The sequence below is a fragment of the Pinus tabuliformis genome, chromosome 2_1 (assembly GCF_031772625.1).
Source record: "Pinus tabuliformis cultivar Carrire ecotype Pingquan chromosome 2_1, CPIR1, whole genome shotgun sequence".
NCBI lineage: Eukaryota > Viridiplantae > Streptophyta > Pinopsida > Pinales > Pinaceae > Pinus > Pinus tabuliformis.
This window is the reverse complement of record NC_142299.1, coordinates 220,233,151-220,305,239: the sequence shown is the minus strand read 5'-3', so window position 1 is coordinate 220,305,239 and position 72,089 is coordinate 220,233,151. Positions and strand designations below refer to the sequence as shown.

The 72,089-nt window shown below is 37.8% G+C and overlaps 1 protein-coding gene across 1 annotated transcript; it reads right to left on the bottom strand.

Moving 5' to 3' along the window:
* Window positions 1-25,021: 25,021 nt before the first annotated feature.
* Window positions 25,022-63,451, bottom strand: LOC149199536 (large ribosomal subunit protein bL35c-like). Its single transcript, XM_089402479.1, has 3 exons — window positions 63,009-63,451; window positions 60,555-60,671; window positions 25,022-25,264 (listed from the first exon to the last, which is right to left on the bottom strand). The coding sequence occupies exons 1-3, from the start codon at window positions 63,273-63,275 to the stop codon at window positions 25,187-25,189; spliced, it is 462 nt and encodes a 153-aa protein (XP_089258605.1). The 5' UTR covers window positions 63,276-63,451; the 3' UTR covers window positions 25,022-25,186.
* Between the last annotated feature and the right edge of the window lie 8,638 nt (window positions 63,452-72,089).

Here is a 72,089-nt window from a genome sequence, read left to right as displayed (position 1 = left end):
CTCTCCTATCTCTCCTCCTTTTAAACCCAATGCTCCTCCTTATTTCTCCACGTAATTCCTCGTTCTATCTCTACTGCATAGGGTTCTCCTCTTTGCATGCAGTTCTCTTTCAATCTCTGCGTATTTCTCAGTCAAACAGGGTTTGTTTTGTCATGTTTCTTTAGGTTGTGGATAAATAATGAATACGCAATGTCCTTTGATTCTAAGTTGGGTTATGATGAAACTTAGTTTTGATGATGAAGAAAAATGCACAGACATTGTTCAACTATGCGTGCAACCCTTTGAAACATATTTTGACTGTTTGTTGTTGCATTTTTTCAATTTGACTAGCTGATTGTTCATCCTATCACTTGTACCTTTGGCTGCCACTTGTTTCACTTGATGCATCGTGGTTTTATACTCTTATCACCGCTTTGTAACACAAGTGTTGTCCATTGTACATGTCTCGACACTTGTTTTTTTTCTTGTTAATGCTGCATCATAGCGCGTAACTATTTGTAGTTTAGAGCTTTCAATACTCATCACTATTAGGACTAGTCTATGACTTTTGCGTTGCATGCTTTCTTGATTATGCATTATTCTTGTTCATTGTGCATTTTTAGATCCATTATAATTGCATTGCATGTTGCATATCCATTATTATGCCTTTACCATTGCATACTTGCCCCTTTTTTTGTGCTATTATTTACATATACTTAGGTATTGATTTTTTTTAAATGACCATAATATTGGGTCATTTCAAATCAAATTATTTTTGAAATAAGATGTTAAGTATATTTGTAATGATAATAACTCTCTTTGTTCTTGTTTTGTAGGCATATTAAGTCTAATACTTCTTGTTTTGTAGGAAATTTTCCATGAGGCAAAAAAAATGGCCCAAAAAGGAGATGTGGCCAAAAAGTTTGGTCAAAAATGCAAATGAATGTGGTTGAGTGAATGATGAATTGATGAATGTAAGGTTATAATAAGGTTAATGAATGTAATAAGGTGAATGAATAATGTAAGAGGTAAATGTATATAATGTAGGGTGATGTAGGATATAGGGTAATGTAGGATAATGTAGGATGATATATACATGGATAGGGGTACTGCATATTCAAGTTTAAACTAGTTTATCAATCTTAGAAAAAATTTCAAAATCGAAGGCATTAAGAATACTTTAAACTTACAGTACTTTCCTTTCGCTTGATAGCTCATTGTCAATGCTTTTCTTCTGTTGATGATGACCTTAGCTCTTTTGTCAACACTTGACCTTTTGCTAATGATGATGATACTTTGACCTCAAAATGAATTCTGCTGAATGATTTTGCTGGATTGTAGATGCTTGTAGCTGCTTCTCAGGTCCCTTTGATGTTGATTTTAAGATGAATAATCAGGTCCCTTCTGCAATAACATATGACATTGATCTTGTTCAGGTCCCTTACTGATAAATATTGATTATGATGTCTCAAGTCCCTTCTGCAATACAGTTGCTTGACATTAAACCAATTGCATAGTTTGTTGGTTTATTATGAATCTTCCTCCTTGTTGATCTTGAGACTTGTCCTCAAGTCTTTGAATTTTGGAAGATGATTCTACAAAATGAAATTGAAAAACATAAAATAGAATTCATATTGTCCAAACAAGTTGGTTGTCCAATATGAATTCGAGTTTGTATTGTGTCAGTATCCTAGATTTTCACAACAAAACTCCTTTATTATTTTTTAACTTATTTTTATTTTTTCTTCTGGAAGTAGGGAAGGCATATCACTATGTTGTTCCAGTACTTTCATATTGTTTTCTATTGAGACTCTCTTCAGAAAGTCTTATTTATTGATAGGCTTATTGTAAACTTTGAGTCTATGACCATTAACTAGAAATGAAATGGCAACTTCATCAACTGTCTTAATCTTGACTGCTCCATTATCAAATATTTCTTTTATCTCATATGGCCAAAGCCAATGAGTAGTAAACTTAGCTTTGAAATCTTTGTACTTGGAGTCGAAAAGAAGTGCCCAATCTCCCTTATGAAAAAAATTGTTTTTGATAAATCTTTCATGCCATTTGATTCTCTGTTGTTGTACTAGTGATGTATGCTCAATTGCTTGTTGTTTAATTTTGTCTAGTTCATTCAGCTGCATAATTCTCTGTTGTTGGGCTTCTGACATGTCCAATCCCAATTCTGCTGCAAGTTTAAATGTATGAATTTGAAATTCGATTGGTAACAGAACTTCTTTACCATATACTAGTTGATATGGGTTGAATCCAGTAGTATTTCTCCATGTAATTTTGTATGCCCATAATGCATCTTTTAATTTGTCTAACCAATCTTTTTTGTTCATTTGCACTGTCTTTGTCATGATGTTTTCCATAACCTTATTAGTAGATTCCACTTGTCCATTTGCTTGAGGATGATACGGAGTAGACTTTCTATGCTTGATTTTGTATTTTTCCATAAGATCTCGGACAAGTTTAGAAGTGAACTGTGATCCCTAGTCTGTAACAATCTGTCTTGGAACTCCAAATATTACAAATATTTCTTCAAATATGAATGAAACCATTGTTTCTTCTGTTGCTCGTGCCACTTCTTTTGCTTCTACCCATTTTGTAACATAGTTTGTACACACTAAGATGTACTTCTTTCCATTTGAAGACGGGTTAATAGGTCCCACAAAGTCAAAAGCTCATTGTTCAAATGGTTCTATAAGTACTTTTGGTTTCAATGGCATCTCATCTGATACTATAGGTCTTCTAGTTCTTTGACAGTTATCACATCTTTTGACATAGGCCTTTGACTCCTTGAAAATTGCTGGTCAGTAGTAGCCAAGCTTGAGCACCTTGTATATTGCTCATTTATCTACAAAATGGCCACCACATGGTTCATCATGACATGCTTTTATAATATCAAGAATTTCATCTTCTCTTACACATTTTCTTATCAAAAGATCAGGACCAGTATAGAAGAGGTCACCATTGACCCAACTATATCTAGCACTCTCTCTGATTATTTTTCTTTTCTGCTTGCTAGTGAAATGAGATGGTAATATTCCAGATGATAAATAATTAGCTACATCTGCAAACCATGGGGTTTTAGTTGTTATAGAAAATAGATGTTCATCAGGAAAGTTGTCTGAAACAGGAATAAGATATCTTGACAGGAAATCTGCCACTTGATTATCTTTCCCTGGTCGATCTAAAACAGTGAGATTGAGTTCTTGCATTAGCAATAGCCATCTAGTAATTTATCCATTGGTAATTGTTTTTTCATTAAATATTTAATAGATGAATGATTTGTATGAATAAACACTTGATAGATTGTTATATAATGCCTAAATTTATTGACTACATGCACAACATCTAGCATTTCTTTTTCAGATATTGTATAGTTTAATTCTTCCAGAGTTAGATTTTTGCTAATGAAATAAATGGCATAGTTAAACTGATTTTCTTTTTGTCCTAGAGATGCTCCTATAGTTGTATCTGATGCATCAATAGATATGTGGAATGGCAATGACCAATTTGGTCCTCTGAGAATGGGTGCTATAGACAATTTTTCTTTCAGTTTTTCAAATGCATTTTGACAATCTATAGTCCATTGAAACTCAATGTCTTTTGCAAGTAATTTGAACAAGGGTAAAGCTATTTTGCTGAAGTTTTCAATGAATCTTCTGTAATAGCCTGCATATCCCAAGAAACTTCTTACTTATTTCTGTGTTGTTGGTGGCATTAAGTTTACAATGACTTGTATCTTTTCTAGGTCTACCTTTATTCCAGAAGAAGAAATGTGGTGTCCCAACACTATCCCTTCAGTTAACATCATAAAACATTTCTCATTACTGAGGGATAAGTTTGTCTCTATGCATCTCTTTAGAACTTTTTCAAGGTTGTTTAAACAATCATCAAATGTACCTCCATAGATAGTAAAATCATCCATGTAGACTTCAACACATTCATGTATAAGATCTGCAAAGATAGCTAGGACTACTCTTTGAAATGTAGCAGGTGCATTACATAATCCAAAAGGTAAAACATTGTAAGCATATGTACGCCATGGACAAGTAAATGTAGTTTTATCCGAATCCTCTAATGCTATCTTGAATTGATTATAACCACTAAATCCATCAAGAAAGGAAAATAACTTTTTCCTTGCCAATAAGTCTAGTACTTGATCAATGAATGGTAGTCGGAAATGATCCTTAATTTTTGCCTTATTCAATTCCCTAGAGTCTACACAAATTATCCATTTTCTATTTTTCTTGGGAACCACAACTAAGGGAGAAACCCATTGACTATCAGAGATGGGGTAGATAAATCCTACCTGTAATAGTTTCTGCAATTCCTCTTTCATTATCTCCTTCATCATTGGATTCATTCTTCTTTGTGGTTGTCTTACTAGTTTAATTGTTTCATCTGTGTAAATGTGATGGATACATGTTTTTGGATGGATTCCTTGCATATTTGTATAATCCCAGGCAAAAGATTTTGAATATTTCTATAACAATGAAATTACATGTTGTTCTTGTGATGATTGTAGATTATTACCAATATTTAGATTCTTTCCAAGATTGATTTCAATGGTTTTGCTTTGAGAATTGGTAATTGAGCTGACAAGAAAAATGCTTTCAAATGAATTTTGCAATGATTGAATAGTACAATTTTCCTGAAAACATTGATTTAAAAGATGATTTGCAGCTTCATATTGCGTTATTTGTAGTTTCTCATAAATATCAGGTTCTGAGATAAAAAGGTCTATTAAATCCTCATTTTCTTCTTCTTCTCTAAAATTAAAGGCTTGATTAATGCTTAAAACAGGTTGAGTTTCTTCTTGTTGGTCATCAGGCCATGATAGTAAAGAAGGAGATTGAGTAGGAGGATAGAGTGTAATATGTTTCCTTTCATCTCCATGTGTTATGATCATGCTTCCTGATTTGCATCCAATGAAGGCATCTGTTGTGGCTAACCATGGTCTGCCAAGAATTAAAGGATGGCCTCCTAGATTTGTTTTTGGTTGCAAGATCAGAAAGTCTACAGGGTACTCCCATGAATCCAAAGAAACAATGATGTCCTCAAGTATTCCTTTCGGTACAACTTTAGATCTATCTGCTAGTTCTAAAATTGTAGTAGTAGGTCAGATATTTGGCAATTTTAAATACTTCATAGTTTTTGTTGTCATGACATTTATAGCAACTCCTAGATCAATTAAAGTTTTAGGAACTGAAAAATTATTGATTGAAATGGTAACCATAGGTATCCCAGGATCAATATACTTTTCAATTGTTGTTTTTGCAGACATGAGACTAGCTAATTTTCCAATGACTTGGATTGTGGGTGGATCTCTTTTCTTTCTGCCAATTTTCTTAATACATAATTCCTTTATTGTTTTTGTATAGATTGGAATATCTTTGATAGCTTGCAACAAAGGAATTTTGACATAAGAATTCTTTAATTCATCTAAGATATCAAATTCAGGAAGAGAAATTGAAGTTTTATGCTCTACTAACCTTTCTGGGAAAGGTGGTGTTTGAGTCATAATAGTTTTACTTTTCTGAATTTGATTCTTTGGATTAGATTTTTCAAATTGTTCTCCTTCTTCAATTTTTTCTTCTATGATTGGTGGAGAATATTTTTGTAGAACTTTTCCAGACCTCAAGTGGATGTCTTGAATAGGAAGAATATAATATGTAGGAAATAATGTTGTTTCTTCCACATTATATGCTGGCCTTTCCACTCTATTACTCGGATTTGCTACTAGCTGAGCTAGTAATTGAGTTGGTCTGGGTGGTGGTTGGTTAGATGGCAGCTGAAGCTGTTGTGGTTGAGTTAGTAAGGGTGCAGGATTTTGCTGTGGAAATGGCATTGGTTGTTGAGGGTATGGCTGTTGAGGGTAAGGTTGTTGATATGGTTGTTGAGGATAAGCTTGATATGGATAGAATGGTTGAGATGGTTGGGCATATCCTCTCCAACCTTGGTTTTGAGTTTGAGGGAGCCAAGTTTTCCATGGCATAGGAGTATTCCATGAATTTTGATACTGAAAATTCTGGGGAATTTGTTGAGGAAATTGTTGAGATGTACCTGCAAAATGTGGTTGCCAAGCTCTTCTTGGTGCCATATAATAAAATCCTTGAGTTTCTTCTAGTTGGCCTACTTGCAACTCTTTTAATGTTGGACAATCATCTATGACATGATTTTCTGTACAAAGTCCACAAACATGTATATTATCCAAAGGACATTCTCGTAAAGGATGATTCTTCCTACACTTAGGACAAAAGATTGATAGTATTTGTTCTTCTTCTTGTTGTTTCTTCTTTTATTTCAATACATCAACCTGTGTTCCTAAGGTGCTCAAAATATCAGTTTTAAATTTTTCTAACAAACTCCCTATTTTTGCTCTTGTTACTCCTCCTGTTGTTGATTTAGAAGCTCTTGAAGTTATATCTCTTTTTCATGTTTTGGCTCTACCTCTAGAATACTTCTGACATAATTCAGCAATTTCATCGAATGGTAAGTATGAAATATCTCCTTTACCCATCACATTGAGAATATCAAGATACTCATCTCATATTCCTTTGAGAAAAATTGTTCAAATGGTATCAGGATTTAAAGAATGTTGTTTGGATTTTTGTAAGTTGTAAAGAAATCGTTCTAAGTATTCTTCCAAACTCTCATCTTCTTGTTGAGACATCCTAAAAATATCTTCCTTTGAATCTCTAGGCCTACAATAGGGTTGATACTTCTTAAGAAAAAATTTCCTCATGTCTTCCCAAGAAGTTATAGTGTGTTCTCCTAATCTCATAATAATGCAACTGCTTTAAGAGTAGCAAGAAAAAGACAAATCTTATGTGTATCATCAGTATAACCATAAGTACGACATAAGATATCAAATTCAAACATGAATGAATCAGGATCTTCAGAAGACATTCCATAGAAATTTGGTAAAACCGAAGGTGGAATATTCTTCATTTTTACCTCTTCTCCAAGAATTTCCCTAGTATCTAAAATTGGGAATCCAAAAGTAGCTTCTTCATCATTTTCTATTTCTGCATCTTGTCTTCTCTTATGATCATATTCTCTTTTGGCATCTTCTTCTCTTTTCCTTTCTTCTTCTCTTCTTGTCTCTTCTTCCCTTTTTCTTTGCCATTCTTTTTGTTTTTTTCATATTGTAACCTTTGTTCTGGAGTGAGTATTGGGATGTTAGATCCTTGCCCTTCTTCTTCCATATCTTTTTCAGCAGTTTCAAATGTTTCAGTAATAAATTGAGATTGTGTATTTTCAACTTGTTTTGTTTGTTTAGAAATAGTTTCAAAGATAGGTTGATCTATTTGTTCAAGAATAGGCTGATCAATTGGTTTTCTTATTTCTCTTTGTTTTCCTATGGAAGATGTTCCTGTTTGTTTTTGTTTTCTCTTTACTTCATAAGCTAACAAAGTTTGTCTTTCAACAAGTGTTAACCTTTGTCCTGAACGTTGTTTTTCCTCTAACTCTTCCAAGGTTGGTTTTCCAACAATTGGTGTAGTTAATTTGAATGTAGGTAGTCCTGCTTCTACCAATGGTTTAGTAGTTGGGGGGTCTTGTTTTATGTATCTACCCTTTTCGTCTCTTTTTCTAGTCATATAGAATCATAATGGAAAAATCCTAACTACAAATTTTTATTTTTATTTTTGTTTAAAGATTCCTATTTTGATTAAATCTGAATGTGTTTCCCCAGCAACGACGCCAAAAATGTCAAGTCAATTTACTAAGTAAACTAACACAGGTGTTTTACTTTTCAATCCGGGTTTGTAGACCTGGAAGCACGTCCAAAGTATATGGATTTCAGGTAAAGTCAATTTCGGAAGGCAAGGCTCAAAGATTAAGGGAAATCCATATTACAAATAAGTTCTAAGTTTAAAGAAACTAAAAAGTCTTTGATTCAAGATGCAATAAGTAAAGGAAGAGGCTCCTAACTTAGGAGGTCCTAGTTGTCCTTCCCCACAGTATTGTCCTTAAGAAGAGAAACTAAAGAGTAATAATTTGTGATGTGTAGAAAGCAAGAGAATAGGATCCTAACTTAGGAGGTACGGTTGTCCTTCCTCATAGTTCTACTCCAACAACATTACCATTGCATCAAATCATAAACTAGAATTCAAGAAATGCAAAAGGATGGTTTTTAGTTGTGATTCATAATTTGATAGAAAGAGAATTTAACTTAAATCCTTGGTTGTAAGAAAAATAGATTTTAAACCAAAATCATTCAAATATCATACATAAATCATAACACATCTAAGTAACTGAATCATAAAACTGAAACAAGAAGTATTGAATCAAAACTATGCTAATTTATACAAAATTTAACCAAAATGTACTTAACTTAGTATGGGAGCCCTCCAACCTTGCCTTGTACACTTGAAGAACTCTTCAGCTTCAAATAGCTTAATAAATCATCCACAGCATGAACAGCAAATAGAACAGTGGAAATGATTCTTTAAATTATCTCAAAAGTCTCCAATAATCTTAATACAAAATTACACTTTTTTGAATGGTCCATAAACTCTGTTTAAATAAGAAAATCATAAACAAACTTTTCTATAATGGCTCTAACAGCCTTATCAATCCTAATCCATCCATATAGGTCGAACTCATCAAGTCTGGTCCAAAAAATCGGGAGAAATCCCACAAAATAATAAATCTGCTCCTTTTTACTAGGAATTCTTGAATGACAGGTCAAGTTTGGCCAGCGTTGAACGGGCCTGTTTTGGCTCAGTTTGACTGAACCAATAGGTGTTTCTTCATCCGTGGTTCCCAAGATTTTGCTCAGATATCACCCAAGTTCCCTACACATATGACTTTCGTGAAGCTATTACGGGAATTTTTAATGCATCCCAAATTCACTCTTAAAACCCAATTTTTACAAAAATTTCCAAAAATTGAAAAACTTAATTTAGTTACCTAAATATGAAAAATAGGACTAAAATGAGGCATATATAGGTGAAATAGGATGGAATATGGTGGTAAATAAAAAGATTTAGAATAGGCAAAGATGACCAAAATTCAAGGCCAAAAAGTAGTTAGCTATCTATATTGGAGCTTACATGTACCAATGAATAGTCGTGTCTATTTATTTGAGTCGACATAACATATAAGAACCGACATGTCTCAAACATATATATATATATATATATTGGATCCAACATGAAGCTTTTTTCTGCATATGTTGAGGTCGACTTATGGATGATTGTGCTTGTCTTCTATGAGAGCTTTTACATTGACTTCTTTACAAGTGTAACGGCACTTAATATACATGACTCTACATTATATATTTATGACAAGATGAAAAACCCCTAAAGACATCAAGAAGAATTATTTGACCTATAATAAAAACTTCTTTCTCATGAAACCCATGATGCAAGTATTACAAAATACATTTTATTATCTGTCTTCTTCATAAATTCATAATTACAAGTCATTATGAAGACCGAACCTAGTTACATTCTACAACACTCCCTCTTAACTAGGGAGGTATTCATAATGGTACATGGTCACTCTCAATCTAAAAAATCTCATAAGAAGAATCTGATTGGTAATCCCATATGTATAGCATCATATCTACCAGCATTGTCACAGTGCAAGGCCTTGACTAACAGCTTCATCTTTCCACGAGACCATGAGCTACAATGCTAGTGAGACCAATGACTATAGACACCTTCATCATTGTCTCTCAAGGTACATACCCACCTAGGTGTTCATTGAGTATGACCTTCTAGGACTATTCTTATCTTAGGTTCCCAGCCCTCAAAGAATATTGGTCATCTTGCCTACTCTTATCTTGGATGCCCTACACATCCTTAAAGAGCATCGGATGCCATATGATTACCCAATCCTCGATTCTTTCTTCCCAAGTGAAGACAAGAATTTTGTGTCTACCTCTCCCTCTTAAATAGGGAAGATATTCTCATTCCTATAAAGGAATGTACCCAATATCCCTTTGACCAGGGACTTGCCCAAGCTCCCTTTTAATTAGGGACTCTCCTTTTCATCAGCAACTTCTTCTTCGTGGGTCCTTCAGTTGCTTGATCAATTTATTTCCTTGATGTCATAGACTTCAGTTGAGCTTCTTCCTTGTAGGGCATTAGCCATCGATCACTTTCCTTCTTGGTTCTTCATGTCATTCCTTTCTTCATGGAAAGTGGCCTTCTTGGTACATATCTGGAACCTTCTTCATATGGCTAACTCTTTCTCATCATGCCTTTTTCAGGAATTTCTATCCACCACATGAATGCTAGTTGTACTTACAATTCTTGTTCCAATAGCCCTGCATGAACCCATTCAAATATTATTCAAGAAATCAAAACATAACATTAAATCAAATAATACCTTACGAGATGGCTCTTCACCATGACATCTTCCTGTAGGTATCCACATCCTACATACATGTTGACACATCTCCCAAAGATATTCATCGTCAAGGGTCTCCATCTTTCTCAAACTTTCATCAGAGTCTTCATATCTTTCTAGGAGATTTCCTATCCAAATCTTCTTGGTCTTTTGGATGTTGATCGCCTTCATCATGGTTGCATATCTCATGATCTATTCCTTCCTCACACATTCCATTCCCAGGAGCTTCCAATCAAAGTTCCTTAATTGTATTCAACCACCTCATACTTCATATGAGGACATATTATGTTGATTTCATCTAGTGTGACTCATGTCTTTCTGCATCTTCTCAGAGGAGGAGATTTTATTTCTTCGATCATGCTTCTCAAGATAGAAGTAGTGATCCATGTTACCTGCAACCATACGACATGAAATTATAATATTAAACACAATCATACATACCTCATTTATCTTTAGGTCATCTAGGCCTCTTTCAGCAACTTCCTTGATTATAGTGTCTTCAACCTTGTTGTCGCTTTAAATGGAACCTGTTGCACAAGTGCTTCGGGAAACAGAGAAAGCTTCCTAGATATAGCCTCTGGGTTGATTTTAGGCCAGTGCCTAGGACATATTAAGTAGAGGAGTGCATTCGAGATTATCTGAGGGAATAGTTGCACTCCAATTGTCAAGAAATTTTTAAAAGGGAGAATGAAAGGGGGCTTGGTTCAATCAGCCTTCATGAAGGTAAACTCAAGCCAATACATGGATCAAATGTTCAAGGGGGTAAATCGAGCCAACCTCAAAGAGAAATGTCTAGTTCTGGTGGCCAACACACAATAAGAGGCAGCTTAATATTGACGTTGCAGTAAAGTGAAGAGGAGGAAAGAAAGGAGGGAATTCAATGCATAGGGATGCCTGCGATGCAGAATCCTAAGCCACAATGTTCCAGCATAAATATGGAAGAGCGATGAGATGAAAGAGCAGAAAGAGTGGAGCGCTAAGGGTTTCAGGCCATATACTCATGGGCACATTTGTATCCAAAATCTCAAGCAAATATGTGCACATTACAGGTACTTAAGTAAATCTGTAGCTAACACAGGTACTGTTGCTACTTGGTAACAAATATACAATCATGAATAAGGGAGAAACCGACAGCTTCATCACACTATATTAGAGAGAGAAAAACATATATGGAATGAGATTACATATGGGAAAACATATTGTGCATTGATCTACTTGGAATCACCAGAATAGTTTCATTAACACTTGAAGGGTCCAAATAACCATCCCATTACATTGAGCATGTGTATCACTCTAGTCCCTCATGAACATGAAATTAGAACCAAAGTAGAATCACAGAATTGAGACCACTGCGGGTGCAGAATTCCGAAACCCCCATTAAGTGTTTCTTCCCCTTATTTATACAAAGAAGGGGGGCTTTGAATCAACCGTTTACAAAAATATCTTCACCTAAGCTCTAGTTGTCTCACAGACTAGTTGTCCCGGCATGCAAGGCTCTGCTGCCCCAAATGATTTCATCGGGATTTGATTCCCTTCTTTAAAATACATAGAAATTACAGGAATAAAAGAAAAAGGAAAAACTAAAATATTATGGAGGAAGTGTCCCTCTGTTGTTCCTGTGAAGGCCCTCGATCAAGGTACGTCTTTGCCGCAATGTGTCTTTCCTCTGCTTGGCCTATTCCTGTCGCTTTCACATTAACTACCTGAATCGCTCATTCTCTAGATCAGAGAGTGGGTCGATTGTGAGTTTCATGTTACCGACTAGAAGTGGAGAATGTCTTGGCATTCCTTTGTTATGTATCTAAGTGGAGCCCCATGCTGATCCATTAATCTTCCCGAGTCCCCATACCTGATTTGTCATTGCACCATGCCTTCATTTAATACTTCAGTTACCGACCCATTCACCTTCAAAGCTCTGTAATATGCTTATCAGAGTCGTATATGCCCTGTGAAGCTGTTGATACAAGTGTATCGGACCTCAGATACCGGGGGCTTTAAAACTGAACAGCCTTTATAAACTGCGAACGTCAATCTCCTTTGGCCCCCTGCGGTTTAGCCCCTTTCAATGTTTATGCATCATAAGACCACGGGCGGTGACCCGGGGCTCAGCTAAATATCGGAGATTAGAAAATTGGTGATTTCCTTTCAATGTCCTTTGGTGCATCCTCTTGAAACTTGCGATCGTCGATCACCTTTACGTTAAGCCCTTGGATCTTCGGCACCTTATGTGACTGCAGCTAACCCCTACATCGGAGCCCCTTTTATCAGCGGATCGCAATCGGGGCTTCAAATTTAATGTAACAACGTGCCTCAACCTGCAAACACCGATTTGTGATCTCCGATGTGACGTCATCCTCTGCCATGTGTCACCTTGTGAGTGGTGACACACATCACCCGGTTATGCCCTCTTTGCACCCTTGAAAATGCCAGATTTGTGTGTCACGTGTCCTCCGTACCACCACGTCATGTTGGCGTCATCTGCCATGTGGATTCATTTGGACCAATGGTATTCCGCCACGTGGCCTGTTGGAGGAGAGAAAAGGCTCGTCCTTCTCTTGTTTTTTAGTTTATTTCCTTTGTTAATCGCAATCGGCCCTCTCCGGCGCTTTAACACTACAGGCCCAAATCTCAGTGATATGTAATGTTATCGGCCTTCGGCGGTTTCATGACGCCGCATTTTGTTGTACTCTTGGTACTTGCAATTGCCGATATGTCGATTCCCCTCGAACCTCTGATTTCCTATTCATTCATCATTTCCAAGACCTCCGATTTGCGATTTTCGATATCGACGATCGTTGATCGCAGATTTCGCTGTCTTCCCCTGCTGCTGCTTCAGTAAGCTCCAATTGCGATTTGCGATGAGACTTAACCTTGATCTTTTTCTCTTTATTTTATGGCTTTCAAAGGGCAGCTTCAATCTACTCTAACTTTTGATCCAGAAGTCCATTTTTGGACTTCCTCATACTACTGGAAATCTTATTTCGAGCATTATCCAATGGAGAGGGGTCGATTTAACTTTGAGTGATTCTGTTGTTTGGGAGATAGCTGCAAAATTTTCTGATTTTTTTCACCCTTTTGACAGCTGAAAACATGTTTAGCAACGAGTGACAACATTGGCTCAAACTGGAGACAGTACCTTGCTGGCAAGGTGCTGAGAACCTGCAGACTAGTAGCCTTCACCATTGGGCATGGAGTTAAAAATATAATGAACTTGTACAACCATAAAATCTCGATGAAACTTTATTTACGGGGAGTCATTTCCTCATCAAATTAAAATACAAAAAAATAAATTCTATCAACTGGAAAGTAAATGCTTAGCTAGTGAGCTTATTTATGTACAACTCCTACTTATGTACAGGGCTCAATTCACCTAAGTGAGTTCAACCCTCCAATGGAGCCAGGCCAACATTTGGGTGCTGGACCTAATGCCTCCATGCTGCTGAAATTTGAAAATCAAAACAAGCATGCACCATGAAAAATCTTCAAACAAAGAACTTGATGCATAGTCCAAAAATAACCTCTGTCGCTGACCTAAGAATGTGGTCATGTAATCAGCGACAGGGTCATAGAACTGACAAGGAAATTTTGCAGCTGCCTTATTTTCATGAACAGTCTACTAACCAATATCTTCTTGGTCATGGCAGCCACAAACATTGTTTAGCTCCTCAGCCTTAGATTTTATAAGAAAGCTTGTCGTTGATCTGTTGCTACCCATTTTCCAATGGACCAACTCTCTTAGAAATCTGCAATAGAATCTTCAGTTTCTGAACTGTAAGAGTCATAGACTGGAGGGCCTACTGGGAATTCCCAGCATGAACCTTTCTGCAATAAATAATCACAAACACTGCTTGGTCCTTAAACTTTGAGCTCTTCTTGAAAAAAAATTTGTTGGGAGCATTCTCCCCACTTGCTCGTAAACAACTCCCTTTGAACCTCTGTGGCTGTCTCATCCTCCTCTAAATAATATGAATCATAAGTTGGAGGAGATTCTTGAACTTGTTCTCCAGGCGAAGGCTGGAAATCGTGGCCTAGAGCCTCTTATTTCTGTGCATCTTCCCATGATTGGGATTGTTGTACTTTAAGCGTCGTTCAACTTCCCATCGGATTCATACTCATCATAAGAAGGAGAATCATCAAATTCGGCTAGATAAGATCTCTGAGGGTTTATTCGTAGCTCGATGATGTTTCCAGTGGGGCAAATTGGTCGGCCAAGAATGTAAGAATGGCCATTTTGAAAACCCCCTAGGTGATTGATCTCAGTTTCAAAGGTAGGGAAAGTTTTCGGCTGCTTTAGCATCAGAGTGAGTATGAGGCTGCTTGAAATCCAAGACGATCAAATACAGATATGGACAGTGGAGTCGCCAGGATGTTTACCATAAAATTGAAATAGTGAAGTCGCCAAGGTGAGAGTTCTTCAACTCACACTTCCCTTGCTCACCTAACAAAGGGAATGTAAGAATTTTGTCGTACCCAGGGAAAAATATTCTAATTTGTTCCCCGGCAACAGCGCCAGAAAAATGTTGTTTCTTTATATGGCACCCTTTGCACAAGTGCTTCGGGAGACAGAGAAATCTTCCTAGAGATAGCCTCCGGGTTGATTGTAGACCAGTGCCTAGGACATCTTAAGTAGAGGAGTGCATTCGATATTATCTGAGGGATTAGTTGCACTCCAATTGTCACGAAATTTTTAAAAGGGAGAATGAAAGGGGGCTTGCTTCAATTGGTCTTCATGAAGGTAAACTCAAGCCAATACATGGATCCAAATGTTTAGGGGGGTAAATCGGACCAATCTCAAAGAGAAATGTCTAGTTCTGGTGGCCGACACACAACAAGCAGCTTAATATTGATGTTGCAGTAAAGTGAAGAGGAGAAAAGAAAGGAGGGAATTCAATGCATAGGGTTTCCTGCGATGCAGAATCCTAAGCCACAGTGTTCTAGCAGAAATATGGAAGAGGGAGGAGATGAAAGAGCGGCAAGAGTGGAGCGCTAGTCAGGGTTTCAGGCCATATACTCATGGGCACATTTGTATCCAAAATCTCAAGCAAATATGTGTACATCATAGGTACTTAAGTAAATCTGTAGCTAACACAGGTACTATTGCTACTTGGAAACAAATATACAATCATGAACAAAGGAGAAACCGATAGCTTCATCACACTATATTAAAGAAAGAAAAACATATATGGAATGAGATTACAGAGGGGAAAACATAATGCTCATTGATCTATTTGGAATCACCAGAATAGTTTCATTAACACTTGAAGGGTCCAAATAAATAGCCCATTACATTCATCATGTGTATCGCTCTAGTCCCTCATGAACAGGCAATTAGAACCAAAGTGGAATCATAGAATTGGGACCACTGTGGGTGCAGAATTCCGAAACCCCTGTTAAGTGTTTCTTCCCCTTATTTATACAGAGAAGGGGGGCTTTGAATCAACAATTTACAAAAATATCTTCGCCTGAGCTCCAGCTGTCTCACAGACTAGTTGTCTCGGCGTGTAAGGCTCTGTTGCCCCAAAATGATTTCATCAGGATTTGATTCCCTTCTTTAAAATACATAGAAATTATAGGAATAAAAGAAAAAGGAAAAACTAAAAAATGATGGAGGAAGTGTCCCTCTGTTGTTCCTGTGAAGGCCCTCAATCAGGCCATATCTTTGCCGCAATGTGTCTCTCCTCTTCTTAGCTTGTTCCTGACGCTTTCGCCTTAACTGCCCGAATCACTCATTCTCCAGAGCATAGAGTGGGTCGACTCTGAGTTGTTTGTTACTGACTAGAAGTGGAGAATGTCCTAGCGGTCCTTCGTTGTGTATCTGAGTGAGCCCCATGCCAAGCCATTAATCTTCCCGAGTCCCCATACTTGATTTGGCGTTGCACCATGCTTTCATTTAATACTTCATTTGCCGACCCATCCACCTTCAAAGCCCTGTACTACGCTTATCGGAGCCGTATATGCCCTGTGAAGTTGTTAATACAAGTGAATCATAGCTCAAAGGCCGGGGGCTTTAAAACTAAATAGACTTTATAAACTATGAGTGTCGATCTCCTTTGGCCCCCTGTGGTTTAGCCCCTTTCAGTGTTTTTGCGTCATAGGACCGTGGGCGGTGACTTGGGGCTCATCTAAATATCAAAGATCAACAAATCAGTGATTTTCTTTCAATGTCCTTTGGTGAATCCTCCTAAAACTTGCAATTGTCGGTCGCTTTTACGTTAAGCCCTTGGATCCTCGGTACCTTATGTGACTGCAGCTAACGCCTGAATCAGAGCCCCTTTTATCGGCGGATCGCAATCGGGGCTTCAACTTTGATGTAACAACATGCCTCAACCTACAAACACCGATTTGCGATCTTCGATGTGACGTCATCCTATGCCACGTGTCACCTTGTTAGTGGTGACATATGTCACCCAGATATGCCCTCTTTGGACCCTTGAAAATGCCAGATCTACATGCCACGTGTCCTCCGTACCACCATGTCATGTTGGCATCAGCTGCCATGTGGATTCATCGGGACCAATGGCATTCTGCCATGTGGCCTATTGTAGGAGAAAGAAAAGGCCCGTCCTTCTCTAGTTTTGTAGCTAATTTCCTTTGTTAATCGCAATAGGCCCTCTCTGGCGTTTTAACACTAGAGGCCCGAATCTCGGCGATTTTTAATGTTATCAGCCTTCGGCGGTTTCATGACGTCGTATTTGGTTGTACCCTCTGGTACTTGCAATCGTCGATATGTCAATTCCCCCCGAACCTCTGATTGCCTACTCATCCGTCACTGCCAAGACCTCCTATTTGCGATTTGCAATATCGGCGATTGATGATCGCAAATTTCGTTGTCTTCCCCTGCTGCTGCTTCAGTAAGCTCCGATTGTGATTTGCGATGAGACTTACCCTTGGTCTTTTTCTCTTTGTTTTTTGGCTTTCAAATGGCAGCTTCAATCTACTCTAACTTCTGATCCAGAAGTCCATTTTTGGACTTCCGCATACCGCTGGAAAGCTTATTCCATGCACTATCCAATGGAGAGGGGTTGATTTAGCTTTGAGTGATTCTGTGGTTTGGGATATGGCTGAAAACGTTTCTACTCTTTTTCACCCTTTTGACAGTTGAAAACATGTTTAGCAGCGAGTGACAACAAACCCCTTGATTTGCTTCATCTCTTATGTCATCATACCATCATCCATGAATTCCACAAGTTGGAGTTCCTGATGAAACACTTGCTTCCTCTCTAGATTAGTGAACCCTCTGATGAGGATTCCATCAGAGAATCTTGAGGATCTTGCATATCCCCATCTGGTAGATGTTTCCTTTTTTACTTGATGTATGATGAGCCTTGTCTTGGATGACTTCATCCTTTCCTTCAATGTCCAATGAGGTTCCCAAGAGCTATATCCTTCATGTTTGACTGCCATGGATTTTGTTCCTTCTGTCCTTCATGATTCCCATGGTGATGTCACGAGCTCTTGTTTCTAATGCTTCCATGATGCCACGATGCATCTTATTATTTATCATGGTCATATCTATAACAAAATATTTAGGAGCTTATGATAAGACCCTTTTGTGAGGGATACCATCTCAATCATAGTAGAGATCTGTTACTCCCTCTTTCCTTGGCCCTTTTCTTCAGCTTCCTCCATCTTTCCGGTGATATGAGCTTTCTTTCCATAACATTGAATCTTAGTTATATTGTTTTGTCTTGTTTGAGGACCAAACTTCCCTTTCCTTTCTGCAAATGTTTGAGTCCTTTAACCTTCAACACTTTTGCCCTCAACTTGTCTTTTTCTATCTAGCATAGAGACCACAAGTTTTTGAATGAGGTAACTTTAGTGCATTTAAGAACAATGATGATTATCTTCTTATCATCTCTCCCAGATCTCCCAATTGAGATCTTATAAAGATATCCCTTCATTCTTTGATACCTTCAATTTTGTGTAGATCAAGTCTAAGTGATATGACCTTCTTTACTGCATTTTCAGAGAATATATCTTCTAGCATTTCATATATCTCTTTGATGTCTCCTCTGCTACATAGGGATGAGAGGACCTTTGACTAATTTCATAAGAATCCTATGAGTCCCTTGATCCTTTTCCATGCATTCAAACAATGCTTGACCTTCAGAGACTTTTCCATAGATATCAATGACTTCTCTTTCGGGGACTATATCTATCCTCCTTTCTTATGCAAGGAATTTCGATGACCCAACCAATTTATAGATCTCCTTGCAAACACGAAGTCATTTAACCAAACTTGATTATAGAATGAAAGATACTTACTTGGCAAGTGAAGATGAAATCTTCACCTTGATGCTTCCTTGAATGATCTTCTTTACTGGGTAAGGATGAGATCCTTGCTTGATTTGATTGATGAACTAATACTTCCTTGACACCACTGAAATCAGACTTTCTTTGAGACCTTCTTATACTACCATAGCATATCATCACTTGAGCCTTTTTGTCTTCAAGATACTTTGACTCCTTTCATATCTGGTTCTTGTGATTATTGATATACTTGAGATGGCATTGTATTGCTATCACACAAGTGGACTATGGAACCTTGTAGCATTCTATAGAAGTTAGCAGCATCGTGTAGACATTGATCATCACTTTATAGCACCGAGACCTGGCACTGCTTGCCCAGGATAGAGGTGTTGTTATAGTAGATCAGCATTGAGATACTTTTCTTGAGGAGGCCCGAGGATATTTGTCCTAGTTGCAGCATTTCTCCAAATTGTGACTGAGGTAATCCGAGATTGAGATCAAGTATGAGTTATCAAGTTGAGGAAGAGTGTGGTCACCATCGAAACTTCAACATGAAGTATGTTGAGACTGTGTTAATGAGATACCGAACATTACACTTTTTTGTGATTATAATACAGTCTGAATTTTGTTCTTCTTATTAGTAGCATTCATCGAATTATGGCACTTGTGGAGCGATAAAAAGGTGCCTTTCGAACTCCTAATTACCTTCACATTAATTATCAACCCAGGGACGACTTTTTATTTCAAAAGTGTACTCTGTCTGAGGCGGCTATTTACTCAAGAGTAATGTTTAGTAGTATAGCGTTCAGAGAACACAAGAGTAGACGGGTGCTAAACTATGACTAAATTACTTCAAAAGGATAAAATCACACAAGACAGCTTATCAGTCAAGGGTGCGGAAGTGATAACCCATCCCTCTAGAAACTGATGGAAAGGAAATTAGAGCATGGACCATAGGTCTGGGAGCTAAGCAGCGACTTGCTGAGGCTCACTACAGCCTTAGACCTTCTCTCACACCAAAACAGCAAATGCAAGTAAATGGAACAGCAGAAAGTAAATGGAACAGCAATCCAATAAACTAAATCATTCATTCAAACAACCATCAATTGAGGATACAGTAGCAATAACTCATTCCTCTGGATATTGATGCAATTGAAATCAAACACACAACATTAAATAACCAATTGGAAAGTGCAAAGAATTAAATCAATCGTATTACTACAACTCAATGAAAATGAAACAATTGTGCTAATTAAAAGAATGCTGAAAGGTAAGCTTAAATAATTGCAGAAAGTAAATAAATAACAACGCTAAGTATTAGAACTGAATAGCCAAACTTATATAACTGTAATGAACAGAAAATTGTTAAATTACTGGAGTGATCAGCGCAGCTTTGAAAATGAAATGAACAGCGCAACAACATGCTGACAAAAAGCAGTGAGCTCTGTTAAGAAGGAAATGAACAGCAACGCAATTTAAGTACAGTATATAAAACATATCAGTTCATTCAGTCTGGAAATACCAATCAGTAAAATTACATGATTACAATAAGTAGAAATAAAATCAAACCATCACACAATAAAGATCATGAAATAATGGTACAACAACGGCAAGTGAATCCACTGGGGTTGGGCCCGTAACCACCAGCGATCACTGCCGGTAGTGCTTCAGAAGATGCGAAGGAATAATAACTCTGCTTATATATTGATCATCAAATTGAACAGCATTATATTGAGTGGTGCCTTCTCAGTAGTGAGAGTCTGCAAATAAAATTACAGTTCAACATAATACTCGTTCCATCTCCCCCTATCCTATCACTCTTGAATCTCTAATTCTACATCCTCAATTCCATCATTCGAATCCCAAAAGTCCTTCTGAAGTCATCCTGAAGCCATCCTCTCTCTGATCTTTGTTTTCATTTAAATAGAGAAAGATCAGAGAGCAGTTACAACATAGATAAGTACAACATGATTTCTTTTACAAAATTGGGTTGATTCTAACCAGATGATCAACAAGAAAATATATTTCCTTTCATCTCTCAACAAAAGCAAGACGAATTTGGGTTTGCAACTGAGATTTGGAGGACGGCCGCAACTGCAAATCTGAGAAAATCGTGCTCACAGAACCCTGTGTTTCTCCCTATACAAGCCGAATTTTGGCAAACCGTTCTTTGCTAAAGTTAATTGGGCCCGTTCTGGACAAAACCCATGTTCCGGATTTCTCAAATTCGTCTTCATTTGCTCAGAATCTCAACCGCAAAACTGTCACTCCTTAAACCAGCGAATTTCTGAGTTGGCAGATTTAAAAATCAAATCTTCAATCTGGAAGTTACTTTGGAGGCTAAAAATGGTGAATAATGTTATAACCAACTTATTAGAACTATCATTGATAAAATAATGCATAATCATCAATTTATTAGAAATAAAGGAGAATAGGTAATATTCATTCATAAGAGCATAAATCATTTATAAAATGGATTTAAATGATAAATTATAACAGATGATATAATAGAGAAGAGTAAAAATGGATGAAATAAGTGTTACAAAGTGGTCATATTCATGGCCCAACAGCACTGTGATCCGAGCTTATCACTAACTTAAAGATTCACATGGAATATCATTACGGTATCAATTATATTTGCACCATACTCTGTCGTGTGACTTGAACCGAGAGGGTGACAGAAATCCGAAGTTAGTTATTGTGATATGTATGTCGAGATACATAAAGTTGTTTTAAGATAATGCCATTTTGAAGACTTGTTCCCTTAGATTAGATGCCCTTCTTGGAGTGTCACTGTAACTGAATGCCCTTGACTGAACCATAGCTCTGATACCATGTTGAAAAATGAGGTAGGGTAGAAGTTTTAATTCAAATTCTCTTTATTTGATTACTACTTGTGTATTTCTTCTTACATTATCTTTGTTCCTTATTATTGTTCATGTACAATACATCAAATAGCAAACAAACCAATAAGACAATGACATAATAATTAGGCTCCAAGTCAGCGCTAAAACCCCTCCTCTTGAGGGGAAAACCCGCAACTCTTCTTCTTATAGATTCTTCACTAGATGAGTACAGTGACCTTGACAATTACATTTGACTTATAGAGCCTCTCCTAGATCAAGACACAGTCATCCTTCATTGGTTCTTCTATCATCATTGTGTACACCATGTATTACTAGCCTTGACATCATGTAGAGCAGGCACCGAATAGCATCACTGAGTAAACTGAGCATGATTGTCATCATCGAGCTACTATGGAGGACTTTTGAGTTGCTGAGGAGAGATCCAAACTACTGAGGAGAGATATGAATCTCTGTGTTGATGCCCGAGCTCCTATACTTGAGATACAATCTGAAATCTCGTTGTAGTCTACCCGAAACTCTCAGAGGATATGCGAGCTCTGTGATCTATCTCTAGACAGCAAGGGTGTACACCTATATATAGTAGTTAGCTATCTATATTGGAGCCGACATGTACCAACGAACAATCGTGTCTATTTATTTGAGCCGACATAACATAGATGAACCAACATGTCTCAAACATATATATATATATATATATATATATATATATATATATAGATATAGATATAGATATAGATATAGATATATATTGGAGCCGACATGAAGCTTCTTTCTGCATATGTTGAGGCCGACTTATGGATGAATGTGCTTGTCTTCTAGGAGAGCTTTTACATTGACTTCTTTAGAAGTGTAACAACACTTCATATACATGACTCTAAATTATATATTTATGGCAAGATGACAAACCCCTAAAGACATCAAGAAGAAGTCTTTGACCTATAATAAAAACTTCTTGCTCATGAAGCCCATGATGCAATTATTACAAAATACATTTTATTATCTGTCTTTTTCATAAATTCATAATTACAAGTCATTATGAAGACTGAACCTAGTTATATTCTACAACAAGAACAAAGCTTTACACATACTCAGACACAACCTCAACACTTCACATTCCTAGGTTTTAAGGAGATGGCTAGTAATCACTGCAAGTACACCTCACATTAGCAATGACATTTCAATCTCTTAGATAGCAAGTTTAAGGAAATAGAGATAACACTTTTACAAAGTTCAATTGAGTTTTGATTCCCTATTTCACTTTAAATCCTAGTGAAATTTAGCTTTGAGATTGTATCTCTCTAGAGCTCGACTTGTAAACTCTTGCTTTTGGTAATAACAATTTTCTTCTATTAGGAACAATGATTTTGGCTTACTCAAACAAGATTCAATGCTTAAGTATTAGGGAGGTCCATTGCATTGGACTTCCATGTTAACTACATATCAATAAATTTTACCCATATTTTGGTATGAGTTTACATCATATGTACTTTCCAAATCATTATATGCTTATGAGGTCATGAAACTCAACTTCAGATGTCATTCTCAAGCAATCTTGTTAAATCATGTATTATATGACTATCTAGGTAGTGTTTCCCACTTTTAGACACATCCAAAGATTCACTCTTCATTTACATATTGATGATTGTAGCTCCATGCACCCCATTTATTTCTCACCCTTCAAAGAAGCCACATTACAAGTAAGTGTTTCTCCAAAAGCAATGTCAAGTTTGTGCAAATTAGAAATGCTTTTGATGTTAAAGTAGCTAGTTGTGCCAAAAAGGCGTTTGTTCACTCGTGTGTTTGATAGAAGCTATCCATTATGCTTTTATTGTCACTATTTTTTACATCACCCAAATAGTGAGTCAAAAAGGGATGATGTTGGGGCAAGTTCCAAGGGAATTTGGCAAAATAAATATCCCTCAAACCTAAAGCAAACAGAAATTTGTGTTACATAATGTAACCCTTACCTCAAGGTGTGTTTTTCAAAGCAACTTCCAAAAGTAGTAAAAATGTTGTTGTGGCAAGGATTGATGATATAACTAGTATTAAGTTTTTTTATACATAAATGTCAAATGATAATTCTTTCACAGTTATATGTCAAGCTGTTAGAATTGTGAACTTGTAATGATGAACTTTCAACATCAAAATATGTGTATTTTATTATCATTGTGCAAGACAAGCCAAATATGTTCATGAGACGTGGAAATTACTAATCTTAATAAGATATTTTCAAAAATGTATTAAACATGTGAAGGTTATTATAATATGCACAAAATTTAGTGTAAAGGTTATTGTAACATGCTCTTGATCTACTACTAGTGTTGATTCATCTTAAATCCAAATCTATTATGTGTCATGATGGATCAAATCTCCCAAGGTGCAAACTTTTAGTCAAATTTTGCAATCTAAAAAAATGTTTGCACCTCCAAGGGATTTGATCCCTCTCTACACTAATATACCATCTAAAGCATAGCCATTAAAACACTTCTCTAAATCAAGCACAGCTTTTAGCTCTTCCCTTGAAAAAAAGCGAGTCCAAAATAATTGATATTGAATGTTATTATATTTAAAACAATTTTATCATTTATAAATTGGACAATGAACATTTTAATATTTATATTTTTCCATGTCCAAGTTTTTCATGAATATGAATATTATATACCGAATATCAATTCCATGGACTTTTAAAAAAATAGGCATAAAAGCAACTCCACAGTTCTTTACCATGCTTTATCTATTAATCAATACATTCAACAGTGTGGTAGAAAAAAAGCTAAAAGTAAAATAGTTTTATGGCCAGATGTTGGGAATTTTCTTCAACCATTTTAATATTTCATCTTTAAAATGTCTAGGATTGATATTCTTGTTCAAAATTGCCAATGTGGACTATGGTCTCAAATCCGCAGATGAAATTAATATTTCATCTTTAAAATGTCTAGGATTGATATTCTTGTTCAAAATTGCCAATGTGGACTATGGTCTCAAATCCGCAGATTTCATCTTTAGAATGTCTAGGATTGATATTCTTGTTCAAAACTGCCAATGTGGACTATGGTCTCAAATCCGGAGATAATCTAGGGTTAAGATTGAAAAATTTTAATAATCCACACCACCAAGATCTATTAATGATTTGTTTTTTTAACAGGAAAACCCAATGACTAAGCAAGAGCCGAGATGTCTTGTATTGACCACGAACGGAGTGAAAACTCCGTGGGGCTGCCTACTCCTTAAGCCTAATCAATACAGGGTAAAGCATACCTCCGGAGACTTGAACCTGGGTGTACGGGATGGCAAGCCACAATCCCAACCACTCAAAGTAAGAACCATCAGCTAATGATTTGTTTTTTTTAAATATATATAAATATAGTGGAGGGCACAGCAGGGGGTTAACTTTAAATTAAGACCAACATCGTATATATTTTATATACTTAATAATTTATAGTTTTTTTGTAAAATACCACAACTGTAAAAAGTACCTCTCACCAGAATCATTAAGATGAGACATGCAAGAACAACAAAAATTATCTACTAGAAATACAGTATCTTTGACAATATGTCCAAAAACACCTTGCACTAGATTATAATAATTGCATTCATACAGCACTTGAAGCATGCAAGCTTCAGTTGTGTTCAGATCACATACAACCCTGCTAGAAGAAATCAATAAACGAGAATATAAATTGAGAATTTCTAAAAGACGTGACTCAGAACTACAAAAATTAGAGTGCTTTTCTGTTGACTTTTAAGTATGGCAGGGCCCCGATAACATTGGCGTAGTCGCTTTTGTCCACGTAAGTCTGCAATGATAACAGAACTACGGAATGAGGATTTGAACCGATGTACAAAATGTTCAGAACAGTTTTTCAAATCTTAAACAAATAAACTTTGTTCTCTTTAGATTCTTTAAAACTTAGGGTTTGACCACAGCTGTAAAGAAATATAAGTACTAATGTTATCTCAGGTCTGCCCACAGAAATGTGAAATAAAAAGAAATTGATCACAGAACATGATAATGAGACCAAGGAAACTAATAATATATTAAAAATATTGTCTTTCTCGGAGGTATGCAAGTAGCTTTTTCTTGCATTAGCCTTCCAGTCAGTTTGTTGATGTGAATATCAAACCATACATACATACACAAATATGTATGCATGCCCACAGAAATGTGAAATAAAAAGAAATTGCTCACAGAACATGATAAAGAGACCAAGAAAACTTATAATATACTAAAAATATTGTGTCCTTCTCGGGGATATGGTACCGTATTCTTGCATTAGTCTTCCAGTCAGTTTGTTGATGTGAATATCAAATAACATGATCTAGGAACAAAGATACATACATACACAAATATGTGCTTGCATACATCACACATAACTAATTATTCTAGCTCAGAACCTTGATTAATCTTGCAAATCAATGGAAGTATTTTATCCATTCCTCATCACACATTTCTGAGTTTCACCTTTCCAAATAACATGATCTAGGGACAAACACCTTTCCAAATAACATGATCTAGGGACAAACATACATGCAGACACAAATATGTATGCATGCAAGCATCACACACAACTAATTATTCTAGCTTAGAACTTTCAACTTAATGGAAGTATTTTATCCGTTCCCCATCATGCATTTCTTTGAGTTTTATCTTTCTCTTTTCTCCAGCCATTTTTACCATATAGTCCCTTCGGATTTTTTTACTTCTTGCATTTAATAACCAACTTTGCATATATCCTACCATTGCCCAATTTGATAAAAAATATTTTCCACGATGAAAGGAGGTTCTTGTTCTACTTTAAAGAAGTTCCATTTAATTGCAGAATTTCGAGCTAAATGGGAGGAGCACAGGTGACCAGCAAACAAAAGTTTAGAACACTTCCTAGTAAGAGTCTTGTTAAGCAAATGTTCACTGAATACAAATAAATAACAAATGGGGGCAGAGATGGAGTGGTAGAAAGCACAAGATTAGTATACATCGTAGTAAAAGACTTGTAAACCAAATGCACAGTGGCTTTAATTAATCTCATGTGCGTTCCTGTCCTCTAATTTTGGGCTTTCATTTGGAAACTCACACTTCGACACCAACAATCAAACACATAATTTAGTTTCTGGAGTTCAAAATAGGAGGGTTTCTAACTATATTTCTCGCAAAAGGTTCAATGATGTCTCTCCTTCGATAAAACTAAGCTACTCACCAGTCTCCTTGGAAGACAGTATGGCCAGATAGATGTCATTGGAACATGATGCACATGGATATGTGTATCTTGCCTTAGCAGGGGTTGCAGGGTCACCCATTGTAAGCAAATAAAATATTTTGCAAGAAACTATAGCATTTATCCCTCAAAATCAATGTTGCCCATTTTAGCTTATCCTATTTGCAAGTCTTTTCTTCATTTCTAACATGGACTCACAGAGAACTCCCTTCTCATCAGTGGAAACATTTATCTGCCCCTCGTTTCTATAGTTGATTTTTATTGATATTAAAGCTTTCTTGACATATTTCAAGATTCCATTTGTTCAAACTTCACATGTGTTTCTTCCCATGAGTGGGAAATTAGAAAGTTGGAATATAATTTCTATCAGATATTAGAAAAATTGAAGGGGCCATAAAACCTCCTGATGGTTTATGACGAAAAACAAGTCACATGGACTTCTAGTTATAACACCTTGTAGATGAGTTTTTATAGAGCGGGTATCTTGCCATCAACCTTTCATGGCAGGTTGTATAACAAAGCAAGAAACACCATAGAAACTCATTGAATTGGATGACTAATAGAATCAGCCAGCTCACAGATGCTGCAACTACAAACCCAGGACAACAATAATGCCAAAAACTACTTTGAGCATTAGCGTATTTTGGCCTAGCACAGCAACAAAAGCAGCACATATTGTGTCAATAATACCTCAATATTGAGACATTGTTAGAAGATCTAGCTCTTAAAAAATGTTCTTGTAGAAATACAACAGTAAGTGTTTATAAAAAGAAGATTAATCTCATATAATTGTGTGTGCCTTCACAAAACATATTTTGCACATGAGCTATTTTATTTGTAAATCATTAAACTCATATTTGAGTCATTAATGACTCATCACTAAGTTGAGAGTCACTAATTACTCATATCACCAATGTGGAAAAAGTCGAAGTCGGGATTAATTCGGCAAGGGTCCAAAAGTTGAAAAACTCGTCAAAGTCAGGAGTTTTTTGAAAAAGTCGGCAAAATTAAAAAAACACAAAATTATTCATTTTTTTTTTTTTTTAACATCTAGAGTATCAACAACATCAAATAAATGCATTTCCACATAAACATGTAAAGAAAGCTAATATATAATATATATATGAAGTCTAATGCTACATCACATATCAAAATAGTGAATCAACTCCTGAGTTTTGGGTCTTGTCTGAGCCTCAACTCTCAAGAGTCAAAATATCAACAAAAAATATAATAAATGTATATCATGAGTCATCTAAAAGTCATCAAGTAATCAGTCACTGAGATCCTCTTCCCCTTTTAATTTTTGTTTCCACTAATTGTATTAAGAAATAAGTCACATTTATTCAGTAGATTGTAATTTGCTTGGGTAATAAGGTGTCACGTGGTAGGTCCAATGAAAATTAACAGTGAGTATCACAGTAGATGTGAAAATTAACGCTTGGTGACTCCAAGCTGCTTATTTTTTGAGAAAACAGTGGATGTCAGATTACTAACTTAGCCTTGGCATCTATTATTCAAAAACTCTTGGAGGTAAAATCCACTTTTGATACATAACCTTTGCTCACATTTACAGGGAGTTCACCACTAAAGAAGATTCCCTTTCAAAACGTGCTCTCATTGTAGGAAGGATCTTTGTTGTCACAAGATTTCATAGGTACTTTGTCCCTGTCTGAAAAATGGGTTCTTTTTTGAGGCACTGGTTTTGTTTTTTTGGACAAGTTGTTGCTATTTGATCTTCATGACCTTCTCTCTGTTGTTTCTTCTGGAAGCATTCAACAACTGTAACAATGTTTTTGATGGTGTGGGGTTCTTTGTACGGAAGACTGTTGTATGCCTATCCTTTTGGTACTTTTGTAATCTTTTGAAGGGGCAGTGGTTGTTAGAGTCTAGATCACTGAAAGCCTGGAGGCTTAGCCAATGTATACTTTGCTTTCTAACTAGAAATATGAATTATAAAGATTTGCTTTTCCTTGGAAAACAAAAACATATCTTAACCTCAAAACTAACAGATTACAAATGAGACTGCTATGCTCGCAAGAAGTATGACAAACAATATAATGAAATAACTTGAAAATGCATGGATGGAAGCTTTAATTTACAGTTTTTTCACCTTTGCGGCCTGTTTATCCGCGGCCTGGGAAGGGAGGCAGACTTTTTGGGTCGACTCCCGATTAAATCGGGAGTATAAGGAAAAAATCGGGATTTTTTCCTTTGTGAAAAAGTCGCCAAAAAGTCGGGGGATTAAATCGTTTAGTTCAAAAAATCGCGTTTTGAGGATTAAATCGGGATTTTTTCCAGACTTTTTCCACACTGCATATCACCCACTCATCACTTAATTGAAAGTAGTTAGTTACACTCATCACACTTAATTGAGAGTAGTTAGTTATACCCACAAATGACTCACTACCAAGTGGAGAGTTGTGTTGATTATTGTAGCTTAGGTAGGCACTTTTGCATAGCCCTTAGTGTCTAGCCATGCAGAAGTCACCCAAAGTCTCCTAAGACACTTGCTCAAGTATTGAGTATTGTAACTTAGCCTAACTTAGGAAAAGCACTATAAAAAAAATTTAATCTGCACATCAAAAATCCTACTGCAATCATTGGTTTATCATCTCCTACTTGTTTTTACATTCAACAAGTTATTTAATTATTTAAACACTACTGCAGACTACACTGACATACAAATCATAAACTGAAATAGATATGAGACAAACACACAAGGGACACTATTATTTTTGGACAAACATCCCCGGAAAAACCCAATGCGGGAAAATTGGTGCAGCAGCTCTAAGGGTTTTCTATTATTAAGCAGTAGTTCTAAATACAACTCTGGATGCCCTCTCGGCTATCCAGTTACAGAGATAAAATATATTGGCAGAAACCTAAGTGAGATTACCTCACTTCACCCGACAAAATCCCTCCGATCCGGCAACTGGACTGACTATCCCCAGCTACAACTGCGCTGCCCCTTCGCAGTAGCTGCGTGGGCCTGTGTGGAGTACTCTGAGACTCTGCATCAGCCTCTACACTGCCTCCTCTACCTCCTAGAGCTCTGACGTCAACCTTCTCGGCTAATCCTACTGCTCCCTGGCTGAATTCGGACTTCTGCAGGAGGGCAACTCTTCCCTTGCGCTGGCACTGCGTCAAGCAATGTGTGGGCCCTCCTGGCCCAACGTCAACCTCCCTTGGTCTGCACTGCCTCCTCTGGCTTATCTCTACCTCTCTCCGTTGTGTATTCGAGGTCCCAGAGAAGATCCTCCAACCTCAACTATCCCTGCCCCTTTGCCGCAACTCAGATCACCTGTTCAATTTTCTCAGCAAACCTCACTCCAGAAAAATCAAACTGACTGATCAATATGGTGTATCTCCAACTGACCCTCAAGCCTCCTCTTATACTTTTCCTGTTGATGAATCAATGGCCGAGATTAAGTCCCTAATCAATGGCTAAGATTAAAACAGACTTGATCCTCGTCTCTTAGAAGCTTCTCACCCATATTTTATTAATACCCATTAATATTTTTATTTTCTTAAGTTTAGACTTAAGAACCCCATTAAAAATATTAATTATTTTAATAACTCACAATCCGAGTGCAATTTCTCCAAACGATTTATGGGTCTTGGAGATCTTATGTATTCTAGCCCCTCCACAAAATTTTGGAGCTAGAGCACATCCGATGCTACCCAAAATCAACACTCCCTCTTGGCGAGGAATGTGCTCTAGTAATACTTTTCAACAGAAACATCACATTGATCTACTGCATTGGTCCTTTGTGTTGTTGTTGCTTGACCAGCTGCCCTTCATCCACTACACTGCTGCATCTTGTATTGTTTCCCATGACACTACCACTGTCACTGCTACATCTGTACTACAACTCCCTCTCAAACGCTGCATCACACTGCCCATAGCACTGCCACCGCTAATTGTTGTACTGCAACTCAGTTGCTGAGAAGTAAGCAACTGAAACTTCACCCAAAAACTGACACACTAGTCAGTCTGGATACCCCGTGATGCTGAAGCTACTTCTGCTGCCAATCTGTGCTGACCCTCTGCTGCTACAATCTTCTTTGTGCCTCTCGCACTACTGCAACCTCCACTGCGCTACTTTAGACTTTGGTACTCTAGCTCTGCCACTGTTCCTCCATCACATCTCGCACCAACTGACACCCGTCATTCTGCTACTATCGTTAAGGGCTCCCGTAGCCGTATGTTATCCAAGAGTTTGGGCACCTCAAGGATCATGCCCCCCATGTAATCCTCTCGACTACAGCTACATGTCGCCTCTCGACTACAGCTACATGTCGCCCCACCTCTTCTCCAGAGGCGCATGAACACTTATGGCACAATCATCATTCTCACCTTCCCTGTCAGCTTTCGCTGAAGCATCCTTCGAGTCAGAAGCCTCTTCCTTGCCCTTTTTCTGGGGGCACTGAGTGGCGAAGTGTCCTAGTTCCCCACACTTGAAGCCTCTGACCTTTGATATATCCTTTTTCTTTCACTTCTGCTGCCCTTGTTGTCCCGATGATGCGAGACCTACATCTTCCTCCTCCTCCTTCTTGACCTGGGCTCCTCTGTTGCTACTCCCTGCCTTGGTCAACCTCTTGATCTCTTCCTATTGAAGAGCTGCCCACATCTCCTCCCAACTGAGGAGAGAAGCTCTGCCCAAAATACTTTGGACAAATGTCTCCCAGCCTTCGGTGACTGCATTCAGGGCAGTCCTGACCATGAACTTAAGATTTGGTGTAGACCCCACGGAAGTCAACTGGTCTCGAATCCCTTGCAACCTGAGGAGGAAGGGATCGATCTCTTCTCCCTTCTGCATCTGGTACTATCTCAGCTAATTCTCCAACAGCATCTTCTGTTGAACAGAAGTCCCCTCGTACAAGGTGGTCAAAGCCTCCCACATCTCCCTTGTTGTTTCCTTCTCAGCAATGTGTGGGACCACATGATCTTCGACCTCGTCTAGAATCATGCACTTGGCCTTCGCCTAGGCCTCCTCGTACTTCTTCAGTGGATCAGTGTCGACCGGAACAGCAACTACCTTCAAGGCATAATCCTTGATGTGATTCTTGTCTAAGACTGCCAGGATCCTGGCCTTCCAGATGACAAAATTGGATGCTCCATCCAATCTATCCTGATCCCTCAGTCCATTGACTGCCATCTCTGCTCAAAAAAAATATAGGACTGGTTCTCTTCTCCCTCTCCTGCTGTTAATCCAGCAAGACTCGGATCTGGATTTCTTTGGCGCTAGAAATCCTCTAAGGAACAAGCTCCTCTAGACTCCCTCTGAGTCCTGATTTCCTTCACGAAAATCCTCTCGCCAAATGTCGAATCACTCCTCTCCAATCCTCCTTTGTTGCTGCAACCCGGATCTAGATTTCTTTCGCTAGAAATTTGTCAAGGCAGTAACTCCCTCTGCCTCGGTTTTGTCTCCACAGACAGCGTTTTGCACCAACAACAACAACGTCCCACCAGCTCCTCAGATCGAATCTACTCTGCTCATCCAGCCCCGGCAACTAACTGATTTGAGCCTCTCAAGCTCTGCGCTAGCCCACAGAGCTGGCGCAATCACTGTCTGAGCTCCTCTCAGGTATTGTGTCACCCTCTACAAGCTCGAAATGCTGACGCAGGCACTGTGTGAGGCTCTGCGTCACTTCTCTGGCTCTGCATCACTCCTGCAGTTGCTCCTCTGCCTCTGAAACAGCGTTGTCACTCGGGACAATTGCTTCTTTGCAACAAATTTACTGGATCTCCCAGCTGATGTCTTCAGTGTCCTATGATCTGCAATGCTCCGATACCATGTGAAAATTTCTAAATCTACACATCAGAAATCGTACTGCAATCATTGGTTTATCATCTCCTACTTGTTTTTACATTCAACAAGTTATTTAATTATTTAAACACTGATGAAAAACATTACTGCAGACTACACTGACATACAGATCATAAACTGAAATAGATATGAGACAAACACACAAGGGACACTGTTATTTTTGGACAAATGTCAACGGAAAACCCAATAAGGGAAAACCGGTGCAGCAGCGCAGAGGGTTTCTTATTATTAAGCAGTAGTTCTGAATACAACGTTGGATGCCCTCTCGGCTATCCAATTACAGAGAGAAAATATACTGGCAGAAACCTAAGTGAGTTTACCTCACTTCACCCGGCAAAATCCCTCCAATCCAGCAACTGGACTGACTATCCCTAGCTACAATTGCGTTGCCCCTTTGCAATAGCTGTGTGGACCTGCGTGGAGCACTCTAAGACTCTGCATCAGCCTCCACACTACCTCCTCTGCCTCTTGGAGCTCTGACGTCAGTCTTCTCGGCTGATCCTGCTGCTCCCGGGCTGAATTTGGACTTCTGCAGGAGGGCAGCTCTTCCCTCTGCATCAAGCAATGCGTAGGCCCTCCTGGCATAGCATTAGCCTCCCTTGGTATGCGCTACCTCCTCTGGCTTATCTCTGCCTCTCTCTGTTGTGTATTCGAGGTCTTGGAGAAGATCCTCCAACCTCAACTATCCCTGCCCCTCTGCCGCAACTCAGATCACCTATTTGATTTTCTCAGCAAACCTCGCCCCAGAAAAATCGAACTGACTGATCAATATGGTGTATTTCCAACTGACCGTCAAGCCTCCTCTTATACTTTTCATGTTGATGAATCAATGGCCAAGATTAAGTCCCTAATCAATGGCTAAGATTAAAACTGACTTGATCCTCATCTCTTAAAAGTTTTTCGCCCATATTTTTATTAATACCCATTAATAGTTTTATTTCCCTAAGTTTAGACTTAGGAACCCCATTAAAAATAATAATTTTTTTAATAACTCACAATCCGGGCGGAATTTGTCCAAACGATTTTTGGGTCTTGGAGATCTTATGTATTCTAGCCCCTCCACAAAATTTCGGAGCTAGAGCACATCCGATGCTACACAAAATCAACAAGCACATGATTAATTATGTTGGCCATTGAGCTAAAGTAACTTAGGAAAAGTGAAGTATTTACTTTGGTGATCATGTTTTAATCTCAACCGTTGATCTCAAGCAAGACAAGATCTAATCTTGGCCATCCATCACTTTAGAGATTAGGGTTAGGGATTTTTCTCAAAAAATAGTTATTAAAGTGAGGCTAAGGAGAGCAGAAGAAAACACAATACAGCAGCACGAGCTATTGAGAAAGAGATTTTCTCAAACGAGGAGTGAGATACTCAAGTGTGTCGAGTCCGAGGAAGGTGTAGGGCTACAGCATTAGAGATCTAGATCAACCAAGCAGATCAAGGACAGATCTAGGGCTTGGTCAATTGGTTAGATCCGAGGTATATTAGCAATGTATTTTCCTTAGTAGGGCCATTATAATAGGACAAGAGCCCAAGTAGGTTCAAATTATTAAGTTAATGAAGAACAGTTGATTGGGCAGAATCTGTATTGGGATTGGTTAATATTCTTGCTTCCACTAAATAATTGTGTTAAGAACCTAGTTATGCTTTTATTTAGTAGATCTATAGTAATTTGCTAGGAACTAATTTCCAGGTGCTAGGTTTGGGATTTAACAAGTTGTTAGTTAGGAGTTGTAGAAAAAGGCTTGGTAGGAGTGCAAGGGGTCATTCTTTGCCTTGATGATCAAAGAGTGTTTAAATTAGCCCAGGGATTGGGTAGATCAACAAACAATCACGCTGAATATTTGGCTCTCTGGGGAGGATCAAAATTAGCAATTATCAAATTTATAAGGAGATTGTTGGTTTCTGGAGACTCATTTAATCGTAATAAAACAAGTCAACAACCTAAAGGCAGGGGGAGATGCCAATGCCACAATACTCCAAAGGATTTCTTTGCAGTTGAAGAAATTTGAAGTGATAGAGCTATATCATGTGTACAAGCATTTGAATTCAAAAGCAGACAAGCTAGGTAATAAGGGAACAATTTTGGATCAAGGCATAATGGAGCTAGATTATTCACAAACCACATTTTCCCCTCTTCCATGACGAGTCCAAAATGGTTTATGGTTGCCAAAGATGGTCATTCCAGCCATCAAAAATGTGAAACAAGCCACCAGGAACTGAGTGGGGGGGCCGAAGAATCCGACACATCCTATATTAGAATTTTGACCAGTGCTTTGTTTAATGTAACAACCCATAATTAAATATGCAATTAATTACATCAATTTATGTCATTAATAATCAACACACAACTATTCAACTAATTAACATAGAATTTCGAAAAACATGAGCAGAGGCAACTTATTTGTAGCAATGATATTCGTTACTTGTGATTTCAGAGTTCAATGTTTTGAATCTCACTAACCGCAACAAAGTTTTGGGGACGACTCTCCACCCAAATATAGGCTCAGCTGCACATAATCTTTCTACAGTTGGCCACCCGCGAGCCCTCAATCGACGTACTACTGCCAATGTTTCATTTTCCTCTCAAAACTCTTCTCCAGAAGAATGACTAATCTCATTCCCCTCTTCGTCCATTAAATAGAACCAATTGTTCCAAAAATGGAAGGGAATTGGAAAGGGATCCACATGCACACAACCATGTGTCAACATGCAACTTTTAGTTCTTTGATTTAAGTTTTACTTAATTCAATATTTCTTTTAATTTAACTCTTTCTTATTTTATTCCTTTTTACTTTTTGTTAACTTTACTTATTTTTACTGTTTATATAGTTTACTCTTATATATATTTATTTAAAACTCCAGTTTATTATTTACTATTATTATATTGTCTTTATTATTTATTTAATAATATTATCTTTTCTTTATTATTTATCATTTATTGACTTATATATTAATATTATTTTATTTATTTATTTATTATTATTATTATTATTATGGGGCATTACATACTCCCCCTCTTTAAGGAACTTCGTCTCGAAGTTAAGTTGAACCATTTAACTTTTTATTTTATTTTATTTTATTTTAGTTATTTATTACTTCATGCTTGCCGTACACCCTCTGTTGAACTAGTATAACCAGCAGGCATCGAAAGTTTACACATCACCAGGGAAATCCCAAGGAATCTTTATCCCTTTTCCCAACTTTTGAAACCAGGCGTAAAGCCTCATCGGTCTATACCATAGCCCAAGGCTCGTGCCCAGGCTCAAACCTCCTCTGCCCCAAGGCAAGCACCCAGCTCAGTACTCCATGCAGTGGTACTACAAGCATCTCGAAAGGCTAGCCCACTCCCTCCACACTCACTAAGGTTTACAACCCCAAGAATCGAAGTTCTTTGGTCTTCGGCATCCCAATCCAATATCAAGCACTCAGCCTCCTCAAGATGGTCTCATAGCCCCTTAATAAGGTTAGTCTGCATTATTAATTCGTTTTGGAGTTGTCTCTGGTCATCTTATAAATAAAAATGTTTATTAAAATCAATAATTCATATATAATTATTTAATATTATTAATAAATAATTTAATATCATTAATAAATAATTTTTTATTTGGTCATTATAATAAACAATATATATATATAATAATTTAATATTATTAATAAATTATTCTATTTTTATTAATCTATTTAGTTATTTATGAAATAGAAATAGGGTTAGTTTGTATTATTAATATGATTTTGATTCAACATGTTATAAATAAAAAATAGTTAATATAATCAATTGTACATATATAATAATTTAATACTATTAATAAATAAGTTCTTATTAGATATTATAATAATTAATATATTTAGAATAATTTTAATATTATTAATAAATAATTAAATATTTATATAAACAATTAACAGCTAGTTTTTAATTGGAATTTAAAATAAAATAAATAAATAAAATAAAAAGAATATATATATATATATATATATAATAACTAATTTCCTAACGGCTAATTCTGGACTCAGATGCTTCTTTGCTATTTATTCATTAGGATCTATAGATTTTTTCATCTTTGTCCTGAGGATGAACTACATTAGCTGGTTCGAAACGTGACCAAATAACACTGATGTGATTAATCCGAAAGACATGCTTACTAAATTTCCAATTATCTTTAGTAGTAATCACATTCAATTATACACATTGACAGTAAATGCAGATAGAACATAAAAACATATGCAGAAGACAAGCCAAGACGAGGACACAAGATCTGGTGGATGCCAGAGACAAACCCCAATGTGGGGAAACCCTTTGATCAACATCTTCTTATTATTCTTCAATAGTTTAGCACACAGAGAGAGAATACAAATATCATAAATACATGCACAAAAAAAAATTGCTTAATCAACAGTCAATGCAGCTCTAACGAAAAAGTCAATGGTGGTCAAAGCTGCACCAAAACATCCTCCAATCATCTCGGTCAATAGCAGAAGAATGCGGCCTCCAAAGAGGGTCAAAGTCAACCCAAAACAAGCTTGGTCAACCCAGTCAAAGTCTGTTGTAATTTTGCAGTCAAACTAGAAAGTCAACACAATAGTCAACTCAGTCAAACAGTCCCCAATCACCTCGAAATTCATGCCAAAGAATGCGTCCTGCAGAAATCGAAATTTTGCCCCCAAAACAGAAGTCAACGCTAGTCAAATATTGTTGGTCAACGCATGCCCTAGTCCTGAAATTTTCGGCCTTCAAAACCAGTCCAAAAATCTGCCTTCCTTCCACACGTGCGAAGAAGAGAGCCTCCAAGTTGTACGAACCAATCAAGAGAGGAGAGAGAAGATGATGTGATGAGATGAGTGATGTCCAAATGAGAGAAGGGTCACTCCTATTTATACAATTTGTTGAGGGTGAGGAGACACATCCATTGGGCTTCATGAGCCTAAATTTGACTGAGGTCGACTTGTTGAAGAATTAAGGGCAATTAGGTGTAGTGTGATTCTTCTTTACCTTATAACAATTTGTGGAGTCTTTTTGCTTTTCTTGTTAGCTTAATCTTCTTCTTATTATTATTAATGCATGTGTGTGTACTTCATCAAAATGCTACAAAAAACATAAGAACGAGAACACAAGATGTTGGCTCTCTGCCAGGGCAAAAACCTCTCTTCTCTTGAGAGGAAAACCCTTTGGTAAATTTCTCTTATTGAAGCTTTTTGTTGATCAATGCCAAACCCTAGACCCTTGACTAGAATGTCCTCCAAGCACAAGTCGAGTTCTTCCTCCTTTCTACACTTTGTTCCCAGGCACTTCCTCCTTTCTGCACTTTGTTCCCCAGCACTTCCTTCTTTCGACACTTCGTTTCCCAGCACTTTGTCCTCCTTCCAACTGTTGTTAGATCTTGTTGCTCTTGCTCTAGAAGGGATACCTTGGATGAGACTCTTTCCTTATGATGATCCCTTCTTTCTTTTCACCAACCAATGAACTTGTATGACTGTAATGGGAGGGTTGTTATAACAGCAGAGACAGCCTCCTTCTCTTCGCACGTGTGACTGTAATAGGCTTTAGGACAGTCCTATTACGTTCGCTCTTCTTCCTTGCTTCTTCGCTTGAGTGGGAGGCTTTATAGGCCTACTTTTCTAGCCCAACCAATCAGATATGTGTGACTGTGGTAGAGGGCTGCTATGACAACAGAGATACCCTCTTTATCTTGGCACGTGTGGCTGCAGCTTTCCCTAGAAACAGTCCTTTTGAGCTTGGTTGTGTACCCTTTTCTTCGCTACACTTGGAGACCCTTTCTTCTTCCTTCATTCACCCTTTTCGTGCCTCCTTACTTTGTTGATTTCAAAGATATGAGTGCATTCTATTTAGAGTGGACAGCCTCTATATATAGAGGATTGTCCCTCCTTTAGGTCGACTTGAGGCCGACTAGATGACTGCAGGCCGACTTGACATATAGCTCGGATTGCTTCTTTGATGGTGTCTTTGCTTTGGAGGAGACTTGACTTTGCTTGGAGGTATATTCTTTGACTCTTATACAAACATATACATGGTACAACATGCCCTTAAGGTCTTCAACATTTTCTTTTGACTATTTGACTCACCTATAACACTTTAACATGCGCTAGACCTATTTCAATGAGCAAGAAACTCATTGACATATATTATAAAAATAATATTTCTTTTCTTGAATAAATACAAATATCAAAAGTACATTTATGAAGACCGAACCTAGTTACATTTCCTTCAACGCTCCCTCTTAACTAGGGAGGTATTCATACAACATTACAAGGTGTTTGGCTATGTTTCAATCTTGAAGAATTCACATAAGAGAAACCGGATTGGCAATCCATCTGTTATAGCATCATAGTAACCAACATTGTTTCCACAGAAGGCCTTGACTGATAGCTCTATCTCTAAATAGATCAGAGTACAATGTTGGCGATACCAATGACTTATAGACACCTTAGTCATTGTCCCCCAAGGTACATACCCACCTGGGTGTTCACTAAGTATGACCTTCTAGGACTATTCTTGTCTTGGGTTCCCAGTCCTCAAAGAATATCGGTCCTCTTGCCTACTCTTGTCTTGGATGCCCTACACATCCTCAAAGAGTATCGTATGCCAAATGATTACCCAATCCTCCCATTCTTTCTTCCCAAGAGAAGACAAGAATGTTGTGTCTATCACTTCCTCTCAATCGAGGAAGGCATGCCAAAGTATCCTTTGACAAGGTACTTGTCCAAGTTCCTTTGTAATTGGGAACTTGTTATAACTCCCTCTTAGCTAGGGACTTGTCCATTCATTAGCAACTTCTTCTTCGTGAGTCCTCCGGCTGCTTGATCTCCTTCTTTCCTTTGATGTCATGAAGTCTTCATTCGAGCTTCTTCCTGGTAGGGCACCATCCATCAATCACTTTCCTTCCTTCTTTGTCATGCCATTGCTTCCTTCATGGAAAGTGGCCTTCTTGTCATTTCTATTGTCATCTAGTTATTCCTTTTCATCTTGTCTATGCTTCGGACTACTCTTCACATGGATGCTTCTTTGTACTTGCTTGTTACCATGCTTTGATCTAGTAGCCCTTCATGACTTCATCCTGATATTGCTTGAACATTAAATGGAGCTTTTATTGGATGGCTTCTTCATCATGACATCTTCGTAGAGTAGAATCAGTTATCTGCACCTTTCATATCTCCAAGGCCTTCATAGGTGTCAAGGTTCCTTTGATCTTTTTCTTCCTTTGTCAGATTTCTCATGCCTTCTTTCAGGAGATGTCTTCAAAGTATCTTTGTCAAATAGAGAGATTCTTTGTGATCATGGTGTTCTTCACATGCTTGATCTCTTTCTTCATTTGCTTCATGGATAGATTGGTCAACCACTTACTACTCCTTGTGGGAGCACTTCTTCATCTTGGACTAGTCAACATTTCTTCTTGCTTCTTAGTCAGCAATCTTATACTCCTTATGTGAGTATTTTCCTTTTGTTGACCTTCATTGCATTGTAGCACATGCCTTCGAGCATGTTATTGGTGAAAGAGATTCTTTCATACTTGATCATGTCATAGAACTATTCCCGTGACTCAAGAATATACATAGAATAACATGACTAGACTTTGATGCATACATACCTCATCTTGATTCTCCCTTGATCATCTTAGCTTCATTTGGTTGTCCTTGGTGTGGCCCTTCTTGCTTCATCTTAGCTTGCCTACATATCATCCTTTTCTTGAATCCCATGAATGGGACTCCCGATGAGACACCTACTTTTGTTTATGAATCTTCTTTTGAAGATTCCATCATATGATCTTGAAGACCCTTACCCTGCAGATGTTTCTTTCCTTTTGATGATGGAGGTCTTCTACGATTCTTAATCATGATCAATTTTCTTTCATTGTGGATGAGGTCCTATACTAGGTATGCTCCTTCTACATGAATATCTTGAGCTATATCTACCATGCTCCTATATTCTAGAAAATATTTCTAAACATGCATTTTGTTCTCATTTATAAATGCTCCTTCTACATGAGTATTTTGAACTCTATGTACACCATGCTTTTAGATTCTAGAAGATGTTTCTAGCCATGCAATTTTATTCTATTCCTACATGCTCCTATACTACTCAAAACTTTGAAAGAAGACTTTAAGTAAAGAAGTAGACATAGTCATAGTAGAGATCCAGAGGATCTTCCTTCTTTTGCTTCTTGTCTTCTTCTTTCATTTCTTGAGTCACATGAGCTTCTTCCCTTTTTCTTTTGTTGTTGTTGTCCTTCTTCAGTTTAGGACAATTCCTTTTGTAGTTTCCATATTCTTGGCATCCATAGCATTGGATTTTGGACATATCTTTGTTGTTTGTTCTTCATAGACCAAACTTGCCAAATTTTCCCTTTCTCTTGGCCATGGTAGCAAATGCTTGCTCCTTTGATCCCACATCCTCTTTTGCTTTGAGTCTTGTTTCCTTTATCTTGCATAGAGACCACATTTCACTTAGTGGGGTAGCTTCCTTCTTGGCATATATGCTTGATGTGAAGTTGCCCCAATCCTCAGGTAGAGCATTGAGTACTACAGTTGTCATTTCTCTGTCAGACATGACTTCCCCTAGCTCTTGAAGTTGATCCCTCATCTCTGTAGGAATTTACAGGGTAAGTTCCTCAGAAAGAACACCAAAAGGACACCGCTCACAACCAGATCACAGATCAATACACCAGTATTTTTGACGTGGTTAAAACCCTCAAAGAGGGAAACAGTCCACAGCCTGAGCCAACGCGGCCACTTCAGGCAATTTATTAATCAAAGAATGAAAATTTACATAAGCTTCTCTCATGCACGGATTACCCTACAAATGACCCTCCATGCGCTTTAAATAGAATTCATGAACCAATCGGGTGTCAAGCCACGGATCAAGTGTCGGTAATACCGAGGAGAGAATGAACCGTCGGATCACTACATATCGTGACCGTCGGATTGTAAGTTACAAAATGTACAACGGTAAAGAAACACACTTTACCTAACTCTATACTAGACCAAGTTGTACTTAACTATTTCCTATGTGTCGGAATATCCTAACATCCCCCCTTAAGAACAACTTGGGATAGGATTGAAGGATTTACAAATATGACACAATAGGAGAAGGAAGGAGGCACTAGAGCCTATCCCCCCTTAGTGACAACTTCCTGAACTCCAAGCATAAATCGAAGTTTAGTGAACTTCGCCTCTGTGAGAGCCTTTGTGAAGATGTCTGCAACTTGATCATCTGTTGAACAATATTGCACTTCAAGAACATGGTCGTGAATGAGCTTTCTGATGAAGTGCATGTGCAGTTCAATGTGTTTGCTGCGCTGATGTTGGACTGGATCTTTGCATAGCTGAATGGCACTTTGATTATCACACCAAAGTGTAGTCGAATGCTGCTGCTCAAAGCCAAACTCTGACAGGATCTGACGAAGCCACAAGGCTTCCTTACTAGCTTCTACAGCACCACGATACTCTGCTTCTGCTGATGAAAGAGAAATGGCACCCTGTTTCTTGCAAGCCCATGTAATAGGTCCTGAACCAAGAGTGAACACATAACCGGCAGTAGACTTCCGATCATCAGGGTCACCAGCCCAATTGGAATCAGTGAAACCAACCAATAGAGGAGATGCTTTGGCACTGTAATGAATCCCAAACTGAACTGTACCTCGAACATAACGAAGTATTCTTTTAGCTGCTTTCCAATGACTTTCACGGGGGTTTTGCATGAACCGAGCAACAAGGCCAACAGCAAAGGAAAGGTCAGGACGAGTATGGGTTAGATACAAAAGTTTTCCTACAAGTTGACGGTATAAGGTAGCATCAACTTCAGGAGAAGTACAAGTGACTGAAAGTTTGACTCCAGACTGAAAGGGAGAAGGGGTTGGCTTACAGTCTTCCATGTGAAAATGGCGTAGAATATCACAAGCATACTTGGACTGGGAAAGGGAAATACCCTCCTTGGATTGCAAGACTTGAAGACCGAGAAAATAGTGTAAGTGTCCTAAGTCTGTCATTTCAAATTTCCTTTTGAGGCTAGACTTCACATGGTTTATAAGGTTGGGATCACTACCAGTAAGGATAAGATCATCAACATAAAGAACAAGGATGATAAGAGAGTTGCCCACTTTCTTGGTGTAGACAGTATTGTCAGAATGACACCTAGAAAAGCCAGATTCTAAAAGAAAGCTATCCATTTTGGCATACCAAGCCCGAGGAGCTTGCTTGAGACCATAAAGGGATTTCTTAAGTCGACAAACAAGGCTGGAGTCTGTTTGTATGAAGCCAATGGGTTGTTCCATATAGATTTCTTCATGCAAGTCCCCATGCAAGAAGGCAGATTTAACATCCATCTGATGGACTTCCCATTTGAAAGAGGCAGCAAGGGAAAGAACAAGGCGGATAGAGTTCATTTTGGCAACAGGGGAGAAGGTTTCAGTGTAGTCAATGCCTTCAACCTGTGAAAAGCCCTTAGCAACAAGACGAGCTTTATGTTTATCAACTTTCCCATCTGGTCCATACTTGGTTCTGTAAACCCATTTGCATCTAACAAGTTTTCGTCCCTTTGGTAAAGGAACAAGATCCCATGTATCATTTGCCAATAATGAATGATATTCTTCATTCATAGCTGCTTCCCAATCTGGATGGCCTGAAGCTTCTGCAAAGGTGTCAGGATCATAATTTACTGGAGCTTGAGCCAGTAAAGAAGAGGCTCTCTCGAACTGAGAACGTGTGCGTCGCTGATCTGTAGGATCACCGGCAAGATCACCTGCTGCATCTCGAGTAGCACGAACCCATTTTGGAAGCTCAGGAGCTGAAGGAGGATCCTGAGATGGTGGGGGAGGATTGTCATCCTCACTTTCATCATCTGAAGAAGAAATGTTTTCAAAGGTAGAAGAGATAGGGAGAGGTGGCACATCCGCCGGACTAGGCTCGCAGGCCGATATATTTTCATCAAATTTTACATCTCTTCTAATGATAACATTTTTGGACTTAAATGGAATAAGTCTATAGCCTTTGACATCTTCAGAATATCCAACAAAAGTACATTTTTCACTCTTAGGTTCTAAAGCTTTATGCTTTTCATCTGGAATATGGGCCCATGCTTCACTTCCAAAAACACGAAAGTGACTTACATCTGGTTTGATTGAGCTCCATGCTTCTTCTGGAGTGATATTCTTTAAAGCCTTAGTAGGAGTGCGATTTATTATGTAATTTGCACAGTTAATTGCTTCTGCCCAAAAACTAAGACCAAGTCCTTTAGATTGTAGCATACAATTAGCCATTTCCTTTAAGGTGCGATTCTTCCTTTCAGCTACACCATTTTGTTGTGGAGTATATGGAACAGTATGTTGCATTTGAATTCCATTCTCAGTGCAATAGTTGATGAATGTGTTTTTAACATATTCTCCGCCATTATCAGATCTTAACTTAAGAATTTGATGTCCAGATTGTTTTTCAACAAAGGCCTTGAAGGCCAAAAAAGTGTTAAATACTTCACTCTTGAGTTTTAAGAAGTATACCCAAGTGCGTCTGGAGAAATCATCAATGAAAGTTAAGAAATACTTGCAACCAGAGAATGACACAACTGGAAGTGGACCACATAAATCACTATGCACAAGCTGTAAAGGGGCTGAGGCGTGCCAAGAGGCACGTTTTTCAAAACTGTCCCGATGATGTTTTCCGAGTACACATCCGAAACAAACACCATCTCTGCAAGATACCATAGGAAGACCTGTCACCATATTTTCTTTACATAGATGCTGAAGGGAGCGATAGTTTAAGTGACCAAATCGCTCATGCCAAAGTTTGCTCACTTCATCGTTATGAGCAACAAATACTGAGGGAAGATTTGATGACCCAAAGTTGTGAAACTTATACAACCTTGTAGAATCATCAGCAATGCCAGTAGCCAAAATCTGTTTAGGATCTTTTAAGTCCTTGATTACAACATCATGAGGTGAAAATTCAACGATTTTACCTTCACCTGAATGAGTTATCTGATATACAGATAGAAGGTTGCAGGATAAGGTTGGAACACATAATACATCATTAAACTGACCATTGTCTAGATGAACAGTTCCAGTCCCTACAACATTAAGAGATCTATCATCACCAACATATATATTTTTGGTGTTACAATCATTTAAAGAAGAAAACATGGCTTTGTTTTTGGCCATGTGATAAGAAGCTCCAGAATCAATGAGCCACTCATGAGAATGAGAAGAAGAAGATACATTTAATGCATAGCCAGACCGAGATGCTTGACAACCACATGCAGAAAGTGCCATTCCTGAAGATGAAGTTGAAGTTGAAGATTGTCCCAAATGGATGTTATGCTTCTTCATTGCTGCTTCCAAGGCTTCCATCTTTTTAAAGCATTTGATTCTAAGTGGCCATCTCGATTACAAAAATTGCAATGTCTATCAGTCTTCTTCCCTTTGTTTTTATTTGTCTTATCATTTTGTTGAAATGATTTTTCATTTTGGGGCTGAAATTGCTTAGGACCCTTGTTTGGTTTAGGACCATTCTTTTTAGGATATGACTTCTTAGGATTCTTTGAATTTGGTTGTTGCTGGGCGGCTAACGCTTTCTTGGAAGAGTTTCCAAGATTAAGAAGACCAAGGTGTAAGAGTTTTTCTTGTTCTCTTATTAAAGAATCACAAAAAGAGTCAAAGGAAGGGGGCTTGTAGTCTTTTCCTTGAGAAATGAAGGCTTCTCTTGTAGAATGGAAGGTGGAAACAAATACAGAGTAGGCTGGTCCCAACTTAGTAAGGATGGAATAAATAAGGTTACTATCTTCTTTCTTAACCTTAACACCTTCCAAAAGATATCTAAGGGTCTTGAACTTAGACAAGAAATCTTCAATGCAAGAAAAATTATTAGGGTCCAATGTAAGCAACTCATTTTCAAGTTGATGGGCTCTAATTTCATTTTTAATCCCAAAAACTTTATTGATTTGTTCCATTGCTTCATGAGGAGTTTCAAGTTCTGCAATATGGAATCTAAGATCTGGAGAAATAGACATCCCTATCAAACCACGTGCTTGATCTTGTCTATTTTCCCATTTAGCAGCCTTGTCTTCATCTTTCGGTTTCTTTTCTTGGCCTGTGGCTATTCTGTAGAGACCTTTACTTCTAAGTAAATCCTCCATGTAGGACAACCATTGGAAGTAGTTGGTGCTGTCAAGGGTAACTTGGTATTGACTTTCCATTTCAACAGAAACTGAAGCTGAAGATGCTGAAAGTAAGTGTTCCAATGGATAGATCTCGAAAAATTAGGCTGGTTTAAAAAAAATGGCTCTGAAAAAGGCTTCCGGATGAAGAAGTTATGGCTTTTTGAAAAAAAGTTGTTGAAGTTGCCGACGAAGTGCGAGAATGTGCGGAAATGAAAAAGTCCGCCCCCACAAAATGGAGACTTGAACCCAAGACCTCTACTCTCTTAAAATAGCTTTGAACCAATTGATCTATACAAAAAATTTGAGAGAGAGAGAGAGGGGGGGGCCTTGGGTTGCGTGCTTGCTTTGAGAAAGCTCTTTTTCCCTACAAAACAAAAAACACAAAACCCAACACGGACATGCAAAGAAAACGAACCTTATGGCTCGAAGTTAGCTTTACCCAAAAAACTAAATATTTTCAAAAATTGAACCTTGCGGCTCAAAGTTAGCTTTAGCCGAAAACTAAATATTTTTCTCAATGTTTCTGATTTTCCGAGATCACACTAAGGTGCAGGGAAAAGAGCATACGCATGAGAAAAATCCTTCCTTTCTGTTTCTGATTTGCCCAGATCGCACAGAGTCGCAGGGCAAAGAGCATACGCAGAAATGAAAGGTATAGATCCGGTTAAAAAAAAGCTAAATAAACCGAAACCGAAATAAGCAGAGAGAAAATAACAGTAAACTGCAAATAAACATTGTATACCTCCAGATCTTAAAAATGACGCAGCTAGGGCTACCGGAAACCTTTTCGCGTGAAACGAAAGGGGTTCCTCACTGGAACAGATGCTCCGAACACAACAGAGCAGTCCTCTCGGCCCGAAAGCAGTCAGAAACAGCAGATCTAGGAAACGGCAGTCGGATGCAGTTCTACCGGCTTCAGATTTGGATCACCAACGGACGCGGCCCTCAAATAGCTCCGATACCATGTAGGAATTTACAGGGTAAGTTCCTCAGAAAGAACACCAAAAGGACACCGCTCACAACCAGATCACAGATCAATACACCAGTATTTTTGACGTGGTTAAAACCCTCAAAGAGGGAAACAGTCCACGGCCTGAGCCAACGCGGCCACTTCAGGCAATTTATTAATCAAAGAATGAAAATTTACATAAGCTTCTCTCATGCACGGATTACCCTACAAATGACCCTCCATGCGCTTTAAATAGAATTCATGGACCAATCGGGTGTCAAGCCACGGATCAAGTGTCGGTAATACCGAGGAGAGAATGAACCGTCGGATCACTACATATCGTGACCGTCGGATTGTAAGTTACAAAATGTACAACGGTAAAGAAACACACTTTACCTAACTCTATACCTAACTCTATACTAGACCAAGTTGTACTTAACTATTTCCTATGTGTCGGAATATCCTAACAATCTCCGAGATCTTCATGAAGTAGGGAGCTATTCCTTCCTTTGATATCTTCATCTTGTACAATTCATTTCGTAGAGATATCACTTCTCCAACTATGGTTACCGAGAATAGCTCTACTAGTTTGTCATAGATTTATTTTGATGTTTCAAGTTTGGAGACATAAGGAATGAGAGAGTCCTTAATGGATTCTATTAAAATCCTTTGAGCTCTTGTCTCATCCTTATTGTACTTGGCTAAGGCTTGAGTTTGTTCCTTAGCAGGAATAGTGATATTCCCTTTGATGTGTTCTAGAAGTTCATTCTCCTTGAGAAGTAAATCAATCCTCTTCTTCCATGCAAGAAAGTTATTGGTACCTACCAATTTGTTGCTTTCCTTGCAAAAAGACATTGATGTATATTCAGAAGGGGACATATACTTGATAAATTTTGAGATGTAGTAGACTGGATTTCTCCTTGAAGACTTGATGGCTTGCCTTTCTTAGATCTTGATGTTCTTCAAGGTGCTTTCTCCAAGTGGACTTGCTTGATTATGAGATTTGCTTGATGACTTGTAGCTTGATGTAGGTCCTTCTTTGATTTGCTCTTCTTGCTTTGTAGTCTTCCTTGATGAATGATAGATGGTAGACCTTCTTGTCCTTGAAGTGATTGAGACTTCTTGGCTAGATGCTTCAACTTTTGTAGATGTCCTTCCTTGATGAGTGTTCTTGAGATGCCCTTTCCTTGATGTGTCACCTTAGCTCTGATACCATGTTAAAGAATCAAGGGCAATTAGGTGTAGTGTGATTCTTCTTTACTTGATAACAATTTGTGGAGTCTTTTTACTCTTCTTGTTAGCTTAATCTTCTTCTTCTTCTTCTTCTTCTTATTAATACATGTGTGTGTAATTCATCAAACTGCTACCAAAAACATAAGAGCAAGAACACAAGATGTTGGCTCTTTGCCAAGGCAAAAATCTCTCTTCTCTTTGAGAGGAAAACCCTTTGGTAAATTTCTCTTGTTGAAGCTTCTTATTGATCAATGCCAAACCCTAGTCCCTTGACTAGAATGTCCTCCAAGCACAAGTCAAGTTCTTCCTCCTTTCTGCACTTTGTTCCCCGGCACTTCCTTCTTCCGGCACTTCGTCCTCCTTCCAACTGTTGTTAGATCTTATTGCACTTGCTCTAGAAGAGATACCATGGATGAGACTCTTTCCTTATGATGATCCCTTCTTTCTTTTCACCAACCAACGAACTTGTATGACTGTAATGGGAGGGTTGTTATAACAGCAGAGACAGCCTCCTTCTCTTCGCACATGTGATTGTAATAGGCTTTAGAACAGTCCTATTACCTTCGCTCTTCTTCCTTGCTTCTTCGCTTGAGTGGGAGGCCTTATAGGCCTACTTTTCTAGCCCAACCAATGAGATGTGTGACTGTGGTGGAGGGTTGCTATGACAATAGAGATACCCTCTTTATCTTCGCACGTGTGACTGCAGCTTGCCCTAGAAACAGTGCTTTTGAGCTCAATTGTGTACCCTTCTTCTTCGTTGCACTTGAAGACCCTTTCTTCTTCCTTCATTCACCCTTTTCTTGCCTTCTTATTTCGCTGATTTCAGAGATATGAGTGCGTTCTATTTAGTGTGGACAGCCTCTATATATAGAGGATTGTCCCTCCTTTAGGTCGACTTGAGGCCGACTAGATGACTGCAGGCCGACTTGACATATATATAGCTCGGATTGCTTCTTTGATGGTGTCTTTGCTTTGGAGGAGACTTGACTATGCTTGGAGGTAGATTCTTTGAGTCTTATACAAACATATACATGGTGCAACATGCCCTTAAGGTCTTCAACATTTTCTTTTGACTATTTGACTCACCTATAGCACTTTAACATGTGCTAGACCTATTTCAATGAGCAAGAAACTCATTGACATATATTATAAAAATAATATTTCTTTTCTTGAATAAATACAAATATCAAAAGTACATTTATGAAGACCAAACCTAGTTACATTTCCTTCAACACAGCCTTGACAATTTGTTCATGAGAAAAAATAAATTCAAAATTCCATTTTTGCTTGTCAAAATGAGATGATCTTTATATCAAAATTGTACTTCTCGAAAAGAGGAATCCAATGCAATAATCATCTCCATCACATGAGTTGTCCTAAGGTGGGATTTGGCCCTAGTTGCCAATTTTAACAGATTCAGATATCATTTTCTCCTTTTTGAACCCTAGAAGTACTCAGCTTTAGTTTAGGGTTTACCAAGGATGGAAGCCTATAAATAAAAAGGAATTTTGATCTGCTGCTAAAGGCCATTAGTTTGTTGCAGGAATAATTTGTGTAGAGGGGCAGATTTGTCTCAAAAAAAGAGATTAGGATTGAAATTTTTAAACCTTCCCAAATCCTTTACGTAATCTTGAATTCTTGAAGGATCTTGTTGTCATTATTTCTATTGTTTGTAGAGGTTTTTGTTTCCTTCTTTATTTATTGGTGAGCACATTATTGTTAGTTGTAATTTCATCGTTTTGACAGTGTTGTCTTGTTTAAGGGCTCTCAATTTATTCTTGCATATTCTGAAAATATGTTTTGGACACGTGACAAGACCCAAGTTTAGCTCAGAGACATCCGCCCATTAATTGTCCATAACCTTAGTCAGTTATGTCAGTTATGGAATCAAACATTCTTTCTCGTCAATTCCTATTCCTATGCACTTGGCCTTCTCATTTACTCTAGCTCAAAATCCACGCTTGTCTCCACTGCAAAAGGGTGATGACCAGTGAGAATAACGAACTATATTCGTTATAGTCGTTACAAATTCCAGTTGGTGTTTAATTTTAGCTACGCTCTTCTGACTGCAAAATTTGTGGAAGCTTTGTTTATGGATGTGTTGGTGGCCCGATTGATGTATGAATTGCACGACGTCAATCCATCATAAGCAAGGAAACGACCCGGATTCTACAATCACTAAGATGGGGTATGCATCTTGGTGCCTTCATTCGAAGAGATGAGTCCTGTATTTACATGGTAGTGAATACTCCAATAATGTTAATTTTGGGTATGTTCTATGCTTAGAGCAATTTATTTCAATTTTCACAGTTAGCTCAATAACTTTTCCAGATTAGCAATCACATCAGCATTAAAGTAAATTGCAGGTAGAACATAAACATAGATTGCAAAAGACAAGCCAAAACAAGAGGACACAAGATGTGGTGCTAGCCAGGGACAAACCCCAATGTGGGGAAACCCTTGATCAATTCTTCGTATATGTTCTTCAATAGTTCAGCAGATAAAGAGAGAGAGAGAGAGAGAGTACATTTACAACAGAAGTCAACACTTTGACTTATAATAGCATAGATCATCTCTAAGAAGATGATACATGAGGTAGTTGAACTCAGTTGAAGACATGTTGCTTCAACTGATTCTCCAAGGTGACTCCATCACCTATCATTGTGTTGCACCTCGTCATCATGCTATACCTCACTACATTGCATCGTGCTACACCCATCATCACTATGCTAGACCTCATTATGCTTCACCAATCATGACTGTACCCATCATTGTACTGCATCTCATTGTAGCATTTAATATCACTGTACTATACTAGCAAGTGTTGCACACAACATGCTACACTTTACTTTGTCATGATGCCCATCATTGTGTTGTAGCATTTCACATCATGTTGCCCCTTATCACAATGTTGTCATTGCTCATACTGCTGCACCATGATTGCTTGCTGTCCCATGCAAGCACCATGTCCTTGTTGTCCCATCTTCCTTTGCTGCACCATGTGACCTTGTCGTCCCATCTTCCTTTGCTACACTATGAGACCTTGTTGTCCCATCTTCGTTTGCTACACCATGAGACCTTGTTGTCCCATCTATCTTTTGTTGCACCATGAGACCATGTTGTCCCATCTTCCTTTGCTACACCATGAGACCTTGCTTTCCTTTGTTGCACCATGAGACCTTGTTGTCCCATCTATCTTTGCTGCACCATGAGACCTTGTTGTCCCATCTTCCTTTGCTGCACCATGAGACCTTGTTGTCCCATCTATCTTGCTGCCAACACACCATACAAACGCTGTTGTTTGTCACTTCATTACTGCTGTAATTTTTGGGACTGGTTAGGGCACACAACAGTCCCTAACCGTCCTCAAATCTGGCCCAGAATTGCCCTTATGAAATGCGGCCTAGGCAAGTGTAAACCCTCTGCCTCCACGCTGAAGATGAGGGTATAACATGACCCCAAAACAGCCCACGTTGTCCCATGTATCTTTGCTGTAGCTTACGGCCCACACATCAAACCAAAACAACCCTCCTTTGCCTCGGCCCTCTAGGAAGATATCTCGGCCCTCCTAACAGCAACTCGGCCTTCACATATGACCCTGAAACAGCCTCCAAAAACCCACACTGTTCGGTCTTCCTTACTGCGGCTAGGGCATGATAGATCTGTGTATTTGGGCAGCGTGAATAGGTCTTCTTCAACATGCTATGTCTCTCCTTTAGGCAACGTAGAGGATAGGTTGGGCAGCATATAGAATCAAGGGTCTCCTCCCTTGGACTGCGGCTAGATCATCCACTTTAGGACTGTGGATAGGGCATCCTCCTCCTAGATTTCTCTTCCACTAAAACCAAAAAAAGTGGAGAGAAATCAAGAGTGAAGTGTATGTGAAATGACTCTCAAGTCATCTCCTTTTATACTAAAACGTTGAGCACATGTGGGGTCATTTGGTTGCTGGCCGACCTTGACGAATTGTCTTATAACACAAATAAATTCATAACTCCATGAATACTTATCGAAATCGGATTGTTATCACCTGGATTGAACCTCAGGCTGAAGGAAGGCAATGCCGGGGTAACCACAAATCACGCTTAGCCAAGTAGCTAGCCCTACTAGGCCGGGAGAGGGCTCTCTCCATAAGGATCTCAGCCAAGACAACTGGATCAAAAAAAGGATATTAGGCTAGGTATAGTAGCACAAGGTTTGATTGAATTTTGAAGGGGTTTTGCTGGATCAGGAGGAGTTGGACAGTTAGGGCTAGGGAATTAGGTCAAAATTGCAGGGTGTTCAATGGGGCAAGGTGGGCATGAGGTTTAGCACTCTAGGGCTTGATGGGTGAGGTGTTTAAGACTGGTGAGAGGCTAGGAAGAGCATGTGATTATCATGGATCCTTCCCAAACTGTAGAAAACATATAATGGTGAATATTTTCCCAAAGCAGAGCAGTGATGTAATGAATTCTGCCTATCAACTTGAAAGCATTCACTTAGAAGCAATGAAATGATTAACAAAATACACAAAACATACTAACATATGATCACAAGAGAAGAAATTGTACTAAAACTCCATACCACATGGATCCCATAAAAATAGCTGCAATTCTTATTAATCTCCTGCTAAACTGCTACAAAATGATGTACAATCAAGGTCTGAGCATCCAGCTGAGTCCAACCCTTTACAATGAGAAAGAAGAAGAAGATATAGACATTGTTTCAACCTCCTCCCATCCTCAGGGGTCGAATCCCTAAGATGAGGAGCTAATCTAACCAACATTGAACAAGAAACTGGAATCTAGGCATCCTAACAACTTGCCTCTAAAAGTGAGGAAACTGATTCATTTGTGCTCAAAATGACTTTTAATCTAATGAATCTACCCTCTACTACTAATTACCCATCATATTTACAAGCCAAGTCATCATTTACATTAGTAAAACATCCTCCATGAGAGAAAATCCATGAACACAGTGAAAACACAGTAAAATGGCCATCCTGTGCAAAATTTTCCCTACGCGCAGCACCACTTTCAGGTCCCTTTTGGAAGCCATCCTGGCATCCAAATTGAGCTCATGATAGCTCATTGGAAAGGTCTTCAAGTCTACTTTCCAAAACACCTGGAATTGCTTCATTTGAAGCTCATTTGACCCCTCAAAAGTTGATTCTCCCAAGACTGCTTCTGTGTGTCCAAAAAATGGCAAAAAGGTCATTTTAAGGGTGTTTTTTTCTACCCCAAAAACTTAGCAAATCCATAAGGTGCATGTACTCATCGCTCTGAATCCAAAAATACAAGCCATTTGTCCATTGGGTGCCCCTAGGAAAAGCGCAGTGCCAGTGGCACTGCGCGTTGAGCCTGATTTTCTGTGTTTAAAATTTCAAAATTTGCAAAAGACAAAAACTCTTCCAAACTTGACCAAAATTGGTGAGAAGCACCATCATCAAGTATCCTGATGAGCCAAGGAAGCTTCAGCAAGCAACCTAAGCCTATCCTCCTCTTTTTTGCCCTTTAGAGCCCGCCTTAGCCTAGCTTTCATCTTTTTGACCCTCATGTTGCAAATTTTGTTTCGGGTCCTGTAATGGTAGGCCATGTGCCTGATCATCTGGTTGTCCCTATTGGCCTTCTGCAACAACTTCTCTAGGTGAAAATTGACTCTCTCAAGCCAAGTCTCTCTATCATCCTCAATTTCCTTCTCAATAGGAGACAAAGTGACCGGTGCCTCCTTGTCACCTTGTCGTTTTACCTTGAGAAGTTCCAGCTCCATGAGGACCTGCTTGTCACTCAACTGCTTGTTCTCTTGTTCCAAATATGTGATGACATACTTGGCCCTCTCCAAATTGTCCATCAATGCTTGGACTTGAGCCTCCTTTTCCTGTATGATGATGTCCTTTATTGTTTCTTCATCCTAAGCCTCTAAGTCAATTGTTTGAGTATAATGCTGCTCAGGCTCATCATGCTCTGTCAAATCAAAATCTCTCTCTTCCTCCTCATCATCAAAACTTTCCTCCGGCATCTTTTCTTTCCCTTTGTGCAGCTTTTGCACCTGTACCTGTTGTGTTGATGAAGAAAGCAAAGCCCCTTCCACATCCTGTGGAGCTAGCATTTGCCTATGAGTTGATGAAGAAGGCAAGGTCCCTTCCACATCTTGTGGAGCAAACACTTGCCTATCAGTTGCAAACAATCTCCTTGTGCCCCTCTGATATGTCTGCCTCCCTTATGTGGTTTTCTCTGACGCTGAGGTTCATCTACCATGCTTTCACTGCCACTATTTTCCTCCTCCTCATAATCTTTGTCCTCTGTGTCCATGTTGGTTGAGTTTTGAAGCCTTGAAACCCTAGAGAAGGTAATTGAGGAATGAGTTATGGTGAATAGGGGTAGGGGAAGGGGAGGTGAGCTCATTAGGGTTTGAGCTTATGAGTGAGCTTGTGAGAGTGCTAAAGAGGTTATGAGGGTTTTAGGAATTTGTTTTAGGGTTTGAGGGGGCAAGGGATAGATGGAAGTGTTTATTTGAGGGGATTAGAGTATATGGAATGAGTGGAATTTGAGGGAATTAGGATATGGGGAATGAGTGGAGGAGTGTATTTGGAACCTAGGGTTTGCAAATTTTTTACAAACAACCAACCACTTTAGAATCACAAACTGAATGTCGGAGGATAGAAGAAGGAAGGTACTTACTTTTCTGAGGGTCCAAAACAGCAAAAATGGTTTTTGGATGATGGACTGTGAGTTTTGATGCTCGCTGGCCCTACGCACAGCGCACCCTACAGGAGCACAACGCCACTCCTGAACGCGCAGCGCAGTGTAAAAATACACTGCAAAATTTCCCCAACGCACAGCGCCCTCCCTCAACGCGTAGCGATTTTTGCAGGCCACATTTGGAGGCCTTCCTGGTGTCCAAATTAGGCGTGGGATAGCTCATTGGAAAGCTTGTCGAGTCTACTTTCCAGAACATCTTGAATTTTTCAATTTGGAGCTCATTTGCCCTGTCAAAAGCTCAATCTCCCAAGACTGGTCAAAATGTGAAGAATGAGGCTGCCAAAATGCAGAGTGTTGTTTCAGTCAACTTTTGGAGGTCTTCCTCAACTCCAAATTGAGCTCATGATAGCTCATTAAAAAGCTCTTTGTGTCTAGTTATCATTTGACTCATCAAGCAAGTCTTTTGGACATTCCATCTAGGAGAAAAATTGATTTTACCAAGGTCACTCCAGAAGGGCAGCAACTCTCCTATGGCAAATGATTGTTTGGACATTTCTCCCAAACCATGAGACCTGTGTAAAAACTAAAGGAATTTTTTCTTCTTGAGTCTATGATGGACAAAAACCTCTCTCACTTTTGTCAAATTCATCTTTTCTTTCTCAAAAACATCATTTGAATAAAACCTATCCCGATGTGTGGAACAGCGGATTTGTAAAAATAAAGGGAAATGAAGGGGATGAGGGGCTTATAAATTCTTGAGAAAATTTTGGAAAGTAGGGAGGAATGTTAGGAAGCAGGGGAAAGTGGAATTTCAAGGATTGAGTGAGTGGAAGGGGTCCAAAAGGGAAAAACGCAGGCCTAACCTAGAAAAGTGTCAAATTGTAGCAATAGGCTAGGGTTTGTGGGAAAATGATGAATTTGAGGGATCAGTGATGGGAAGTGTTTAAGAAGGTATATTCAGGATAAGGGAAGGTGTACGAGCATCAGGATACAAGTTTTGCTGATGATTTGACCATCCAAGAAAAATTACCTTCAAAACCCTAAGAGAGGGAAATGAGCCTTACCTAAGCACAACTGAAGCACAAATAAGGTATAAAATGACCCATTGGAACATGAAATAATGATGACACCTCTTTGAATGATGGTACACTCAGCCGAATGGTGACATGGACCAATACTTGGAAAACTTAGGAAGGAGTGAAAACAATCCTAGACCTAATACCTAGTGACCAGATTTTACTTGAAGACTCGCTGAAATGACAAAAATTTGACTTTAACACCCTAAGACCACTTTGTAAGAGCATGTTTGATCGTTGGTGGAAGGCTGCAAAGGCTGACACTAACACGGATGATCTTTAGATCAATCCTACACCTCTCGATGAGAGGGATCCAAGAAAAATATCAGCTGCCATAAATAAGATGACCTACATGGAGTTTGGCCCTAGTTGTCAATTTTAACAAATAAGACTACTATCTTACCCTCTAATCATTTTGGTTCTGGTTGGTTGTGGCTTTGGTACCCATAAATTGGATATGTGAATATTTCATAGCAATTAGAAGGGTTTGAAAAGAATATGGAAGGCTCAATGTGTTGGTGTGATTATGTCGAGTTATCGTTGGGACTTGGTTTTGGTTTGAACTTGGGATTAAATCCCACATTCATCGCACGAATTTGGCAAATCAAAAGAAATTAGAAGGGACACTTCGACTTGCGAGGAGCCAATCCAAATCTCCTGCAAGTGTTTGGAGAATATTTCAATTGAATTCATAGAAAATGGTGGTTACAGCCTGCAAATTTCATGACCTTGCAAAAGTGGTTTGCTCTCAAAATTACATTATGAGATTTCACCTTTGAGAAAAAGGCGCTCAAACTGGTGCCTTGTCAAAGTATTGATTTCTTCATTTTTTATAGTTTTAGATTCGCAACCCGATGCAAATTTTGATGGTGTCATTTTCATGAGCCAGATTTGTGATCGTGTTGTTAATCCTCAAAGCAAAGCAAGCGCCTCTTAGTATATGGCTAATTATAGCGAGGGAATATTTTAAGCAAGGAAAATTGATGAGTTCCCACAAATTCTCGAGGAAGGATGTAGTTGAAAATTTGATGAATACTTTTCTGATGTGAGATATATGCTGGTTATATCTGCAGTGAGTAATGTTGGTTGCTCTATTTAATTATATATGTTGGTCATGTGTGCACTGTTGTGCATATCTAGCGGATTGTGAATGCATTACAATCATTGTTGCTTGTTGGTTGGAGCATTAAGTCCGTGTGTTGAAGTCCTGGCATGTACATTGAATAGAGCTATTGCACACTTGGTTGTTTGGTGCACATTTACAAAGAATATTTTGCAATGACATTGTATTGTGAGTGGGTGTTGTTTCTTCTCTATCAGTTCATAGTTGTGATCATTTTCTGACTATGAAGGAAATGGCTAAAATTGACACTTATTGAGAACTCTAATCATGTCTACTGCTCAAAGTACAGCGAAAATCAACAAAGACTCTCTCTCTGAAATTCAAACCTGTCTACAATATGCAAAAGAGAAAATTGATTTTTTGCAACTTGAATCTCAGCTACAGTGAGATGAGTTACAGAAAATTCATCATTATGAACTGGTTTTTGTTCAGGACAATCCTCTATTTGAGATTGAGATAGACTCCCATCAGCAGCAAGAATATGAAGTTGAGGTTGATTCAGATCTAGTGCCCAATGAAGGAGCAAATTTGCACAAAGATGCAGAGATTCAGTCTGCACTTCCCAAGCCCATTATCAAACCTTGGGAAGAGATTGCCAACAACAAAAATAGAACCGGTCTTGGATATGACAAGGATGTGTCCTTTCATATTCCGGGCTATTCCAAGCCCATCCAGTTTCATAGTGCTAGGTTTTTGCATGATAGTTCATATTCACCTGTTTTTGCTCCTTCTCCACAACAGCAGATTGTGAAATGCCAACGTTGTGACCGGGTTGGCCATGTGAAAGATCATTGTTTTGATCTTCATCCCTGTGAGCATTGTGGTCAATACACTCATTCTTCAAACAGATGCTTCAAAAACAAGCCTCCTACAAGAACAAAAATTCACCTTAGATGGATCACTTCTTGGCAATGGGCTTCAACAGCCAAGAAGATATCTAAATCATATCACAGAATTTTTTCACGAGTACTAAAAGGTCTTGCAGTTGAGTTTTCTCCATCTTCTCACCTTGTATCTGACAGGGGGGGAATTGATGGTCATATACAAGCTTCAAAGCCACATCAAGCGAGCCTGAGCCACAACCTGAACCTGCTACCTGAGCCTACAGCCAGAGACAACCATACCCAGATTCAGAGTTGTAGCTAGAGACACAGAAGCCCCTAAGCATGCCTTTGGTTGGTGGCCTTCCTTAAACCATTGTAGGTTGCAAACCTCCCTTTTTCCAGGTTGAAGGTCACCCACTCCAAAGCATTAAGGATCACTACCTCTAGCAGAAGACTTCAGCTTCTTGCTAGATTTGGAAGAGCTCCAGGAATCGCACTAAGTGTTCCTTTGGTTGGTGGCCTTCCTTAATCCACCACAGATTGAAGACCTCCCTTTTTCCAGTTTGAAGGTCTCCCTCTTCAAAGCATTAAGGAGCACTTCATCTAGCAGAAGACTTCAGCTTCTTGCCAAATTTGGAAGAGTTCCAGGAACTGCACTAAGCGTTCCAGTGTTGGTGGTCATCCTTAAACCATCACTAGTTGAGACTTCGAGTTCTCCCACCTTATGCCATCATCTCAGAGAGCACATTCAACTTATTGTTGTCATGCATTGTTGTATTTTGTATTAGAGCTCTCTTCTTGGACTCGTATATACCCCTTCGGATTAAGGGGGGGAATGTTGGACACCTAATCCTCTAAGGGTTGGTGTGGAATGTGAACAGTCACCGGAGTCCAAGAGACCACTTGGTATGTGAAGACTAAGGGTCACAAGGAAATGTATAAATGTACATTATTGTGAATAATAAATGAAATGAACGTTCTATCTTATCTCTTTTCTTCTCCATGGTTGTGTTAAACAAAAGGCGACTTCACTTCCCTGCCTTGTTTGCCCTAGAGAAAACTCCAAAACAGGCATTCCAAACCTCTATAAGCTAATTTCAAAGGAAAGAGAGATGAGGAACAATATAGTGTCCACAAAAGAGACTTGTATGCCAAAGGAGATGCCCTAATACCAAAATGATCACCCCAAGTCCAATACTTTTCCAATTCAGATTCAACCAATGGGGGAATCCTCCTATCCAATAAGAAAAACCTTCAGTTTCTCCTCACTAATAATTACCCCAACACCATCTGCAAAACTATCCAAACATAACATCATATCCTCAACAAAAAATTGGGTTAGTTCAGGAGTTGGAGCCAAGTCATCTACAAAGGGCCATTAAGATGCTCATTACCATCAAGATACATCTGGTTTTCCCTTGCATTCATGTTGTTTCCAACAAGTATCCAAGAGAATCGGACATCATGACATAGATATGGCACCAACAGGCAACCCTGCAAGATTGGACATATCTTCCTAGCCTAAATAATCCAATCCCCTCCCTCTCTTAGCAAACAACAACATTGTGCTAATGCATATACACTTACCTCATGCGATTATTGTAAAATTCTAAATCTGGGAGATATATTGGAAGTACCTACGCTCTAACAAATTACATCCTGAGTCTTATGTTGTTTCTATTGACTCCTTAGGCAGCCAAGGTAAACGACTTTGAAAGGCTTTTACTGCTGTAAATGGGTTTCCCACAACAAATACTTCATGCGATTATTGTAAAATTTTAAATCTGGGAGATATATTGGAAGTACCTAAGCTCTAACAAATTGCATCCTGAGTCTTATGTTGTTTACTTGTTCCTAAAGACTCCTTAGGCAGCCAAGGTAAACGACTTTGAAAGGCTTTTACTGCTGTAAATGGGTTTCCCACAACAAATACTTCATGCAATTATTGTAAAATTTTAAATCTGGGAGATATATTGGAAGTACCTAAGCTCTAACAAATTGCATCCTGAGTATGTTGTTTACTTGTTCCTAAAGACTCCTTAGGCAGCCACGGTAAATGAGTTTCAAAGGATTTTACTGCTGTAAATGGGTTTCCTACAACAAAGAAGTGTAGAAAGAAGAAGAAAATCCACTTAAATGCCATTACAAAAAGAACTAAAAACATTTTCCATCAAAGATAAAAATCTCAAACATGTTAACAACCTTTCCCCCCCTAAAATCAATATAGTCCCATGTTTAGTGAAGGACAGAAGCACAGGGCTTATCTGAAACATGGTCACGACATTTTTCCCTAAAGTCGTTATAGTGCAATGCTTGGTGAAGGACAGATATGCAGGGCTTATTTTTGTTGTTTATATAAGAGTGGATGGAAAAAAATTTAACATGTGCCTAACAGCTTATCCACACTCAATGGCATTAGATCTTCAGGTTCCCGAAAGAAATGCACCCAACTCTTCTGCCCAACTACAACCAAAAATGAATAGAATAGGAACCTCCATCTCTTGATGTTTACTTTACATATCTAGATTCAACAGAATCTGTATGGAATGGCTTTCTAAGTTCATGTACTACTATTAAATCACTGATTTTGTCCAGCTTCACCTTGATAGGTAGTATCAATACTTCTCCAATCCACTTGTTCGAGCACATGTCCTCGAACAAATCATCAATTGTTACACTAGAGTGTGCGCTAGCTAATATCAGCTTGAATGAATAACATGTCACAAAGTAAAAATGATAAACATGTTGGTTAAAGGGGAGAAATCCATTATTCATGGTTAGCTGCAGAGTGAGAAGCTTACATTTTGGACTTTTAAAAGATTCACTCAGATATTTTGACTAGTGCTCCATATAGGGACCAATTATATGGACAGCTACATGTTTTAATATGCAGGAAAATGAAAAGGTAAGTAGTTACTATGTAATAAAAGACACCGGATCGGTTTTTGAAAGAGGTTTTGTTTAGTTATAAAGATGAGATAGAACTGCTACAAACCATTTTAGATAGGCGGTTTTTCCTTTTTGTATTCTTCTTCACCAACAGATGCTGCTTCCCAGCTCGCCTACGCACTATCTTCCCACGTCCAGTCACACGGAATCTCTTAGCTGATGCCTATACAGAAAAGCATCTAAACACTTTTATTCCAAAAACCCAAAATTGGTTCTTTAGTTAACATTTGCAATACTAGGGCAAAAAAATTGAATAAAGCTCGAAAAATTCAATATACTATACAGTAAGAAGGAGTTCACTGATATTGTACGTGGCAATAATGTAAAAGAAGACAAAATAACACAATTATGCATTGCAGTTGAAGATCCTTTCCGTTCTTTCTTAGTCCCACACAAATATAAAATTCTGCTGTAGCATTCACATCTCACTAAATACCAGGCTACATAATGCTTAGAATTCCACATAAAATCTTGCATACTGCAGACCTCATATGCATATAGTACTTACATAAACAGTTCACACATCATATTTTTGGAATTGACCTCTTGATCCGGGTTTCTTATGACCAAAACCCACTTCTGCGTTTCCACTTAATGCACATGTAGGTCACGTGGCCAAATTTTCAATTCAAATTCAACTACCCCAAATTGAATGTCCAAAATGTTCAACATAGAATGCACTATCTATTAATATAAAATTTGCATACACAGATATACACAGAGAGAGAGACTCTCAAAACTTAATACACGGGTTATACACTGTTCTACGCATCAATAACTAATATAAAAAAATAATACTAATAGTGATCAAGGTTGCTATACTCATAAATAATAAATTTTGTTTAACTAAATGAAAACATTGGCTTAACAATTTAAGGAACCATACTCATATTTGATGTAACATGAACCTAACTGTACAACCCTAAAAGAAGCGGATCCAGAAAGAGAAAATATTATTTGAGGAGATCCACGCCCTCTAACAAATACCGGAGCTATTTCCATCCTATATATGGTGGCAAAGCTGGATCACAGAAATGAACATGTTTTTTAAAACTAAATTAGGTGTCTGAATGTGATTTGGACTTAACCTTAAGAGTAGAATTATGAAAACACTAAAAGCTCATGGGATTTCTGAGCGAACGGCGATAAACGAACTTTGAAGGACTGATCTCGATTTTGACCAGCTGGGGTGTACCAGACATTCAAGGAAATCTTTGGTCACTGCCACATACAGATCACTACAAACTGAACTTTGATGGAGCTACAATAAACAGCCCTTGAAAAGCAGGTGGAGGGGAACTATACGTAATGCAAGTTGTGAAACTATTCTGATTCATCTGCTGGGGAGTAGGGAAATATCCAAAAAAGAGGCTTAAGTTTTAACTGAGAACACTTGTGGCAGGACTTTGCTTTCAAAATGGTTTAGATCAGCTGAAAGCTGAAGGAAATTCTAGCCTGATCATTAACATGTGTAAGGTACTCGTAAGGTACTCAGTCATCACAAGCTAAAAACTAAATCAACTGCTAGAACTTTTCCATTACTGAAAAGCTTGGTTTGCCGTGTTAAAATTCAACTTATTAACAGAGATTTGAACCAACTCACAGATGATGTAGCAAAGATCGGAGTGATTCTGTGACCCACTAACTTGAAGATTGAGCATAGTGAAGACAGGATTGGGAAACAAGAATTTTGAAGAATTTGAAATTTTATTGTATTTGCGGGTAAGGAATTCCAACCTTAGTTGTTGATTCGTATGTGACTGTAGAATCTGTGTAATAATGTCGGTTTTAAACCTGACTAGTCTTTGGAGTATCAATAGCCATGTTGTAATCTTTTCCAATTTGTACAGATTCTTTCAAACTTTAAGAAACTTTTATTTTGGATGAGCAAAAAATACATTCAACCCTGAAATCAACATGTGCAGTGAACTTTATCTTTGACGGGAAGGGGCAGAGAAGTAGAAGAGCCAATTGTAAGACCAGAATGTTTTGAGCTAAGGATACATAGTGTATTAGATCTTAAATTCAATCATCTGTGTTATTTTGAAAATGCATTCTACGTTGTTGAAAGCGTATGAACGCATTGCGAAGGATAATACTCTGTCCTGTCATATCAAATTGTAAAACATTTTCTATAAATAATGATGAAAAGTAGTTCGTCGCCTTCATTGTTCAGCTTTCCTTCTATCTTTGACAAGAAAATACATGTAATTGGCAACCCTGAGAACTCTGCGCATACCCTGTGAAGTTTATTATTTTGCTGGAGAATTCCCTTACCTTAAAATATTACTGAAATTTCAATTTTTTGCCCAGAGTATGCCAAACAACATAAGCGAATTGTGTAGATATAAATCCTGTTGGAATGCAAGTTTTTAGGGTTTATAGGGTTTCAACAGGTCTTTGCAATCTTTGGAATATTGATTTAAAGATCAACATTTGCAAGAGAAAGAACTTCGCAGTGTTCTGAGACCAGAATTTGGAATAGAATAGCAAAATAAACCTTGTGGGTCTTCATTTTGTATCCTTTTGCAGCCACAATGGTAACGGGTTCGAACCCTGACCCTTGCCGACGAGGGTGGGTTGCAGATTGCCTGCCGAGTACCCACTGAGAAAATCCAGTGGCTCTGCTTCCATTTGAACTCAAATTCAATGAGAGCCCCTTGAAAGACAATGAGCTTAGAGGAAGAGCGGTAGAATTCAAGGCCTTCGTTGCAGGGAATATACGGGCTAGGCCTGTACCAGGCATCATAAGCATTGTGGAAGCCATCCTCTCTGAAGTCCTGTGGTATGCAGAATAACTTCCACAGGTGTATTCTAAGCTATATGGCCTTTAGGACAGCACGTTGGCATTTGTGGATAAGAATGAGCCTTTAAAATCCTTCACTTGTTTATCCTCCCTACGTTTAACATTCACAATCACGATCTATTTCGCTAATATTTTTACAGTGCCATAAAGCTGCCTGCCTAAACTCGATCACAGTCACAGTGCTAAAATCAACTTCACTAATATTTTTCCAATTTTGTACATATTTGTCACGTAGGAGGAGTATGAGGTGTGGATGTTCTTCGGGTATCCTAGCGTGTACAGTCACATCGATCGATACTAACTCTTCAAAGCCCTATTAAAGGTGTTTTTATTTTGGAATCGAGGTGTGAGAGGGTTAGTTCTTTTTCATGGCAAGGTTAATGTGTATGGTCAAAGATTGAAGATACTTAAAATATTTTCATTAGGGAAGGTTTATATTATAAATGTTACAATTAGTGGTTGAAAAAAAAAAAAGTGTTATTGATGTTAAAAGAGATGCCCATTTAAGGAAATGATGACATAAGTTTGTAGAGGACATCAATCCCTTTCCAATGAGCATTTATTTGTGTCTTAACTCTTCATAGTTTGAGAGAAAATGAATTTACAAGTTGGAAATAATATATTTTTGAAGCCACTCGATATGAGCTTACATAAGTCGAACCACATGACCCACCAAGAGACATGTTTGTTCGTACATGGTCAAACCACTATATATGGACATAAATGTTCCTTTATTCAACCAATGAACTTGGTTGAGACAAATATAGAGGATCACAATCTAGATCTTGACATAACTATAATTACAGTAGCTATATCTTGTAGATCAGTGATCTCATTGTCTCGAAGCGCAGCAGTGATATCAGTGTAGCAAGAGTTGCATTAGTAAATAATCTTGGTGATATTGTTGTGAAGGTCTCTATATTGCAGCAATGGTCTCGATGAAGAAAGCAACGAGGATGATCTCAGTTAAAGTACAACAGTAGTGCAACTATGATGGCATAGGTGCAAGCAGCAGTGATGATGATCCCAGCAATGGCAAGGAAGAGGATTGATGTCTTAGTCTTGGAGAGGCAAAATGTGTCAAGGGTCATGGTCTTGGTATTCGTCAATGGAATCTCTATAAGAAGAATTCTTGCGTGGGTTTTCCTCTCCAAGAGGGAGAGGTTTTGGCCCTGGAAGAAAGCCAAACATTTGTGTTCTTGTCTCTTTTGTTTTGATAGCAGTTTGATGAAGTAATCACACATACTAATAATGAATGGAACATTAAGCTAAGAGAAATTGTATAAATGCTTCACAAATTGTTATCATGTTAAAGAAGAATCACCTTAATGTGCTTGCCCTATATTTTTCAACACAGCTGACTCCAAGGATATGAAAGGTGTTTATGTTATACCATGTTCTTGTGGGACCCCCTACATTGGTGAAATTGGGTGCTCTATTAATAAGAGGATTCATGAGCATGCAGCTGACATCAAGCATGGGAGGACCCGCTCTTCAGCTTTGGCGGAACATGTGGAGAAGACAAAGCATCATATATGCATTGAGGAGGCACAGGTTATTGCAAGGATTGCTCATTTTCATCACCGTAAGTTTAGGGAGGCCATTGAAATTGAAAGGAGGTTGAGTAATCTAAAAGGGATGATGGGTGAAAAATTAGCAATTGTTGGATCCTTGCCCTTTCCTCTTAGCCCCCTTTTTTTCCCTTCTTAATTCCTTTGATTTTATCAAATTTTTTTTTGGTTTTTTCCTGGACCCATGAAATGTTTTAATTTCCCCAGAAATTGTTCTCTTCTAGTTCCCCCTTGGGGTTTGCTGCTTCCTCTTTGTTCCCTTTTCTATTTATGTGTCCCACCCCACACCCCCCCCCCCCCCCCATTTTTTTTTATTTAATATGTATTTATCACCTTTATTATTTATTTTAGGGTTTCTTATTATTTAAAAATTTGTAATGATGTTTTACCTTCATAATTCCAATAATAATATTAATATAGGTATATATGTATCTTATTTAGTTACCTTTTTAAATTAAAAAAGATAATGATTTATCCCGTAAAAATTATATATTGGGTATAATTATTTTCATTTATTCCATAGTTAGGTATATAAATTATATTAACATATATTTTTAATTATTTATTTAAATTTAAAGTAAAAAAAAAATCCCCTAATTTTTGGTCCAGTCAAAAGTAGTTGTTTCTTTTAGTTAAAAGTAGTCATTTTTTTCTAGCCGTTGGAGTGATCGGTCTCTCTATTTAACTTGTTGCCATGATCTGATTCTTCATCTTGTCCTAATGATGAACCACACTGGTTGGTTTGAAATGCGTTGACAAATAAATTTTGATGTGAATATCCCCGAAAATATGTCTCAAAAACTTGATATAGAAACCTAAATTCAATAATTTATACGTATTATTAAATTTTCACAACACCAACAATATTTTAAAAGGGTAATTAATTTAATGTTCTCAAAATGATTATTAATGTAACAATTCCTTCTTATTTGATTTTAAAATTTAATTGAAACTAGAGTTTAAAATAATTTAAATTGCACCCACATCTAGAAAAATTAACAAACGTCCAGATGTCCATCAGCAACTTTAATGAGTCGTCAAACCCATATTCCCACATTCATCCACAGGATGTTTACCAGAGATGCATATAAAATTTCAAAACCACTATCTCCACCTTTAATGGGCAATTAATCCCATATTACCATGTTAATCCATAGAATCGATTACCTAAGGTTCAAGGTTATAATCCAACATATATATGTTTGCACATGTTTTTTCGTGATAAAGATTATGTATATGGTTAGAATAAAGATCGACTGATAATTATTTAAAAATTACGGTCATTAATAAATAACTATGAGGATTCGTCTGTCTTTCTAACATGTATAGCATCAAGTTGGAATTTTACAAATAAAAAAAGTCAGACAAAATTTTATTGAAGTTTAATGGAAATGAAAAATATTATGCATTGCACAAATTATATGCAACAACCAAGGGATTGGATTTACTTTCCAAATGATTAAAGCATTTAATCAATATACAACAACCAAGGGATTCATGAGAAAGATTTATTGATTAAATGCTTTAATCAATTGGTTAAAGCATTTAATCATATACAACAATCAAGGGATTGGATTTACCTTCCAATTGGTTAAAGCATTTAATCAATAAATCTTTTCTTGCCATATGAATTCAATCAACAAATATTTTGTTTCCATAATTCGCATTAATGCATTAGTACTGCTTCCCAATTTCTCTTTTGACTTTTCCGGCAAGGACTACCACTGCTTCTAGCCCTTGTTACACTTCATTTTGCTATAACGTCATTTAGTTTGTCATCTTTGATATTTACTATTCTTGGCATGCACATTGCATTAGAGATATTGAGCAAATACATGTGCTAGGAGTTTATATGTAGAAATTATGGATTATACTTCTTTTCACAACATTGGGCTTAAGTTTTATTTATATTTTTTCACCCATTTAAATTGAAGTTCCTTGGATTATCTCATGAGAGTTTTGCTTTTGGCAGGAAGTTTACCGTATATATGCTTTTTAAATTTTTTCTTTTATGTTTCCCTACACCCACCCTCTAGCTCATAGGCGAGAATGAGATCTCTAATACCTTGTCAACCCCAATCAATAATTAGCTCTGAAAGAACTTCTATCAACAACCAATTATTTGTTTATGCACTAGATTTTACAATGTAGAAATCCCTTCAATCACAATGAAAGGTCATAGCCATGGCATAGATCATAACAATGCCTTAGCCATACACATTTCCTTACACAAGTTATTTATTTTGTAGTTAGGATGGGGTTTGGCTTGGCGTATCCATAACTTTCAACCTTTCATGGATGATAGTTGATGTGGGCTAGTTGGTATTGTTAGATGAATTCCTTGGTTCATGCATTAGAATGCCATGGTTGGCACTTTGGTATTGATTGTACATAAATATTTGATGAATTTGTACAAGGGGAAGTATCTTGTGGTGGAAACAATGAAGTTAAGGGTCATTTGGTGAAATATTAAGAAATTTAAGCTTGTGTATTTTTCATTTTGCTCTATTTTTTCTCTAAATTGAAGGTTGAATGAGGCTTTTGTTCTTAGGTTTTGGTTAATAACCCAAAGAAAGTATGGGGACCTTTATTTTATCTTATTTCCCCACCCATTTGGAAGCTGTGAATAACAATTTTGGGTCAATCTTTGTATCGAAGTTGCAAGCAAGTATAATGTAGGATAAAAGCATAATGCATGTAGATATTATTCACTCTTTATTTAGCTTCCACAACATGATTGCCAAATAAATTGGTACTTAAATTTCAACTTGAGAAACCTAAATGAGAAAGCTTACAATTTTAAGTACACAATGAATTCTATTATAAAATATCCATATAAGTAAAAGAAATTTAAATTCCATAGAATATTTACATACCTAAAATCAACGTTGTAATGTTGAACTAGGATCAAAGGTAAAATGTTGGGCTAATGTTGTCTCCAACGTGAAAGTAGTTCGCAAGATTCAAGCATGGGCACAAAGACAAAAGTGCATGCATTGGAGCATGGTGAAATTCTAGAACCTATTCAGAGAGACTAATAAATTGTCCCATGCAAGTTATCCAGGAGTTAAATCCTACTCAGATAAAAGGAATAGTGTGAGGTGTGCCGAGATAGAAAATGTCGATACGAAATGTATCACTCAAAAAACAAAACAATATTAACTTATGATAGAAACCATACTATCAATTAAATTTAAAATTGATCAAACAAGGGATTACTTTCATCCACTGTAAATCAATGACCACTTTATACCCCTCTCTCAAGTGATGATTTCTTGTCATTTATTATTTATTTTTAATTTTTTATGTTACAATTACCTTCACACGTAAACATTAATGTTTACTACTAATGAGATAAATTAGGATCATCCTATTTTAAAAATTTAAAATATAAATTCTATTTGAATATGAATATTTTATAGTTAGTCATAATTATGTGAGATTTTTTTGGAGTTGAAATGTTTGAAATTGGAGTTGAAATGTGTGAAATTTTAGATATGTTCAATATCTTGAATGGACACTCTTCCTATCATTAAAAGAATTGACACAATGTTATATGATAATGCTTTGAATGTATACTTGTTTATTTATTTTGTAAAATTAAAATTTCTATTGGTTATTAAAAAATATCATACATCAAGTTATTTTCAGTTGTGGTCTACCACTAGGGAAACTAGACTAGTGACAAAAAAGTAAATCCTTTTGTCCAAAAGGGCACAAACTCAGTGCAAAAACTGGCACAATAGAAGTATTATCATGAGATACAAGTATAACAAAAATATATGCTATGCTAATTGAAACAAAATAATCAAAACTCTACGTTTGGCCAATAGTGACTATGGGGATGCCAACCACAAAGAAATTCCTCTAGTCGTTATGACAAGAGCAAAAGTGATGACTAGGTCGAGTTCAATTCATCGATAAGTGGAACGCAAGTGCTTAGAGAGGTTGTACATTTCCCTTTGTGGAGCATAACTTCAATTTTTACAAGCCTCATTACCATGTCTTTATGTTTTCGATGACATTTCCCTGTTTTATGCTTGGAGGATGATAAGTTAGAGGGAAATTTTACTTTTATTATCTTCCTTGTCTTCAATTACCTTGACAATAAGAGTCTCAATATGCTCGTAGAGCTCTACTTTGCACAAGTACTAGTTATGCCGACCACAACTGTGGCTAGGATTAGGAATCCAATTAGCTTGAGAAAATATATCATCATCAATGTGAGCTTCATGCTCATGCATAGATTCAATGGTTGCTTGGTTAATTTAGTGTTGTATGTGTTAAGTTGTAGCCTTGTTGTAGTTGTGTGCTGCATATTGAGCCCGTGAACAGTCTTGGGAGTTGCCTTCACCATGTCTAGTAGAGCCATGTCGACATCTCATGTGTTGGCAGGGCATGGTTGAATTATATTGGAGTAGAGTGACAACGCGTGCTACGAAGGAGCAGGAATGGAAGCTAAAGGGAAAGGCATAGGCTCTGCGAGGGTTGAAGCAAGGAGAAACATAGACTGACTACAATTTGGCGATGAGAGGAGGTCAAATAAATACATGTTCCAAGAGAGTGTAAAGAGACCACACAGGTAATAAAAGATAGGCTTTGAGAGAGGCTTGGGGTAGGTCAAACACTGAAACAGAGAACCTCCACATGTAGACTCGAATTGTTACTGGAATTTACTAGAAATAGATGGTATAAAAAGCATAATGAGAGACTAAACTAGAGCTTGGAAAAATGATGGCAAAAGCAAGGAATCCTTGTAATTTAAATTCCATACTTATGCGCTTCATAAAAGACTTGAGAGTACTAGTGTAAGAGAGCATCTGAGTAGATGAGAGTGTTGGAAAATATGGAGACTTGTAGATTAGAACTTATTTTCCTTATCATGATAATTACTTGTGATGTTAGTTGGTTCTTTATTACTTCTTTAGTTCTATTCATCAAGCAATTACAAAAATAAGGAAGATCACAAAGAGACAAAGTATATAAGATATAGGCTCCAAGCTAGGGAAAACCCAGAAAATGCTTCCCTTCTTCTTTAGAATCTTCTTACAAAAGAGACTTCCATGACCCAAAGACCAAAGCCAACAAACCCTCCAAGCCCCAAGCCAGCCCCTAGAGAGATCTTCCTTGAGACAACTTCCAGAACTTCGATACTTCTACACTGCTACTGCAACTACGACCCCTGCAACAAAATTTTGGCCCTGAAATTTTGGCCTTCTACAAATGCTACAAAATTTTAGCTTCCTGCAACTGGTAGCTTCACAAACCCTAGCAAGACAACAAAAAATATTCCTTGGCAAACTTTGACTTATGCTCCTCTTCTTCATCCTCCAAGCTACTCTTGTTCTCCTTCACAATTGTAGATCAAAATTACTTGAGATGAGTGGCCAAATGAGTCAAATTGAACTCCTTTATATAGCCTTTCTTGAGAGTCGAATTCCTCCTTTTAGGCCGACTTGGTGTTGGGATTCCATGTCTTTTTCTTAATAAAATAAATATTTGTCTTCATTACAATGAGTCCAAATGGGACTATAACACATGACCAATATTATTCTTTACCCTAGAAAGACCTAGAAAACCTAAAAGCACAAAGAACATGCTTTTGAATCAAAATTGAGTATGAAACCCATACTCCAAACTAAAATATAATTTCATTTTCTTTCTTTATAAATAACATACAATGTCATGATTACAATTACATCATAATGAAGATCAAACCTAGTTACAATTTTCAACACTCCCTCTTAATTAGGGAGGTATTCATGGTACAAGGAATCTTAATCTTGAGGCATTCTCATAAGAAGATTTGGATTGATAAGCCATCTTTTGTCAAGAATATTTTTATATGTCATAACCAACATTGTCCCTGAATGCCTTAACTAGACAAACTCATCTTTATTTATAAGCAATATGGTGGGAGGATTTATGTGAGCTGCCATACTACCTCTCAAGGCACATACCCCATCCAAATCTCTACAAGGTATGTCAATATAGGACTATTCTTATCTTGGATTCCCAAACCTAGATCCTCAAATAATATTGGTCTTCTTCGAATACCCTTATCTTGGATGCCCTACGTCATCCACAAAGATCATCAATCATCAACTTCTTTCCCTAGATTCTTTAATCCACAAGAAGTTCCAATCTAGATGCTTATCCAATCCTCCAAACTCCATTCTTTCTTTATTGCCTTCATTAATACTTAAAGTTGTTAGTCCTAGTCTAGTGCTTGACCCATAAAGACAAGAACTATCTGATATCATTCCCTCTCAATTAGGGAAGAGATATCCACCAAACCAAGCTTACCTCTCAGGTACTCAAGCTTCTTTTTTGGTAACGCTTTAATTAGTGTGTTAGCTACATGGTCATATGTAGGTAGATGGTGTAGCTCCACAACCTTATCTGGTACTAGGCTTCTGATGTAGCGGTACTTGTTGTTTATATACTTCGTCTGAGCATGAAATAACAAGTCTTCTATCAATATTATGCAACTCTCATTATCACAATGTATCCATGTGGGGCTAAGTGGTCCTTCAAACAAGTTTCATAACAACTTCTTGAGCCATACTTCTTCCGAATAGACTCTTCTTTCAGTAACATATTGAGCTTCAACACTGCTCAAAGAAAGTGTATCTCGCTTTTTACTCATCCATGAAATCATGGAAGACCCAAGGCTGAAACATCCTCTTGTTGTGCTTTTTCCATCTATCTCACTGCTACCCCAATCTGAATCTGTATATCCCACATGTTAGATTTCAACAACAGTATATATCAAGTAGTGATGTATAGCCCCTCGCAAATATCTTAGGATGTGCTTTGCTTCAATCCAATGACCATGCTTTAGCTCTATCCGAAACTGACTGAGGACATTTACTACAAAACAAATGTTGAATCTTGTATTTACTATATACATCAAGGAACCAATCAACTGTTTGTAGCCAGTAGGATCCACCAAAATATATTCTGAAATCCTCAACTTCTTCAAATTGGTAATCATAGGAGTCATCATAGGCTTGTAATTCATCATGTCGATTTTTTGAAGTATCTTTTTTCACATATTTACCTTAACCAATATATATATCTCCTGACTTTTGCCACACCTCGAGTCCCAAGTAATAATACATAATTTCAAGATCCTTCATATTGAACTCAGCTACTAACTGCCTCTTGCATTCCTGAATCTGACGCTCTACGCCTGTAACTA

Coding starts and splice junctions, on each gene's coding strand:
- LOC149199536 (XM_089402479.1), bottom strand. CDS start 63,275: ATGGCTTCCACAATGCTTATGATGCCTGGTACAGGCCTAGCCCGTATA. Junction 60,672..63,008: donor ACAAAATGAAGACCCACAAG/GTTTATTTTGCT, acceptor TTTTCTGTATAG/GCATCAGCTAAGAGATTCCG. Junction 25,265..60,554: donor AAAACCGCCTATCTAAAATG/GTTTGTAGCAGT, acceptor TTATCATTGCAG/ACTTACGTGGACAAAAGCGA.